The 71,200-nt window shown below is 35.0% G+C and overlaps 6 protein-coding genes across 9 annotated transcripts; 2 read left to right on the plus strand and 4 right to left on the minus strand.

Moving 5' to 3' along the window:
- Positions 1-2,706: 2,706 nt before the first annotated feature.
- LOC113733720 (uncharacterized) lies at positions 2,707-4,071 on the minus strand. 2 transcript variants are annotated; one of them, XM_072082812.1, is made up of 3 exons: positions 3,570-4,071; positions 3,224-3,367; positions 2,707-3,070 (listed from the first exon to the last, which is right to left on the minus strand). In XM_072082812.1, exons 1-3 carry the CDS (start codon positions 3,858-3,860, stop codon positions 2,879-2,881), a joined length of 627 nt encoding a protein of 208 aa, XP_071938913.1. In that variant the 5' UTR covers positions 3,861-4,071; the 3' UTR covers positions 2,707-2,878. The 2 variants fall into 2 exon arrangements, with proteins under 2 accessions (XP_071938913.1, XP_027115713.1); XM_027259912.2 differs by having other exon boundaries at positions 2,707-3,079.
- Positions 4,072-12,982: 8,911 nt separating this feature from the next.
- Positions 12,983-20,055, minus strand: LOC113735160 (leucine-rich repeat receptor protein kinase HPCA1). The gene is made up of 19 exons (XM_027262125.2): positions 19,667-20,055; positions 18,079-18,202; positions 17,899-17,970; positions 17,728-17,802; positions 17,541-17,612; positions 17,279-17,446; positions 17,123-17,197; positions 16,965-17,036; positions 16,778-16,849; positions 16,608-16,676; positions 16,441-16,515; positions 16,278-16,349; positions 16,036-16,170; positions 15,466-15,938; positions 15,231-15,380; positions 15,014-15,153; positions 14,726-14,945; positions 13,726-13,961; positions 12,983-13,597 (listed from the first exon to the last, which is right to left on the minus strand). Exons 1-19 carry the CDS (start codon positions 19,749-19,751, stop codon positions 13,094-13,096), a joined length of 2,889 nt encoding a protein of 962 aa, XP_027117926.1. The 5' UTR covers positions 19,752-20,055; the 3' UTR covers positions 12,983-13,093.
- A 4,366-nt stretch (positions 20,056-24,421) lies between these two features.
- LOC113735161 (OVARIAN TUMOR DOMAIN-containing deubiquitinating enzyme 12-like) lies at positions 24,422-34,434 on the minus strand. Of its 2 annotated transcripts, XR_011841754.1 has the most exons (11): positions 34,232-34,434; positions 33,102-33,365; positions 32,792-32,865; positions 30,074-30,128; positions 29,925-29,999; positions 28,937-29,010; positions 28,757-28,805; positions 25,920-26,004; positions 24,866-24,922; positions 24,686-24,783; positions 24,422-24,525 (listed from the first exon to the last, which is right to left on the minus strand). XR_011841754.1 is itself a non-coding variant. In XM_027262126.2 (10 exons), the coding sequence occupies exons 2-10, from the start codon at positions 33,264-33,266 to the stop codon at positions 24,737-24,739; spliced, it is 681 nt and encodes a 226-aa protein (XP_027117927.1). In that variant the 5' UTR covers positions 33,267-33,365; positions 34,232-34,434; the 3' UTR covers positions 24,504-24,736. The 2 variants fall into 2 exon arrangements, 1 of the variants encoding a protein (XP_027117927.1); XM_027262126.2 differs by having other exon boundaries at positions 24,504-24,783.
- Positions 34,435-35,700: 1,266 nt separating this feature from the next.
- Positions 35,701-41,166, minus strand: LOC113735162 (uncharacterized). Of its 2 annotated transcripts, none has more exons than XM_027262129.2 (8): positions 41,026-41,166; positions 40,363-40,626; positions 39,698-39,762; positions 38,385-38,425; positions 37,396-38,246; positions 37,032-37,121; positions 36,849-36,910; positions 35,701-36,020 (listed from the first exon to the last, which is right to left on the minus strand). In XM_027262129.2, the coding sequence occupies exons 2-8, from the start codon at positions 40,621-40,623 to the stop codon at positions 35,915-35,917; spliced, it is 1,476 nt and encodes a 491-aa protein (XP_027117930.1). In that variant the 5' UTR covers positions 40,624-40,626; positions 41,026-41,166; the 3' UTR covers positions 35,701-35,914. The 2 variants fall into 2 exon arrangements, with proteins under 2 accessions (XP_027117930.1, XP_027117932.1); XM_027262131.2 differs by having other exon boundaries at positions 40,363-40,613; positions 41,026-41,161.
- Positions 41,167-46,348: 5,182 nt separating this feature from the next.
- On the plus strand, positions 46,349-47,808 carry LOC113735163 (protein STRICTOSIDINE SYNTHASE-LIKE 11-like). The gene is made up of 3 exons (XM_027262132.2): positions 46,349-46,610; positions 46,747-47,016; positions 47,125-47,808. The coding sequence occupies exons 1-3, from the start codon at positions 46,354-46,356 to the stop codon at positions 47,621-47,623; spliced, it is 1,026 nt and encodes a 341-aa protein (XP_027117933.2). The 5' UTR covers positions 46,349-46,353; the 3' UTR covers positions 47,624-47,808.
- A 7,197-nt stretch (positions 47,809-55,005) lies between these two features.
- On the plus strand, positions 55,006-57,063 carry LOC113735164 (tetrahydroberberine oxidase-like). Its single transcript, XM_027262133.2, has one exon. The coding sequence runs from the start codon at positions 55,127-55,129 to the stop codon at positions 56,750-56,752; it is 1,626 nt and encodes a 541-aa protein (XP_027117934.1). The 5' UTR covers positions 55,006-55,126; the 3' UTR covers positions 56,753-57,063.
- Positions 57,064-71,200: the final 14,137 nt, after the last annotated feature.

A 71,200-nucleotide genomic window follows, 5' to 3' on the forward strand; every position in this document is an offset into this window, starting at 1 on the left:
TTAAGAAGCGGTTCTGAGAAAAAGAGCAGGAAAATGTCAACCAATTACTTGAACACAAATTTTGCCAAATCTTTATCACAATTAATTTTAGCATGAAAGGTCATACTTAATTAACGTAGATTATATTTGATGAGATCATTTTATTTATTTATAACTGTTGTCCATCAAGAAGTCTAATAGATAAGTATTTTCTACATTTTAGTGGTTTTAAATTGTATAAATACTTAATTTTTTTTTTTTGCACTGTCATTCATGGTTATCTAAGGGAAAGAAGAAAAACGCCACGCAAAAATAGTGACAAGGAGTAATATTCCCTCCTGATAGATGAAACAATTGAGACAGTTTAATTCAAAAATTTCATCAATTGGATATAAGGGTGTCAAGCAATTCACAAGACTTGAATCCAAATGCAAGGAGAAAAGAAAAATTCTTTACATCCATGGTTAAGGGCTTTTGCACACCCAATCTAATCCCATACGTGAAGTAGGAGACAAGAACATAAAGCAAAACATCTACTAATGATAATAGTCATCTATAAAACAACTGATCACTGTATTGATACTAAGAAATTAACGTCTCATTCTTGTTTGCTTTCGAATTTGCATAAGTGATGATAAAGAATAATCAGAATCAACAAAAATTACTTTTTGTTAGAGTATGAATTTTAAATTTATTATTATTATTAAAAATTTATAAATCTAAATATAAAAACAAACTAGAATAAAAAAATGGTTATTCAAAATCAAAATTTATAATCAACTGAGATAATCAATAGAGAAACAGCCCCAACTTAATATAAGAATCACAATAAGATAATTCTCACATAATAGTACCAAACTAGATACCAAAACAACTAATAGTAGTACCAAAGCACTTGGGGTTTTCTCGAGGAAAACGGCGCTCGATCGAAGTTTTCATGCTTAATTCTTGCTCCACGCGAATGGTCGGCACAGAATCTGAAGAATCATGCTCAGGATCAGGTTGGCCTTCTCTGAAACACCCCAAACAACCCACTGTTTTTCTGGTCGTTTTCTGGCCATCTTGTGTCTTTTGTTGGCCACCAGTTGTACTCTCATTAGAGTCCTTTGGAAAATCCTTCTTTCCAGACATGTTACCCATTGTTTTGCACCAAATCAACGGGAAAGCAAAAGGTGCGGCTCAGTGTTCATTGGGGCTTATTTAAAGAGTGAAAGTTAGGGTATTCCTTCATCAATAGTACCACATGTTATGGAAATAGTACTGTTATGGAAAAATTATCAAGGAAAAGGAAAGAAAAAAGAAGGAATTTTGGGTAATAATGATGGCAATTGGCACTGATTAGTACATTTAGATTTATTGGTTTCCATTGGAGTACACTACACATTTATTGTTTCTGCCATTTTGGGTGCTTTCTTGATTTAACTTCATATTTCCAAAAACAACTGTGTTGTGTTTGTCATCTCTTCACTAGCTCATCTTTCTCATCTTTTTTCTGCTTTTTATTTAGGTGCATGATGATGAGAAATATTTTTGGGGTAACAAAAACACTTTATATACTTTTTAAACTACCCTTGATGATGAGGGGGCTTTTGATATACATAAAAATCTATTTGTCTTTGTAACTACCCACTATCAATATGATTTCTCACCAAGTAATATATATATTTTTCATATTCTATTTTTCAACTTATTTAGTAAATCTTAATTTTAATTAGAAATTAGCAAATATGGTTATGAATAACTACCAAATAACTACTTTTTATAAATTTTTTACTTATGCATTGTAAAGATATAAAACCAATTTTCTTGAAAATTATTTTAATAAATATACTCAAAATATTTTACAAATATTTTTTTCTATTAGTTGCACACACATTACCGCGTGCCTTGAATACTAGTACATTTTACAACATAAAATGTTAATAATTTATATGTAAGTTTATATTAATTCTTAATTATAAAATATATATTATATATAATCATGTATTCAATTATGGGTTGGGACCAAACCCGATATGAACCCGAAACTCACATAATAGTGTAAGCTGAGTTTGAGGTTTTTTAATATGAGCTTGAATCTCAAAAACCTAAAACCCAAAAATTCAAATAATTTGTGAGCAGAGTTTGGTCTTGCTAAAGTCTGACTCTAAAAGCTCGATTGACACCACAAGTTGTGGATTGCCTTTACCATTTGGATGAACTGCAAGAAGATCTTGTACTTGATGTTCTAAGTTACCTGTCTGTGCTTAATCTATTCACCAGAGCATGCTGGTAGAAAATATACCCTATTTTCTGTGATGAGGAGCAGTCTAGCCAGTTGCATTCACCAATGGGTTATTTTGGATTTTAAGAGAACGAATTTGGGACAATGAATTACTACCTTCTCTGCACAGTTGGAAAAATAGACTTCTGCAAACTGGCTACATCAATTATAAGCCTCTTCTTTTAGGTATGAAGCCATTAGCAAAACAAAGATTATGAACATTCTTTTAGGCATAGAACCATTAGCAAACCATTTGAAAACAAAGAGTATGAAGTTTAACAAATTTTCAAAGTTAGATTTTCTTGAGAGGCCTATAGTGCCATCATAACACATGTTCAGAGGATTGCTTTATCTTCACCTTAATGAACCATTGAGGTGCAATTGATAACAATCCCGATCTCCTATTCTGATCATACTATACAAATTACAGATATTTGACAGTTATATATGTACGCTTCCCAAAATCAAAAGAAACTCGATAATCTATTTGCATTTCCCGCAAGGAAGTTCTACAAGAAAAAAGTGTACAAGTTTAATCAAAAGAGTTGAAGCCAGTAGACTACTTAGACATGGTGTCCAACTAAAGATAAGACAAGCATAACTGATGAGGAGCCAATAAGACCAAATTTGAACTGCCTAGTTAGTTGGTTTAATCCTGCAACTTTGGACGGGAAAATGACTGAAGCAATTGAAAACGACCGCTTGCATTGTCTTCACATCATCATCAGCTTTGGCCTCAGAGGGGGCATCAAGTTGCTTGGCTTTAAAGGTGATATAAAACAGACGATTGAGTGTCCAAACGACATTCTCAACATCCACAAGTTCATACTGTTTGCCCTAATCCAACAACAAGGCAAGGCAGTCAATCAAAGATGCTTTAACTAATTCACCCAAAGTGTATAAGAAGATCCCAAAAAATCAACAGAATAACTCGGCCGTTGGAACCAAATCAAATGGGGAAAAAAATGTTAAATCACACACCCGATCATCCTTGAAGGTCTTCACCGCCTCACGTGCCATTTTCTTCACTAAGTCGTAGCATCCCTCATCCTCCCTGAATTCTGGGCAAGGCACGTACATAGCAAAGGAGCCTCCAGGATACGCATCCTCATCAACATCAAAACCCTGAAAAATTGTTTACTACGTGTTCTGTTTAATTAATCAACAACATTTTGAAAAAATATATATATACAAATATCCGCTGTTGCATATGAATTTATTATGAATAGCAGCGATCGAACAAATACTAGACTAAAGCAAAATCAAATCCACCGAATAATATATATAAAAAAGGACTTTCCAACAAATAATGATGTAGCTACGTTACCCCGCTCTCCTTGATCTGACTGCTGTATTTATGCCACATCTTAGCGGCCTCTTCTTCAGTTCTTCCGAGGAGCCAGGATTCCTCCTCTTCCGAGTCCGGACTCATGATGTCGTCTGTTGATGGGGGCTCACGAAAGAGACCATCTTCTTTCTCGGATTCGGATTGTTTTTGTCTTTTGGTGGATGGTTCTCCGCCGGCGCCATACTTGATGCGCCAATACAGATCATCAAAGTCGTCGGTTGGAGGCGGGGCAGGTTGAGTATCGCTTTTTACGGACGAACTAGGGTTCATGATTATTTTTTTTGGGTATTTTTGAAGCAGCTTTGGATAGTGTTTTCTCCATGCCCGCTGGACGTTTATTAATTATTATACTCCTAGTCCCTTAGACGTCCAGCGGGGGTAGCAAACCGTGGACTCACCAGGAGCTCCATCGATCAAAGTTCGATTACTCGATTATAGTTGGTTATCGAATTGAACTCGAGCCTTTAGGTATAAGGTTATCAAACATTTCGAGTTTTGTGTGTGTATGTATATATATTATTTATGATTATTAAATTATTGAAAAAGTTTATATTTTTAGAAGAAATTATATGTTTTACCATTTAAACTTGAGTGTGAATTCGATCTTAAACTCGAACTCAAATTCTCTATATTTACACAATTCGAGCTCAAGTTTTGGAGTTAAAGATTCTTTGAGCTCGAACTCAGATAATACAATTCGAGCTTGACTTGCCATCCCTTCTCTAGCCTCCAGCTCCCATATTCTATTTTCTAGATTTTTGAATTTGTAATTCAAGTTGTAGTATATGTTTTTGGTTTAATTACTATATCAATGTTTTTAGTCGGCGCGGATAAAAGATCAACGGAAGAAAGGAACAACTCTGGGATTTGACATAGTACTTTTTGGGCATTGATTGTAGAAATTCGACTAGAGTTAAACTAATCTTTGATAGGTTAATCAATAATTAGTTAAAATTTTCTACTTGTCTTGATACCTTCTATCATATAACAATTATTTATGTTGCCCGAAAAGAAAAATATTCTAAACCTAGTGTATCATGATTAAAAGGTCAGTCTATTACATAAAAAAGCAAAAAAAAAAAAAAAAAAAAAAAAGAAGAGAAAAAGTAAAGGTCAGTCTCTTAAAATTAGAAGTTCAAATTTGGAATCATAAAATAAAACTGCAAACACTACCATTTACCAAGACTTATCATACTTCTGAGTAGTGCTCAAATGCAGATAAGTCATAATTGACCAAATATATACACATAAGTATAGACATAATCCGAGTATGTATATAAACATGTATTCACATAATTATATATATATATATATATATATATATGTGCGCGCGCGCGTGCGCGTATGTATGTATTACTGAACTGGAACTACAAAATAATAATAATGGTGTTACGCTTATTAAAAGGAACAGGAAATTGGTGTAACATTTTAGCATCGGAAACTTAGAACTAAGATGCTTAAAATGAACAAATAAATAAATTAATAAGCTTAGAGCTAAGTTCTTCACACGAGCTGCAAGTTACAGCTATACAAGGGACTAGGATGATACAGGCTGCAAAGGTGTAGGAAGTCCATTTTCTGGGGTAGGCATTATTATAGCACCAAGATCCTTTTATTGGGGAACAAAATCTCACATTTGTGCTTTTTGACCACATTGTGGAAGAATGCTAATACAGCACCAAATGGAACGTATGTAAATGAAGCTAAGCCATTTGCCTTCTCCTCTAGAATCATACCCTGAAGGATCAAATTTCTTAAACATGGTGCTTTAGTCAATTTCTTATCACAAAGTGTCAAAATACTCAATGGTGTATCCACCATTTCACTATAAGATTCTAGCTAGTTATAGTCTACTGTTATGTCCCTTGAATGCGGAGGTTCTAAATCTTGATGAGTCTTCTTTTCCTACTCCATTCTTGCCAAAATTTTAGGATGTTTAGTTCTCCAGTTTAAAAGAGTAAAGAAACCATACATTCTTTTCTGTTATATTAGTCAATTGCAGATCGAATAGTTAGTTACCTTCTAATCAATTCCATCCATTCTCCAACTTAAGAAGTTAGAGAAAGTATGTAAACTTTTCCTTTTTAAGTTTGTCAATTACTGATCAATTACCTTCCAATTAGTTCTATTATTCTTGTAATCAATATCAAATTCAATGCACAAAATATTTTTCTTCTCCCTACTCACTACCCTTGAAGTAAGCAAAATTCTGAACAGTTCCAAAAGGTCGAGGAGCCAGTTACGGTACACAACCCTCCATGGTTTTTTCAGTCTTCCTCTATCATTACTCGTGCCCAATACTTTTGAAATTTTTTTTATTACACTTAAATATTGATTACCCCACTTGAAAAACTTAAAAACCTTTTATACTTTTGCCCCTTTTTCCCCCTTAGATTCACTAGTTGGCACCTAGAACTTCACGGTCTAGTCATTCCTTTGTGTCTTGGCTAAATTACTAATAACCTCCTTGTGGTTTCGTGTATTACCAGATGACCTCCTTAATTTTACAAATTATTTAGCCAATCCCCCAATTGTTTCATATGAAGCGAAAATGTGATAGAAACTAGCCTCCATACCTTCATGAGTTGAAATTCCAATATTATCTATACTTAAGTACAACATAGGATAATGTCTAACCACTTTGCCTAAAATCAGGGAACATTATTTCAATATATTCAAAAGTATAAAAGGTTGAGTGGATATTTATTCAAATTATAGGAGAGTAAATAGGTATTATAGTTTTATTAAATGTAGGGATGGCAATGGGGGCGGGTGCCCGCGGGCACCCGCCCCGCGGGGGGCTCTTGGGGCGGGGGGTGGGGCGGGGGCGGGGGGGAATTTTTTCCCCCCGCTTAGAAACGGGGCGGGGGGCGGGGGAGTATACCCCCGCCCCATCCCCCGCCCCGCCACCCGCAAAACAAAAAAAAAAAAAAAAATATATATATATATATATATATATATATATATATATATATATATATATATAATTATATATAAGCCAAGCAAAGCAGTAGTTGAGCAGAAAAGAATTGATTACCCACAACCTTATCAATCTGCTTGGTATATGATACATAGCTACTTGTGCCTAATACACTATGATCTTTTGTTACAGGATTGTACGATCATTACCGCATTGTAAATGTTCTAGGTGGGTTCTAGGTTCTTTTACTACAGTCCAGTAATCTTAAATTGCATCATCCTTTCAAAATTAGTGAGTTAAAGCAGGACCAAAACCACATACTTGCAAAGCATATTCATCAATTGATTCGCCTCTGATTGGCTTCTCACTCGAGGGCCAGCCTCATATTTCCAGGAACTTTGGAGTTTGCTATGAGCTCTTAAAGCAGCTTCAAAACTAGGAATTCGCACTGGATACTATCATGAAAATATTTGATCAAAGTCACAAATTTGATTCTTGGACAAAATGTTGTTAGCTTCAACACGAACTCTGGGATGCAAAATCCTATGAGCAGAACTACCATTTCCGATTGGAAAAGCTCCTTGACCCAAAATTCTCAATTTATTCATGTGTTTGGGGTAATGATCATGAAGATTTGGGAATCTACGTTATTCTCAATATAAAATTTTATTAACCCCGCGGGGGCACCCGCGGGGGAAGCGGGGCAAGGCGGGGCGGGGGCGGGGCGGGGCGGGGGGAGCGGGAGGCGGGGGACGGGGCAGGGGACGGGGGGAACTAATAGGCAACGGGGCGGGGGGCGGGGGAGGGGTCCCCCGCCCCAACCCCGCCCCGTTGCCATCCCTAATTAAATGCATTTTTGAAACGTGTGTAGGCCAATTGTAGTAATTACTTTGCGTCCATTTTCCCTTTTACACAAAACCACAGGGAGCTTGTGGACATTTTAAATTGTTGGGGGTTCATGTGGCAATATGCAAAACATAGGGGGATTAGTATTAATTTAGCAAAAATAATTCAAAATAGTCCTTACATTTCACCTAATGAATTTTTTCGTTATTCACTTTTAAAATATTAACTTTATATGCCTTACAAATTAAATTTGACAAAATTTGGTTACAATCTAAGTTTTCGACCATCTTTTATCCCGTGATCACTATGTGACCCACATGTAGTCATCTGTTATTCATAATTCCGAATCATAAATAAAACTGCAAAGACTACCATTTACCGAGACTTATCATACTTCTAAGTAGTGCTCAAATACAGATAAGTCATAAATGACCATATACACACATAAGTATAGACATATTCCGAGTATATGAACATGTAATTACATTATATATATGTATGTATATATATCTGCACGTGCGCGTATATATGTATTAATGAACCAGAACTACAAAATAATAATAATGTTGTTACCTTTCTTAAAAGGCACAGGAAATTGGTGTTGCATTTTAGCATCGGAAACTTAGAACTAAGATGCTTAAAATGAACCAATAAATAAATTAATAAGCTTAGTGCTAAGTTTTTAACACGAGCAGAAAATTACAGCTATACAAGGAACTTGGAACTAAGATGATGCAGGCTGCAAAGGTATAGGAAGTCCATTTTCTCGGGTAGGCATCATATCACCAACATCCTTTTGTTGGGGAGCAAAACCTCACATTTGTGCTTTTTGACCACAATGAGCACAAATGTGGAAGAATGCTAATAAAGCACCAGACGGAACGTATGTAAATGAAGCTAAGCCATTTACGTTCTCCTCTAGAATCATACCCTGAGGGTCTGTTTGGTTCACGGACTGGATGAGATAGGATGACTCATCCTGTATTATTAATCTTGGGTTGAGTCATCTTCAGATAAATAATCCAAGTTATCTAGTGTTTGGTTGATTCTCGGTTGGATAGAATATGTTGGAAAATAATCCTATCCTGTGTTTGGTTGGAGATTGGATGAGGAAGGATTATTATTTTAATGACCAAAGCATCCCTTAATTTGTAGATTCTTTTTAATAAAATAATTTAGTATTCTATAAAATATTAATAATATAATATAACAAATAATTTAATATTTATAAATTTTATTAAAATAGAGCAGTTTAAAACTTTATAATTATAAAGTAAATCAAGGGTTTTGACATAAAAATTCGCATTCATTCAAACTTAGCCCATTTGGGCCCTTAAAAATAGATTTTGACCAAGCTTTTGAACCTAAATTTGAAATTCAATTAAATAACGGGCCAAGTTTTGGCTAAATTAAGGTTAAATCAATTAAAACCTAACTCATTTAAAAGCTTTCAGTGAGCCGAACTCAGGCTAATATAGAAGATTTTTCTTTGGATCGAGTTTGAGTTTACTGAAGTCCTCGTTCACAAAGTCCAATTGATAAGATTATATATTTATATAAATTTCGTTTAGAAAATAAGGTTAGTAAGGGTAATTTAGTCCAAGGGCAATATAATCCTTCTATTATGATGTTAGTATGGCAAATTAGCCAAAAATTTTAAATCAATTACTAGGGGCAAGTCGAAATTTTTAAAATAATGAATAGGGGCAAATTAGTCAAAAATTTTAATAGAATTAGTAAGGGCTAATTGGTCTGTTTATTATGATATTATTGTGTGAGAGTATGGTTACATAGTAGCTAATTTGAATTTGAATCATTCATAAGGATAAATTAATCCAAATATTGTTATATTGGTAGTAGGGGCAAATTAGTCAAAAAACTTTAAAATTAAATAGTAGGGGCAAATTAGTCCATTCATATTATATTATCATGTGAGAGTAGGATTATATAATTATAAGAGTATAAATTTGAATTTTTTATAATGATAAATTAGTTTAAAATTTTATCATCTTATTTGTTAGTTATCCTAGAATCCCATGAATCGGGGATTAATTTAATTAGTTAGGTAGGATGTGTCATCCCATGTATAAAATATAACCAAAACATGGAATGATACAGGATGATTAATCCAATCCTGTGCCATCTCATGAATCAAATAGACCCTGAAGGATCAAATTTCTTAAACATGGTACTTTAGTTAATGTCTTGCGACAAAGTATCAAAATACTCCATGGTGTATCCACCATTTCACTATAAGATTCTGGCTAGTTATAGTCTACTGTTATGTCCTTTGAACGCAGAGATTCTAAATCTTGATGACTCTTCTTTTCCTACTCCATTCTTGCCAAAATTTTAGGATGTTTAGTTCTCCAATTTAAAAGATTAAAGAAACTATATATTTTTTTCTTTTATGTTAGAACTAATTGGAAGGTATCTGATCAGTAATTGACAACTTAAAAAGGAAAAGGTTACATACTTTCTTTAACTTCTTAAGTTGGAGAATGGATGGAACATTGTTGATCAATTACCTTCCAATTAGTTCTAATCAATGTTTTAAAAACCGGACCGTTAATCGAACCAGTGAAGTGAAAGGGTCGAGGTTCAACCGGTCGGACCGGTTCAACCTCGGTTCAATGAATTTTTTAAAAAATAATTTATATAAATATATATGTGCACAAAATAAGACATGTAATGGATAACTTGGATTTTTGAAAATAAATTTTTTATATAATGAAAAGTTTTTATATAAATTTTTTAATACTTTATATAATGAAAAGTTTACTATTTTTGAATAACTTGGATTTTTGAAAATAAATTTTTTAAATTATAAGTCAAAACAAATAAATTTCATCTCAATTTCAATTATATCTACCAAAAAAATCTTAAATATAATCCAAAAATATCACAATATTTGAAATTATACAAAATTCACGTCTATGAGAATTTAGACATTGTGAACTTAAATTTTAATTTACATTTTGGAATTTAAATTTACAAATAAAAAAAGGAAGTTTGGAGTTCGAAGAAAATCAAGAGAATTGAAAATAGAAATGCAAATTTGATAAAAAACAAAAAATGAGATAAAAGTAAGTGGTTGTGGTATTAAATAAATTGGGTTAAAGAAAAATAATTCTTTTTTAACTTTTTTAAATTTAATGGACAAAAACAAAATTAAAATATGGAAGAAAACATCAATAAATTAAAAATAAAGAGGTTTGATTAAAAAATGAGTGGTAAAAGAAAAGATGATAGAGAGAGAGAGAGAGAGAGAGAGAGTGTGTGTGTGTGTGTGTGTGTGTGTGTTGAAGATTAAAAAGAAAGAGTCATGAAAGAATGATATTTTGTAAAAAAAAATGGAACAAAAGAAATATGAGTGTTTGTTTTATATAAATAAGTTATCCAAAAAAACTAATAAGATGTGATAGTGCAACGGTTATTACATTGGTCTTCTATTACAAAGGTCTTGAGTTCAAATCTTGATAACTACATTTTGTAAAAAAAAAAAAAAAAAAAAAAAAAAAGGAAAACTCAAAAACCGGAAATAACCGGTTCAAATCCGGTTCAGCGGTTTCGCGGTCCGACCGATTTTTGACCGGTTTCTTGACAAAGTCAAACCTGACATTGAACCGGACCGGAGCCATGGCCGGTTCGCGGTTCAACCGATCAAACCGGCCGGTCCGGTCCGATTTTCAAAACACTGGTTCTAATATTCTTGTAGTCAATATCAAATTCAATGCACAAAATATTTTTCTTCTCCCTGCTTCCTACCCTTGATGTAAGCAAAATTCTGAACAGTTCCAAAAGGTCGAGGAGCCAATTATGTTACACTGCCCTCCATGGTTTTTTCAGTCTTCCTCTCTCATTACTTGTGCTCAATACTTTTGAATTTTTTTTTTTTGTAAATTACACTTAAATAATGATTACAACATTTGAAAAACTTAAAAAACCTTTTATGCTTTTGCCCTTTTTTTCCCCCTTAGATTCACTAGTTGGCACCTGGAACTTCACGGTCCAGTCATTCCTTTGTGTTTTGGCCAAATTATTAATAACCTCCCTATGGTTTAGTGTATTACCAGATGACCTCCTTAATTTTATAAATTATTTAGCTAATCCCCTAATTGTTTCATATGACACGAAAATGTGATAGAAAGTAGTCTCGATACCTTCATTAGTTGAAATTCCAATATTATCTATACTTAAGTACAACATAGAATGTTCAAAAGCATAGAGGATTAAGTGGATATTTATTCAAATTATAGAGGAGTAAATAGGTATCATAGTTTTATTAAATGTATTGTTGAAACACGTCTAGGTCAATTGTAGTAATTACTTTGCGTCCATTTTCCCTTGTACACAAAACCACAGGAAGCTTGTGGGCATTTTAAATTGTTGGGGGTTCATGTGGCAATATGCAAAACATAGGGGGATTAGTATTAATTTAAGAAAAATCGTTCAAAATTTTCTTTACATTTCACCTAAATGAATTTTTTAGCCCTTCACTCTTAAAATATTAACTTTATATTCCTTACAAATTCAATTTAGCAGAATTTGGTCACAATCTAAGTTTTCAATCATTTTTTTATCTCGTGATCACTATGTGACCCACGTGTAGTCATCTGGTATGTACTAAAAAAGCCATATCCTACTTTTTAATGGAAAAAATAAATATACATTAGATTTCACTTTTTTTTTTTGAAAAAAAATGAATATAGTTTGGGTTAGATTCTACTTTTTGAAGGACAAAAATGAATATGAATTGGGTTATTTATTTAATTACAAATGGGATCTAACCTTTTCATTTTGTTTCTAAAAAATGGACCATGTATTAGTCATGTGACAGATATAGAGTAAAAAGTGGTCGAAAACCTAAATTGGGACCGAATTTTACCGATACACTTCGCTTCGCTTTGCCCATTACTCACTTTCTTGCATGACTTTACCGTCAAACAAATAGAGCCTGTATGTTCCAGTTGGTCCAACTGATCATTGGCTAAGTTTCTAGCCAAATGTGTCGTTTCATTTGAAGTCCTCTCAAGGCATGCTTGCTGTCTTCAGTGCTGGCGGAATGTCATTCCAGAGGAAGAGGTTCATCAATCTGAATTTTATTGCCATTTTGTCCTTTTCTTCTTGATTGTCTATTTGTCATTTGGATGAACTGTTAGAAGATATTGTACTTATTGCTCTAAGTTTCCTGTCTGTGCTTAACCTCTGCACCAAAGATGCTGGCTGGTAGAGAATGCGCCCTATTGTCTGTGATTCAGAGCCATCTAGTTGCATTTACCACTCATTTGGGGGAGAATGGATTGATGCATTGTTTTAGCCTCTAATCAGGACATCCTCATACCTCCCAGCACGTCTGGATAGATTTATCATTACTTTCGAGTTGGCAAAATAAATTTATGCAACCAAGTTATATCAATCTGTTATTATTTTAGGTCAGGGACCATTCTGCTAGAAAAGCAGAGAATATGAAGTCTAACAAGTTGCTTAAATCCGATTTTCTCTAGATATGATGCCCAAATAATTGTTTTACCTTTGTCCCTATGAACTTAATAATTGAGTTGACCTATTGTTCTCCTACTCTTACCATACTATACAGACATTTGTCAGTTATGTTGGCTTTCAATAGCAAAAGAAACTTGATAATCTATTTGCATTACCCAAAAGGAGGTTCTACAAGGAAGTGTAAAAAATTTAATCAAAAGAATTCAAGCCAGTAGGATACTCATGGTATCTATTACTTGGGTTCCACTTTAGCTGAGATGTTGTATCCACCACTGTAGTCAAATGCATCACTGCTGTTAACATCCTTCCTAGGCATCACATCATAGAGATGTTTAGCACCTTTCGCCATTCCAAAATCTGTGGCAGATGAGGATGCTGATGTTGAGTTCGTATTCAATCCATCATTCTGTAGAATTGTTTCGAGTTCCTTCACCACTTCACTCATTGTTGGGCGGTCTGCAGCTGATTCTTCCACACATCGCATTGCCAAATCTACAAATCTTCCGAAGCCTATTAGAGTGGTTGTGTTTCGAATGGATGGATCCATTATATTCCCTAAACCATAGCATTCTTCATCATTCTTGTCCATTGCCATTCTCACTTCACGGACGATGTACTTTCCCTTTTCGATAGGTTGCTTAGCTGTTACCAGCTCAAGCATGACCACACCAAAGCTATACACATCACTTTTCTCCGTCAATTGTTGGGTCATGTAGTATTCAGGATCCAGATAACCCTGGAATCAGAGAAAAGGTTACTGTTAATTGCTCGCGATGGCTGTAGAAAGGACTTTTGATGATGTATCTAAACATGGACTTGGGAGTTCTTTCAGGATAAGGTGGCTGTAAAAACATCAAATATTACCAGTGTGCCTTTAACTTGAGTGGATACATGCCCTTTGGAACCATCACAAACAAGCTTAGACAAGCCAAAATCTGCAACCTTAGCTGTCAGATTTTCGTCCAAGAGAATATTTGTGGACTTGATATCTCTGTGGATTATAGGAGGGTTGGCAAGCTCATGCAAATAAGTCAATCCTCTAGCTGAACCAAGTGCAACTCGAAGTCTCCTTTTCCAATCTAGATAAATTCCGCTCTTCCCTGAAAACATTTATAATGTGAATGAATTGCATCAAATTCTGCAAGCTGCCTTAGTTGGGCATGTCTGAGATAAAAGGTTTTCCTAGTGGTTATTTCCTGATATTGAGATCAAATTCTCAAAGATCCCTGATTTGCGTATTAACGATTGTTGCCAATAGTAACTAAGTCAAATTCTTTCTGTTTAAAATTAGTACCCAATTTTTCAATTGGGCCAGGCACATTGACATAATAAAAGTTCTCAGCATACAGTACTGATTCCGAAGATGAAAGAATCTCCAAAATCTCTAAGTCCCTGATCTTTTTCTCATGATAAAATGCCACCAAGCATAAGGAACATGTATAATTAGTAAAGATACTACAACTGTCATGAAGTATCAGCTATGAAATGCTGCTTTGCTGACACTCTGGCTTCTAATAAGCTAAAAAGATGATCTTTCGGAATATATGTTTTAAGCATGGATTTAGTTTGGGAGGAAGGTGCAGAGATGTTGAGGCATGCAATTGAGTGATTAGATTTTATAAAATCCTGATCAAATATCCAAGAATGAAAAGAAAAATAGTGAATTTTAAATGAATGATTGAATGCTAGTGATAATGCCCCATTCAACATAGTCTGGTTCAAAGGCAGGCAGGCAGGCATTGAACAACAAAAACCTTTGGTTGTTATCTTCTAAATCTTGTATTTGTGTCCTCAAGGAAAAATTCAGACTCAGTATTCTTCCTGTGTAGGCATTATCTAGTGTATGGCATGAAAGCATACATGCCTGATAAACTCTCCCTTAGAGTTCCATGCGGCATAAACTCGTATATCAAGATCTGTTGTCCTTGTTCAAAACAGAATCCAACCAAGCCAACAAGGTTTTTGTGATGAACTCGTGAGAGAAGCTCAATCTCAGTTTTGAATTCAAGTCCACCTTGCATGGAACCTTGTTGTGATCGTTTGATTGCTACAACTTGTCCGCTTGGAAGCATCCCTCTGTAGACCTAAGAACCCAGAAATACAATTGAGTTGAAATTGAGGAGATTCAAAATCGAAATATTTGACAGCATACCTTGCCATAGCCTCCAGAACCGATCTCATTTTTCTCAGAGAAGTTATTGGTTGATTTCTTCAGTTCATCATAAGAAAACCATCGGGCTCCTTTTAGTTGAGGTGCTCCTCCGCTGTCTTTTCCACTTGGACCCCAAGATGCTGGTCAAAAAATGTTTCAGTTATAGCACATTCACAAAAGTAACAAGGAGTACTGAGCTGTAGTGCATAGGTCATACCAAATGGTTTACTTAATCCAATGGCCCTTTCAGCCCGTCTTTTTTGCCAGACAGCATATATGCCTAGGCCAACAAGCAACACCACCAGAATGGCACAGCCAGCAGCTATCGCTGTAATAATTGTTTTGCTTATGGCATTTCCACGTTCAGCTGCAACAGCTCTGTTGTCAGTAGTTTGTTCATTTATAAGTCAGAAAACTAAGGAAAGTTAACAGAAATTATTAGCCTTTTATACCGCCGAAAGTGTAAGGAGAAGCTATAAAGTAGTAGGGCCCAAATTGTTTTGGAGGCTTGTAAGTCTGGTTACTTAAAGCAAATCCGATCCTCTGGACCTCTGACCTGTTAAAATACTCTCCTACGGATGGAAAAAATCCCAAATGCACCTGAAGATAATCATCAACATTGAAGAAAGGGTTCTGCAGAGAAACAGAACCAGGAGTAAGGCTTAACTTCACCCACAGGCTCATTTCCAGCTGCTGAAATAGAGTGTCATTAGACAACTCCCTGAAGGATGGTGCTCTGAAGTACATTGTTCCCTCATATGGATAAGCACAGTTACAGCTCTGTGGGCTGATTTTTTTATCAGCAGGACAGGATTTGCTTGCACAATTAGCCAGGCTTGTAGAATAGGGCTTTTCTGCTTGTTGCTTAACCTGACAGTAACTGGTCTTTGCAAGACCCGCATCACAGACTGGGTTTCCTAGCAATCTTTGTTTACATCGATGACAGATATTAACATTAGTTGGAGAAAAGGATTGAAAATTGTTTCTTGGCATAAAAAGTAGTAGATATAATATTGTCTCACATAAGTGTATTCTGATAACCAGAACCAAGAGTGACATAGGGTATTTCATTGTTCTCCAAATCAACAAGTTGAAGTTGCTGACCGATGGTTTTGCCCATATCCAGTGTATCGTTAAATGCATTGTTTCTCAGTTTCCTGTAAAAAGTTGACATGAAATGAATCAGCAAAACCGGATTACCTTTACCTTTTAAAAGTTACAAAAGAATGCTTTTAGTGTCCTGTGCATGCTGATTCAAACTTACACTTGTTGAATTTGGGGTAAACTGAATAGTTTCTGAGGCACCATTCCCTCAAGTGACCCATATTCAACAACCCTGACACAATTGCAACTTTGAAGCATAAGATAGATCCATGACTAGAATAATTTATCGTTAAGCTTCTCATTAGTATCTTAACACTACTCACAAAGTTGTAAGTGACTCTAATGTACTGAACCAGGCTGGAGATTGTGATTGTTGAAAAGAGTTGTTACTCAAGTCCCTGTGAAGGTAAACAAAAGCATAGAGTTCACCTTCCAAACAGAAAACAGGTACATAAAATTTGATTGTGGAAATTCTTGAACCATCACTTACACATAGTTGAGGGAAATCATTTCCGTAATGTTTGGAAATGGACCTGATAACTGATTATGTGCTAAGTTCCTAGACGAAAACAGAAGTAAGAAAGAAAGCATTTTAGTTTAGTATCCAATGGCAAGATTGAAGAAAGCACAATATTTCTTCAAATTTCTAGAAGAACCTACAATTCCACCAAATTTGTGAGATTGTTGAGGTCTGATGGGACTTTGCCAATCAGGGCATTCCGATCTAGCCTCCTGTACTCCATTATAGCATTCACACCAGAAACGGTAAGAATGACAGGCCAACAAAACTAAGAAAACTAAGTCAATCTAAGAGCGAGATCGAATGAAATGGTTTGAGCATACTCACAGAACCTCAAGTGTCTGAACATATCCTATAGTTGAGGGGATTCCTCCAGTCAAATTGTTGGCATCAAACAGTCTGTCATAAGAACGGAAAATAAGAAGAAGAAGAAGAAGGAAAAGAGACATAAAGGAGACCTTCATATTGATTGTATGGCAACTTACACATGAATAAGCACCATGTCGGAGCTGAAAAGTGCATTTGGAATTGGGCCAGAAAGCTGGTTTTTGTTGAAATGGCTGTTGAGCTATAAATATCAGACTCTTACCCCTGGAGGAAATTGGTGAGGATAACTGTTTACAAAAAAGAATCACACTCACAAGTGTTTTGCCTTTTTTAACAGGTCCAACCCTGGAGTTTCAGTCATAGATGATGAAACAGGTATTGGTCCTGTCAACTGATTATCTGCCAGATCAAGCCAGTATAAGTGGGAAAGCTTTCCTAGCGAAGGTGGTATTCCACCAGTGAAGTTATTTGAGTTAAGCGCCCTATCATGGAAGATGAAGCAGAAAATTAATTGAGATTAACAAATCTTCGTACAAGCCATGTAGAATGAATATAACGATGTCTACTGTTACTTACAGGAAGGACAACTGTGCAAGATTCCCAAGTTCACTTGGTACATTTCCATTGAAGCTACATCCAGCTAGGATCCTGAGAAACAAAAGGCAAGAATCTTGGTTAAACAAAGAAAATTTCTTCATGAATGTGTTCCTGGAAAGAGTTTCCAGGGATCAAAATTCAATGTAGGATTTTGTCAGATAATTACAGTATACTCAAATTTTGCAAGTCTCCTATTCGTGGAGAGAGTGAACCGGTGAGGCCTCGGTTGAATGATAGATCCCTGAAACAATACTTTGAACGTGAATTCAATGAAAGCAAAGTTATAAACTTTTATTACTTATGTGCTTGACCAGCTGAAATAGCAATAGAAACTCACAGGGATATCAATTCGGTGAGTCCTCCAATGTCACCGTTGAGTTTACCTGATAATCCCATACTTGATAATCCCCTGAAGTATCAATTCATACAGGCATGGATTTTTTAGGGTATCAAGCTACATGAAAGAAAATGCCACAATGAATTTGCAATGGCCTGAAAGAGTAGATGAACTACTTACAATGCAGTGACTCTTGAGTTGTTGCAGGAGACTCCTTCCCAAGGAGCTCCGCAAGGATCATCAGACTTGCCCCAATTTGGTGGTGTATTTTGCCATTGATCTTTCAAAGACCTAAGAACAGCAACTGCAAGAATTTGTATCCAATTAAGATCAAAAGGACTTTACAAGCATTGAAACCACATAACCAAAGAATATATGGTACATTCAAGAAACTCCATTACTGGCAAGAGTTAACAGGCTGCCAAAAATGGATCTGTTTAGGCCGATTGATTTTCTCAGTGGCTAAAGCCTGGGGAACCACTATGGCTACTTGGTATAAATTGAGAACGAGATATTATGAAGCAATAATTAACTTAGTTTCTTTACACTCATGCTACACGGGAAAAATATTGGCAAAAAATCAAGTCATAGAAAACTTGAAACTCTATTACACATATTACTAGAGCGAAAAAAAAAAGGTTTCTGGAGCAGGAAAAGTGAAAAGATAAGGCTCCTATGTTTTCCTCTCTTTTCTCTTTTTTGGCAGAACTTCATGATGTTGTGGCCTTGTAGTTCCTTCATCCATTGGTTTGGTCACCATCAGCTTAATCTCCTTGTGAAATTAATCCAGAGACAGCTGTATACATAATCGTAGAAATCCAGAGTTGATCCATTAGTCCCAACAGACATTAATTAGAACTTAAGGTCAAACTTTTCCTCAACTTTATAGCTCATAGTACGCTATACTACACATGCCAGAAGGACAATAGAAGCAAAGATAAAGGGCATTTGAGGAGAGTTTTGAGAACACATCTATTCCACAATATAAACAAAAAACTTTTTTATCCTGATGCCCTAAATGACAATTAGTTTTTAGGTTTTCACCTCAAATTCTTGCTAAATTAACCTCATTTCCTTTGACACCTATACTGCAGCTAATGATGTCCCACCCCAATGTTTTAAGAAGGCCTAGCACCTTCATAATGAATTGTATAAAGAATGAAAGGCAGGCCTAATATAATGATTAAGGAACATGATTTCTCTTTCCCTACACCCCAACTCACCATTTTTCTTGATCCAATCTAAGAAATGGAAAGCATAGAATATATATGCAGCTAATAACTCCTCCCTGACTTTCCCTTTCTCACTTTCCAAAGCTGAATAAAACTCTCTTTCCATACATATAGACCATAATTCAACATATCATGCTGTCATGTGCTTGAAAGACCATGGCAGATTTGAAGCTCGAAAACTTCTTATACAACTCAGCTAAATGAATTTTCCTGCCCAAACATAGATTTCAAAAAAAAAAAAAAAAGTGTCTTATAAATTTTACTAAAAGAGTATCCTTGACATTATTATAGCTCAATTCAATGTTAAATTGTAAAATCTACAAACGACATATTGTTCACGAAGAATGAATGGGGCAAGTCCACTCTTTACACCTAGAAAAATATAGCATTTGGATGCAGAGTTCATAAAAAAAAAAAAAAAAATCAATACAACCAAAGGGACAATCTGATACTATCAAATTGGATGAGAAATGCCTCCATTCCTACACTGATAACTTTGGAAAAGCATGCAAATGAGGCAAAGTATAGTACATTACCATCACGAGGATCCGTGTAAGAGAAGATGCCACGAAATCTTGCAGACATCACTAGATAAAAGAGAAGCAGCCAAAGGGCTGCCATTGCTGCACTCCCTCCTTCAATTCCTTCCAAAGTATCTATTCTTCAGCTAATTCACCCCCGACTTCAATCCTCATTAACTCGATTTCATGCAGAACATGCCTGTAGGAAAATGCAGCAAATGAGCAAAAGTTCTTTATTTTCTTTGATCTGCTTTCTCTTTGGGGAAGCAGTACTAGTATTCTTGCATTCTTGTGGATGTTTGGTCGTTTCTTGACAACTATACTAAAGATTTTTACTAGCTGCCGGCCTAGAGTGTTTAAGCAGACTTTTTCTTCAGGCAGGGTGAAAGGTGAAGGTGACAACAATGATGATGACTAAGTCCAAGAAATATCAGCTCAAAAAGGGTAAAAGAAAATGTTAGCTAGCTAGTTAGGCCTGCTTTTCCATTGTCCACTCTTTCAATCATTAAACCTTTTCTTAGAAGCCAATCTTAGTGTCTATCATCCCCCGCACTCTCCACTACTACGACAGACACTATCAACAACAAAGTCACAACTGCTCCAAATTTATCTTTTTCATCAAAATCCATCATTTTGTTCCCATCCTCTTGAGGGTCCACAACCATTATTGTTCATAATTCGTGGAAGCAATTAATTAATAAGATTGGTTTGGTTAATTAATGGGATTTTGATGGATTTGAGATGGAAAATCTCACGTAGTATTAATGTATTCTCCGCCTGCATGCGCACCCTTGTCAAGAAGAACAAAGATAATGGTCTAAAATTAGACGGATTATGTGACCAAATTAAACTGCTTGCTAGAGGAACATTCTGCAGCCGTCTTGCACTATTTAAATTAGTAAATGGGATTTGCATGTTTTCTCGAGAAAATATATACTGGCAGTCTGGCATGCAATTGTTCTTGGAACCTACCAAAATGCAATGGAATTGGCCCGGTTTGCCTTGATAGCTTGTACTTCTTGATATTCTTAAACATGATTTGATTACGATAGTGAGTTGTAATTTATTGAAAATTTCAATTTTTACGTGTCATATTTTACAGAAAGATCATGATTAATTGTTAGAATGTTTTCTTCTTGATCATTTTCACAATACTATGTATCAGCGTGAGAAAGTGATGATACATGAGCAACGAGGTTTAATAATAACCCCTAATACATATGATATGTATGTTTGGATATTAGAACAAGTATTATTAAAACACCGTAGCTCTTATTGTACTTCTTCAAAATTTGGTGAACATTTGCATAAATCGTGGTATCTATACATTAAGTGTTTTTTTTTGCAAACCCCGTATACTGAGGAGGGACGCCATCCCTAATTTATTGAAGACAACAAAATAAATAAACTATGGAAGGGGAGTATATCTGATCTCAGGGGCGGAGGGAAGGGGGGGGGGGGGCCAGGGGGGCAACCGCCCCCCCTCCAATTGTTAAAAAAAAAAATTTCTAAGTAAAAAATTTTTTATTATATTGTTTTGCCCCCCCAAATAACCTCTCAAGGACCCAAACAATAATGTTTGAAAGTTATTTGGACTTGGTCCAAATAATAGAGACTCGCCCCCCCTAATTGCAATTCCTAGCTCCGCCACTGTTTGATCTCCAGTACATATAAAAAATCCAGTAAATGAGGAGTACTAGTCCCTTATAAGACGACAATATGGTAGCTCTTTCAAATCTAACATAATAATAGCTCTACACTACTTAGGTAAACCTGCCATGGACAAATACAGTCGATAACCAGTCAAATGAAGAGAAGCTAATGAATCGGCTGCAGCATTAGCCTCTAGATAAATACGGGACAATGAAGCTCCAAATCTAGCCAACAAGTCTATACATTGAGTTGATGTGGACGAATAAAATATACTTCTAATTATATCTAAAGTACGTAAAAAAAAAAAAAAGATTGGAATTGATCTGTGAAATCTAACCATTATTAAAGAATGTTGGATGGGAGAATATTCTAAATCAAGCAAAGAAAGTCCCCCAAAAGCAAAAAAGAAATCAATTTGCAGTTTGACTGCCTAAAGGAAAGGAGGAAAAAGCTGGGAAGGTAGCAGGATTTATGGTTTATAAAATTTTTCATTTTTGGAATTAAGTATACGGTTTATTAGAAACATCAACAAAGGAATGAAGACAAACATTATCGACCAATTTTGGGAGCTTTGAATTGCTAATGACTACTATGTCACATGAATTTTCTAATTTCTGTGGGGCATTTGGTCCATTCACATCTAAAAAAAAATTCTCAAGGATGTTAATAGCAATCTCCACTTATTCTGTTGAATTATTAGAAATTTACCTAATTCTTACTTGAAAATCATTCTACCTTATTCTTAAATGTGCAATAACAAGGTAATACTACTAGTTTTGGTCCTTTTGAAAAAAGTAATTCAGGCTAAACTAATTAAATTGCATGTGATGATATAGTTCAAATGGAGATGGGGAATTTTTTTTAAAAAAAATTATTGAACAAAGTATATTGAAATTTTTGCAGCTTCAAGGACTAAAATTATGCAGTAACTATCAACAGATGATACCCAAAAAAAGGGAGCCAAACATATGTTTAGCCAAGTATGGATTTCTTTCAACTCCTGGATAAACTATGAGGAAATGTATTCTATAGATATTATAACTTCTGGAATCAAGAAGGGATAGTTTTGAGCATATTTCTTAGTTTAGAAGATAAAATTCCTCCACTCAATTGTAGTGCTATATGGGGCCAACGCAATATGGAATTGAAAATGTGGTACTGTTGAAGAAGTAGTTTAATAATGACAAAAAGTACATAAAAATGAAATTGTCCATCTTATACTGATAGTGTATGTACTGTTAGTATTTGATAAATGATAACTATGTAAAATTTAAATTTAAAATTCAACTGTTACACATATGTCATGGATCCAATGGTGATAGTATATACACTGTTAAGTACTCATTGTTTAAAGAATTTAGATATAAAGTATAACATAATTCATACATGTATACATTATTAACATTTTTAATTTTTTGTACACATCCAACTTGGGTATGTGTAGAATTTTCCCATAATTAACTTCGCTGTAATAGGATCCATCTTTTATTTAGATTTGGATAATGTTTGAGAGGCCACCACCAGCTTGATTCAATAGGAAAACATTAAAAAGAACAAAAACGAAAATGACCAAATCAGACTGTTAAACTCATAATTGGCCTTTTTTTTTTTCAGTGGGAGGTCTCGAATTACACCCCCCCCCCCCCCCTCTCTTCGTGCGGGCAAAAGGATCTGAATACAAGGAGTCAATAAATGCAAGCAATTGTATTTCACAGTTTGGCATGTAAGTATTTGTATTTAATAGTTCGTCTAACGGGTGTTCGATTAGCACTTGTCAAGAGGAATCTCACGTGTTAGTTTTTTGAGAAGAGTATAGTTAATTTGAGAAAATGTCTAACTGCAAAGGACACGATAATTGTGATTATTCGCATGTTAAGTGAGGTGTAATTTAAGTATGATAAGGATGACCAATCTGTTAGAAAAATCCTAAATCTAGATAGCAATTCAGCTTTTACTAATTGGTGCCCTGTTCTAAATTATGCAAGTTAATAATCAAAATCATTAGCTAATCTAATGAGAACATCTTGAGTAAATTATTCAGTAAAGTCCTTAGCCGATCTAATGGCAACATGGCCAATGATGAAAACTTGGATTGAAGTTTACTCATTTAAATGTAAATTGTGGCCTAATACATGCTTAGATAACAACTAAGAGACAACAGCAGATTTAGATAGAAAACTGATTTTTGACCAATTCAAAGCCAAAAGTCTTCAAGAAAGATCAAAGATGTAGAACGCATCCGGACTACAATCTAGTACAACCGAATATACAATCACCAGCTTCAAAAAGTAGCAATATGTCTTTAACTGTAGCAAAGATGCTTGTGGCAACTGGCATGAAATCAACCAGTAGTTGGCTGCTGAAATTTTCTTTTCTTACAACTCTCATTTTGATAGGTTGATGAACAGTCCACAAAGATGTTTGTTTACGTTTGTCACTACACAGATAACTGCATTTGTGGACTAAGTTTACTCTTGGAATTGAATTTGTGAAGGTTCTTGAAGTTTTATTTCTCTGTGGCAATATTACAGAAAAACTTGCAGAAACCTTTGCTCCAACCATCGTTGAGTATAACTTGCTTTTCAGTTGATTTAGAAAATCTACTGGTCATTGCTTATATAGAACCTTTGAGTTAAATATTTGTCTTCAATTAAAATAGCCAAAGAAAAAGTGATGATCCTACATCTTTCATCAATGTCTACATGGAGGACATTAAGGGGAGGGAAAATAGTTTCAATGAAAGTTGCAATACTAAGCGGCCAACTCTTTCCATATATGCAGTAATAGCATGAATCTTACTGATATTCAACTTTCTTCTTGAATCGGCAGATGGTTTTCTATTGTTTCTTATAACTCCTGTGAGCTGCTAAGTCAATTATCATTACATACACATTTCGTTGAAGATTGTTGAGAGAAGCATGCTGATTATTTTCCTTGTAATGCTCAGACAAGATCAATTTAAATGGGAAAATTACGCGCAGAGAGGAACCATAATCTAAGAACTACAACTGTCACTTATGGCTGATGTTCTTCATTTTCTCTTGTTTAAAACTAGCATTTTTGGCACTATCTACGTGTGCAGATATCTTTAGAATGGTCATATTTATTACTAGAAGCTTGAAAAGGGTGACCATACTGAAGGTCGTTTAAAATCTGAACATAAGAACAATATGTTTGACATATGATAAGATGACAGAAATTTTAACGCCAAGAGTAGGTTCCTGTATAGATAATCAAGTTTACACTGTTACATGTAATAATTATACGTATTCCACACTGACTATAACAATTCTTATATAAATTGTTAATGAATTGCATCACCAATATAGTGTACCCTACAGGTTGAGGCAAAGAAATTGTGTATGGGGAACTCAGGATTACCAGTTGATTTCTGACTGTTTTCGGAACAATACCACGATAAGTTCTTGCTCTTTAGAACAACCAATGCTTCCTCTTCGGTTTATGCTGTACTGGAGCATCTGTGTAATGAAAAACAATTTCTCAGTTTTATTGATTATCACATATCTAATCGTGATTAATCAGAACTGAAATCATGCAAACCTCGCAGTTCATAAAGTGAATTGTAGTGCACCTCAGACCAAAAGCTTAACCAGAGCTCTGCACCATTCAAAGAAAAAAGAGAAAAAAGAGTATCTTAATAATATAGACGTAGTGCAGCACACATTTGTGGTTCCTTGCTCACACACTTGGAAACACAATCCTAACATTTAGGGGAACAGCAGGTTATTCCTAGAACCTCGAACCAGTATGAAATAATCCGTATCCCTTATATACTGAAAGTTTGATTTCTCATCTCTAGTAATTTCCTCTAGACAAATCACACAAACTTTCAAATTAACATTTGACACAGCATAAGTTTAAGCTTGAATAATTTCTTTAATTCCTCAAACCATATTGAACAAACGTGTGCAAATGACAAGGGGCAAAAAGAGTTACCAGCTATGGAGAATGATATTTCCACCCATAGTAGTTAACTGACTTGATGAAAATTTGTTGGTAGTTGAGTTACCAATGAGGATGTTGACTGAAGAGAAAAATGGTGAAAACTCCTGCACCATTTGTCTCCTTAGTCAATGCAACAATTTGCTGTATCTAACTAGCTTAACAAGTTTCCAGCTAAACATGACTTTGACATTCGAATAGGAAAAGTTTACAACTTCGTTTTTTTTGCCCCACATTGACTATGCCCTTGATTTTTACTTTGTTGCATCTGCTAAAGAGATGACCAAAAGTAAATTTAAAAGATCAACTTGGCAAATTTTCAAAAACTTAGAAGATTTGTTCGTTTAGGGCTTAATGGCTCACATGAAATTGCTTGGAATTTCAGGGGCTTTGTTAGAGATTTTCCTATTTCACCTGCTTCTATATTCTTAGCTTCTTTTGATGAAAAGAGAAAAAGGATCCCGTAACTTAAGCGGATGAATTGCAGCAGTGACATTGAAACATGACCAACTGATTTTGATGAAAGGAAATGGTGCATGAGGAACTTCTGACACTAGAAAGAAGGGTCACAATCATGTAATGAAGTCATGGGATTCGATTGGCTGCTTTATTGGCACCATGCCTGAGAAGAACAAGAAAGGAAATGCAATACCTCGCTTAGGCGCTTGATATTGTGGAATAATCTCGATAAAGCAAGTATCTCTAAACGATGTCAAAAGGCATATCTTTGCTGCAAACTGCACGAATGAAGCATTGTCAATGACCTTGCACAAACAACAATAGGATATGATCAGGTATCAATTTTCAAGTCAAATAACACATTAACCAAAAAGGGACACTACCACATAGAAATGAAACTAAAGATGAGCAGGACTCAGAAAGAGACTCTTGCAAAATTAATCAACAGTCTCTGGAAAAAGTAATTCTCCAATGGCCATAAGGTATTGTCCTAGTCATGATCAGTTACTAAAAGGAAGCACCCAGGATTATTCAATCAAAAAGAGTGTGCTCCTAATGCTGTTCTATGGGTCCGCCAAAGTGTGCAGGCACATCCCTTTGTGACGAGGAGAAGAAAGATTTTTATACATTTAGCGTTGTTCTTGGGTTGATGTCATACTTCGTGTCAGGTGGAGAAGTTGATTAACTGCAGGATGATGATAAAATTTGTAAACAACAGTTTGATCTGTTGCACTAAAACCTTCTTATAAATTAGTAAGAATCCTTAAGGTGCCATGAACTATTTATATGCCCGTAGATTCCAGTAGATTTTCTCCCTAGTAAAAATGCCTGCTACACAAAAAATATTCTCAGAACCCTTTGAGACCTAAAAGCTGGCTCAATTTCAGTCATCTTTATTTGAACCACAGAAAATTAGGTCCAGGTTATAGGTTGTTAACCTGAACTTAGCACTAGGTGCAGAGTAAGTCAAGTAGGATATCATTCCTGTAAAAGATTCTTCTTTTGACATTGAAATTAAGCTTCAATTAAATTCAGTACTCCACGATATACAGGCATCAACAGGCCAGATTGAATAACTGTGCAACATCAGAAGAGTTCTAGGAATAAATGAAAAAGACACTAGCCAGTTGGAAACCAGCTAAAAAATGTACTCAACATATTTATAAGCTTTCAACATAATTAACATCAAACTACTACTACTAACTTTTGCAATTTCCCTTTTACAACATCCAGAGGTAATCATTTTGGTTTTCTTCGGGAGTTACCACAATTTTTCCATCTAACAGTACAATACTTAAAATATGATTTAAAACATGATCCTTCAAAAGCGCAATCACCTATGAAACTTGCTATTCACTTCAACTTTGACAGAAATAATTCTCTTGGTTTAGCTTCCTTTCAAACTTAGCAAGATTAAAGGGCAGAAATCACTAAGCATATCTATCTTGCTGCATCAACTTTCCTTTCCAAACTTTTCCAATGGGGAAATCTTAAACAAAGCTCTCAAGTGTTTTAGGCTTGAAATGAGGTACATCTGCCACAGATAACACCTTCTTGAGACCAGTTCATTTTAATTCTTCTATTAGACTACCAGGAACCCCACCAATTACTGCTTAAAATTATACTTCACTTGGTTCACATTTTAAGGACTGAGATATTCTACTTTCTTTATTTGAGAAAAAAGATGCACAATGTCATCTTCCCTTCAGAGATAAGGTTATTCTAACCTTGCCTATTTTCACCAGCTTTGGAAATGGTATAAGACTCTACAATGTTCATTATACCTATAATGTCTGAGACCTTCAAAAGCCTCAAAATTGAATCCCACCTCTTAACAAAATACCACTAATCGTTCACAAGTATTGCCTTTTTTCATTGGAGATTTAAAAAAAAAAAAAAAAAATTGGTTTTAATAGTCACCCATAAGCATAGAGGATGACTTCAAATATCTGAGACAAAACCATATCTTCTTCTCCCCTTCACCAAAACTCATCTAACTCAGTCTGCTCTCCTAACCTTTGGACGATGCTAATAACCATCACAGCACTAGCAGTATTTAATTTGTAACCACTGCTGGCTTTCAATTTGCCAGTCCTCGCATCCCAAAAAATCCAACTGCCTTTCTTTTTACTGCATAATTGCTGCAGAATTCGAAGAGATGTTTGCTGAATATGCTTCTGCAGACTAGCACCATCAAAGGGTATCAAATTTTACAACAATTGTCATCTTCTTCTTGAAGAGCCAGAAAATTCACCACAGCAGCAGGAAGGAGGGTTGAAGGATGGAGACACAAAAAACCAGACTTCCTTTGTACTTGCAAGGGATTGTTAGTACAAAAAACTGAACCACTGAATTTACTTTGTTTTTGCAAATGGAAGAACAAGTGAAAGGGAAGAAGAAATAGGAAGAAGAACACCATTTGGACAATGGTTATTGACTTCCTGGAAATCGAATTCTGTATTTTTGGAAGTCCATTACAAGTAACAATTTTTATTAAATTTTCAATAAAAAGGCAATATTTGAGTAAATAATCCAAGGTGGCAGTTGTATAATTTGGACATACAATCAATGCCTATTTATAAATGAAGGTAACATTGGGTGGAAAGTCAATAAAAGTACTAAACACCATTTCAGCAAAAAAATCTGTCCCTCATTGGCAGGGGAAGGAAACATACATCCTTACATAAAATAAAAAATAAAAAAATAAAAATCCTGGAAGAACAAATATAACAACATAAAAAGATGATTGCAAGTGCTTTAAAAAAAAAAAAAAAGAAGTATATTCTAAATCCGGGAGGAGAATAACCATTATCATTACCTTCCAACACACAACACTTTGAACTTTTTGCACGGCTTTTTTCTTTGATTTCTTGAATTTTAGGTTAAGAAAATTATACTGCAGCATTCTTATTTAACAATTTGCCGATTTATTACCAAGACACACAAGGATGCATTTTCTGTGTTGGAAAAACTGACCAGAGAGGAAGGGGGGGGGGCAAGAAAAACAAGGATGTTTGAAGAATAATAGACCTTATCGGCTGCTGCTTGTAGTGTAACATGGTCCCCCCACTCACCTGATCTGCAAATACAGAAAATCAGACCCAGAATTAGAAGCAGACTACAAAGGAATATATAAAGCATACAACTGCATCTTTGAACAATTTAGGGTATCGAATTGGAGGCATAATTATTCACAAATGAGTATCCTACTTAGCCATTTTCTTCCGATAACGCTTGTACTTCATTGGAACGTAACCTTCATATAAATTAGGGTAGTCCTTCAGCTGAAATAGATAAAGATTTGATGGCATGAAAAAGTTAAAATTGGGAATTCCAATAACTACAGGTAGAGTTGATAGCATTGGATCCAGTGCAAACAGATCTTCTTAATGCAATTGTGTCCAAGGCATTTAGAGAATTAACTTCTCAGGCAAAAAAGTTGCTAACGGAGGGGTGATTGAAAAAACAATCATTTGATGAACGTTGCAGAAGGCACTGCCAGCAGCTCATTCCGCTGGAGCAGATAGAAGGCCATAAATGTAATAGTCATACTGAAGAAAGTATACTGTGTACCTACAGAATGTAAAACTCATATAGGCTTGTAGTAGAGATATGTTACACGGAGATGGTCAAAATGTCACAAGAAATCTAGGCTGGAAATGTGCAAGTGCTAGCTGAAAATTTAGTGGATGGATTGCTTGATCAAAGGACCCTTGACAACATGACAAATATTTTCTTTTTCGAATAACAGATACTAAAATACCATTTAATTTGTCATGAAATAAGCATTCAACCTTCCAAGTGTAATTTCTAAACCAATAAAAATTAAACTGGCTAGCATCATCAATCAACAGACTAACAAGGAAAATGGCTGATCAAGATAAGAGACATTACACTTGAAAAAAGGTGACAGATGGTATAAGATCTTTCACATAAAAGATGTAACAAACACAAGTAATCAACATTGTATAGACACCAAAACATCAAAATTAAGCAGCAAAATAAGGTCATGCCCTATTTTGTATAATTATATTTGACTCCATGAGACTGCTTACCCATCTACAAAAGAGAGCATCAAAACCACAAACATAATTCCTGGACATAATTATTGACCAAATATATAATAGATTATAGTTAATCTATTCGGCATAACACCTAACTCAAGTCTCAGTATCGCAGAAGCTGCCCTAGCACAAACCTGTTTCACAACCTCCTTCCTGACATGCCTATGATGCTCTGGGGACCTATAAAGCTGGTCTGAAAGAGCTCGGAACTGAAGAAAAGGACAAATATAAATGAACAGATGAATGGCATCAGGATCTTAAAGGCAACAAGAAATTAGCAAACCTGACAATTGCCATCTCCTGAGACCTTGACTTCATATAAACCATAAACATTTAGCCTGAAAGAAGATCAAAGAAGGAAAACATTCACCAGCTTATCCCAGCTGAAGAGTTAAAGGAGTAGAAGAGAAGGCTGCATCTTTTCCTTTTCCTGGTAAGCAAGTTATAGCCTTGGTACCTATTGATAATTAATTATTTTCAACAATATCAAAAGGTAATAGCATGATCTTATTTAAACTCTTTCTCTCTATTCTGTTACAGACAGAGGCAAGCATATACACAAAGAGACATTGGTTGGTCAGGATGTGGAGCAGATGGAGCACCTTGATGGCTGTAACCGCAGAGAGTATTTTCTGGTAAAGTTTAGTAAGCTTTTCAAAGTACAGAGGAAATTTTTCCCACTCTATCATAGAAAATGGTACTAAGTTCTGTCGACAAAGCCCTAGCAACTGCCCCTGGTTTCAGTTATCATGGACAGAGCAAGCATTGCAGCCGAGGGTGATGAGATACACCTTTCTTCATGCAGCTAAAGCGATCCAATGTGGTACGCATGAAAGAAGCTAGTTGTGTCTTCTCAACTTTACATAGTCCAACATCATATCTTCTTTCTGTTTTATCTAACAAGCCATAATTTCTAGAAATACAATCTTAAGTCCCTTCCCTCAAGACAATCAAGTAGATAGAAGATGGGAAAAAAATATAATCCAGAGTAACCTCAAATCATACAATTCAACTATATATGATTCCATTGCTCCAGTATTTAAAAAGATTATGCAAGAAAGTATTTAGTCTGCAGAACAGGGCATGGAAGAACAAATAAGCTACTCTTCCTAGAGGCGAAAAGGGGAAAAAGATAGTAAATTTGCCTAGTATAAGATTTAAAGGCATTATTGAATATAATTTCATAAAGAACAACAAAAATAGGTGGGACTGATTCCCACTATAATGTCTTAAGGCTGCATTTTGATTATTAAGCAGAACAGTTAATTGATCAAGGATAAACTTGGGAAATCCGCAAACTAGTAGAGGGAGCTACGCAATCAAATTTAGAAGGCTTTGATTTTTTTTCTTTTTCTGAGGGACTCAACCTAGTCAATATCTTCTGAACATCTTTAGGAATGATTTACCTTAGCCTCCTCTGGAATTTAATTCTAATTATAGAACCTGCACAATCTTATTTCGATTATAATAGTAAACATTCAAGTTTCATTTCAGTTTCTACACCTTTCTTGCCAAGACAATTTCAAAGCTTGGTTGATGAGTAGATGGGAAGTAACTAAGTATTGTTCTACTCAAAAGAATGTAAGCTTATAGAGGTTGGTTGATCATCCTACAGAACCAATACAACTTAAATATTTAGCTCAGCCTTTAAGACAGATTTCTTATACGCAGACTCGAAGTAAGGGTAAGCTCATGCATTACTCTTAACAGACTATAGCAATGTTATTGTCGTACACTGGGCTTTATCTAGATTGCTGACCTCATACAAATATGAAACCTGGTTAATCTCTATAGCCATCCAAAATCAAGATCTCATTTTCTTCAGTAAAGAGATTACTTCTAAGAAAACAAATCTGTGCATGCAATAGTATAGAACCACTATACACCCGTGCCAAATTTTATGTCAGTTTTTCTTTTTCAGATTGCTCCAATATAAAGTTCACCTTCATCAAATGAAAAGTCTCTCTCTTCAGACACGCAGTAAAAGAAGTTGGAAACTCATGAGATTCATTAAATTTTATTTTTTAGCCTTTACAAAACATAAGAGGCAATGTCAGCAGAGTTAGAAAGTTCTAGTATAATGTCAACCAAAACCACACAAGGGGGTCACATAACTTTAAAAAAGTTACAGGGCATCTGAAGGCATTACTCTTTAAGCGGAGAAACTAGGTAGTATATCAAGCACATCAATTGATCAGAATAAAGTAATCTTATTGTTAGAAGGCCTAACATCTGCCCAAGTGTTCTAGCGTCAAATGTTCTTTTGACTGTCATTCTCCAAATACACAACAGTTCATAGCATCTTTCTTACTCGAAATTGCAAAAGACTAAAAATCCTCAAATAGTACAATCCAACTCTCTGACTTTAATTCACAAATATCCAGCTAGAAATGGCCTCTTCCTTCTTTGTCCCAGAAGGCAAAAATCCCTTTGTTCTACATGGCATTTATAAGAATCCCTTTGTTCTATTTTATATGATATACATGTTACTCCGGATGTAAAACATTTGGCGCTGACCCTAGAAGGAAATATCTTACAAATTTTTAAGCACGCAGATAGTAGTTGGTGATGTTGGGCTGATCATATTCCAATTTCCTATCTTCACAATTAACCTAAATTACACATGGTTAATGTTTTCCCCATTTTATCATAGAGTTGCCAATATCATTCAACACACAGAGCTGATTCAAAAGCTACCATATAAAATGAGATGGAAAGAGGCTGCTATTTACAAGAGTTCACTTCTTGGCCAATTTTACAAATCAAGAAATGTTTCTGAACTGTATACTCCTTGTGGCAATAGTATGATAGATAAGAAGAGATCACAAGTGATAAAAGATAGTAAAACTCAATAGAACAGTTTTATATGAAGTTTTTCATCATATTTTTTACAGTTTCCCTACTAATGAAGAGAGCAAGACACACAGACAGACAGATGGCCTGTGTCTCTGCATGTGTGCGTGAGAGAGAGAGAGAGACTGCAATGAATCTGTAGACTAACCTCTGAAATAACCGCTGGTAATCCAAACTAGCATCACTCGAGTCCGGGATGTAAGAATTTATTTTTGGAACATGCTGTGATTCCAAACAAAAATTGGAATGAAATTAGAACATCCAAAAATTTGTAACAGTATTTTGTTCACTTCTTCAATGTTTTCATAGTTTTTGAAAGAATGTAGGTTTCCCCTACTACAGCATGGCGTCAAAGTAAATTATTGCAGAGTTTTTTTCCCAGAATAATATACAGAGAGACAAAAACAACTATGTTTAGACAATAACCAAATTGTAATGTAGGACTATGTATGTCTTACAGGAATAGGTGCTAGATGGGAAACCCTTTGACCAACTGCCCCATCTAATTTAGCATACTCCTCAGAGAGCACCATGGCAATCATCTTATCATCCTCTATGTCTTGTTGACTGCTGGATGAAGTTGAAGTAGAACATTCACCAAGGCTTGCATTCCCATTTGTCATAGTTTGTTTATCAAAAACTTTCAGCTTCCTCGAGCAGTTGACAACAAAGAGCTTATAGCTTCCTCAAATCAATCAACACAGAACTTTATATACTCTAATCTGCAAGCAAAAGAAAATTTGGTACATTTACTCCGTCAGACAGGATATCCAAAACTCAAAACTCCCAGCACATTTTTAGTTTTTTAACCTATGATTTAGGAATGCAAGAACAAAATCAATAGGAAATTCAAAATATACCAACGGTGCAACTAATATAGGTGCCTAAGACTAAACTGGAGTGCTAAGAATGGACAGTTCATAATTGAAAGTAAGAACTTCCAACCAAGAGATGCAAGTGAAAATGGAGGAAACTCTCTCACCAAATTGACAAATAACACCATATATGACCATATGAGTGCTCTATATGCAAGCCAACCATTTGTAAGAACAGATTCTCGGAATTCTCAGCTAAAAGAATGCAGGGAAAATAAGGTTAACCCTCTTGCTAAACTCACAAATAACACCATAAATGAGTAGAATTGATGCTCAATTTATAAGTCAACCTTTTGATCCGTGAAAACACGTTTGACAATGAAAGCTATTGAGGTAGGTAAGCGTGTTCAACTATTTAGGAAAATCAAGCATTGGAATGATTCCAATTTCCAAGCATCTATTTCTGGAAATTAAAAATACTTTTTTTCATCCAATGTTTGATTAATCGTATTTCCCTGCAAAATCCAACATTCACTCAAGATCCAAAACTTCTAATTGATTCATTCTCACGGAAACTGTCGGCAGAATAAAAAGACGATCTTTTTCAACAGATTATTGGGACATTCCTGGTCAGACAGTTAAATGGCATTTGATGACACGAAAAGGGTTCGATTCATTCACAGGTTTCAATCCAATCACATAATCAAAGACCCAAAATTTTGAAGAAAACAGAAAGCATCACAACATTAGCAGCAGGAATCATTCAGCTTTACCTTGAGGCTTGAAGATGGATGACAGTTTCAGCAGCTTTCTGGTGGGAGAATGAAGGAATGAAGGAAGAAACTTTCGAGATTCCGAGTTGTGGACCTGGCAAGAAATGGAGTGTGGGGAGTTTCGGCTTGCAACTAACGCGGCAAATCTTGGAGTGTGAGCCAATGGAAGTTTGGAACCTTGAGCAGTTGATCAAACAGGTGACACGGAACCGAACAAAATCCTAATTTTTGGCAGATATTTTGAATTTTTAAATTGTCCAAAATTGCACTCAACCTCTCTTGTCAACGTGTACATTTTTCTCTCGCTTGTCTCTTTCCTTCTTTTCCTTTTCTTTTTTGATAAGAAATGGATTTATTTGAGGGCAAATTACACTAAAACCCCTTGGATTAGTGTGAATAACCTGTTTGGCAAATGAATTTTTTTATCAATTTTTTCGCTTACAACTTTTTAACAACTTTAATTACAGTAATTTCAAAAACTCCTTAAAATTTTTAAAATACACACTTTACAATACCTAGAAACACACTAAAATAAAAAAATAAATTCTTCTTTCTATTCTTCTACTTTCTCCTCCCATCTCAACTCACCACTCCACCACCGACTAACATTGATGCCAGCCGCCAGTCACCTTTTTTTAAAAAAATTTTTCTTTGCTTTCTCCCCTCTCCCTCCTTCTCCTCCCTGCCTCTCCTCTCCCCTCCCCCTCACTCCACTCTCACCCACCACTTCCTCCCCTCGTCTTCCTCCCCCTGCAACCCTCCCTATCTCCCATGCACGATCTGGGAGTGTTAGGGTTTGTCAAGGTTTCAATCTTTCGGACATAATAATATACGAGCCATATTCTTGCATCATATTTTCACTAGTGATATACCAGAAAAACAAAACCAGACACTCTTAACAGGTTAATAATGTCTTCCTCAATTGATCAGAAAGTAATGAAGTAAGGGAAAAAAGAAAAAAAAAAGAAAAAAGAAAGGGACTCTATGGTGATGCATCTTTATACAGTGTGAGCTCAGGTGGTAACAGTTACCCACCCGGATGCTGCAAGTAGCTCAGCTCATATCATAACAGTCATCCACCCAGTGGCGGTAAGTAGCTACAGTGGCGGAGTGGTATTTCTGAGAAAAGGGGTGACAACACAAGACAAAAGGGTCGCAGTGGGCTGAGGGGAACCACTTGCAAAATGAGAGATTAATCCAATCCACAGGTGATTAGGGGCACCTTCAACCGCAGTATTGAAATAGATGGCTGAGATCGAGCAGAGCACCTCCTACCCGATCTACAACCGCCCATAACACAGTGCAGTCCCATACCAAGGACTTGAGCAGTCAGGCTAGCAAGTATTTCTGGAGGCTTCCAGGTAGCCTAGAGATTCTTGAAATTACTTGCAAGGTGTAAAGAACAACCTAGACACCTAACAGTTAATTAGGGGGGTACACAATAAATGGCAATAACCATAAACAACAGATTCAAAAACAAAAATGACAGTCAACTGCATGATATCTTAACAGTTTTGTGTCAATTGGCATATATTGCTAATCAACTCAAAAATATTACACCCATTTGGATCACCAAATCCAATAACTATAGCGACCAATGAAGAATAACATGTTGGAGAGAGAAAATTTTGCAAGCTAGAAAGCACCCCAAAATTGCAGGCCACTCAGATTCAATGGCGATCATTACTCGTTATCGGAGTAATTAAACTTTACTGAGTGTGATTGCAAGTCAATCTGCCCTCCTCTATAGCTACCACGCTTCTTCTTGGTCTTTTCATGCCGGAAGCCCCTGAAAGAAAGAGAGAGAGAGAGAGAGAGAGAGACAGTTTGTTCTGGTTAAGCTGCCACCAAAATACAAACAATGATGTATACGTAAAAGGCAGCTACTTCCAAACTGCATGTGCAAAGGGCCCAGCCATGTTAACTCAAGAATGACAGGTTTTACTCCTATTGTACGGAAGCATACAATATTAAATCATGACTAAGCAACTGTGAAGAAAAATACTCAGTTGAGGCCTTTAGATCTCTGCCACAGGTTCCTCTTTCAACAATTTGCTCAATGTACTAACTATCATAAGAATTGCTAAGATGTGAAAAATGACCTTTAGAACCAAAAACTGGTCCAAAAGGCAGAATGGTGTTCAAACATAATACATTCCAAACTTTAAATTCCAACAATATGACGGAAAGCCCAAGATCCCAATTATATTAGCAAATGGGCGAACTTTAAGAAAGAAGCTCTCTTAACACTTGCATGGTTCCACTTGATGCCCACTTATAGGTCTTTCTATTCATTGTATATCTTCTGCAATGCTGCATTATAACCCTAAAACTAAAAGTTATGACCCATTTTCATCTTTAACAATACAACTTAGGCAGGTTATCCATTCACCTTCAATTCATTTTTTCCTTAGACGAATTTTTGTGAATTTAATTATGTGGAGACTTATTGTTATTCTAAATTTCTTTCTGTATTTATCAGCAGAGTTCCACCTCATATCTATTTATTCACCAGAAAGAGTCTTTTCCCTGTGATAGGAACCAATTTACAAACAAGGAAGCAAAAAATCGTTTGACCATGAAGCACAATTCGATGATAAGAAATTAGAATACAGACCTTCCTTTCACCTGGCCCAGGACTTCTTGTGCTTTTGCACCATAACCAATTTCTGCACCACTCTACCCAAAAAAAAAAGAAACAAAAAAATCTTGAGGGCAAGAAAAGTGTAAAAGCACACTATTATTTTTTCTGCTTCCAGGATTGGAAAATGGAAGCTGTAAAATATAAAAGTCCTCAAACCTTTGCCCAATAAGAATTATCCTGAAGCCTCTCATCAGCAAACTCCACTGCATCGACTTTCACCCTTTGAAAAGCATTCACTGTTTTAGGCTGCAGTAATGGTGACAGGTTTAGGTTGTCTTGAATGATTAGCCCAATTAGTGAAACATGCAGACGGGATACTGGAAAAAGGTAAAACGACTGCATTGAGCAGTACGTTTTCTAGAAGACAATGTACATAGAAGAGACACGCACAAACGTCCACACAATTACACCCACACACACACACACACACAGAGCCCAGGGTAAAAGCTGCCTATTAAGTGCTGCCATTGGTGTTTTTACATGGCCAAAAGATCAGGTAAATAATAAACAGTATGCATACCTCAGCAGATCCATTGCGCTGTTTCCTAGCAGATTTCTGCGCAGCAGATCTCTCACCACCATTTTTCTTGAGAACCCCCTCTGTGTTTACATTGAACTGTTTCTGTGGCTCACTAACATCGCCATTCTCCTTTTCCGTTTCTCCACCAACATGACCATCACCTCCAAGAACTGAATTGACTTCACCTTGCTTCACAACAACCTCAGCTTCTTCTATGCCTTCAGTTTTTCTCCTTTTGGATTCTTCAATTGCTGCTCCTTCAACAGGCTTATCCTTATTTTCATCAGAAGCAGATCTTTTTCTCTTCTTTGACTCCTTGTTGGCAACATTATCTGATGTCTCCTGTGAATTTCCTTTGTTTTCCACACCAGTATCAGATACATCCTTTTTCTTTCTCTTCTTTTCTTTCAGTTTCAGTTTACTATCATCCAATGGGACATCTACAGTGTCCGTGTCTGTGTTCCTGATAACTGCACTTTCTGCTCCCTTGCCATCATCAACAAGAGAAACCATCCTTAGCTTCTGCTTCTTCAACTTATCCTTAGGTTTAGTTGTCTCTGAAGAGTCTTTATTGCCATTGGCACTGATAATTTCTAAACTTTCTGGTTTTCCTTCAATGACCTTAGGCAATGAGTCTTCTTGTTTTCCATTATCATCAAGTGATTCAGATGTTAACTTATTTTTCTTCTTCTTCTTCTTCTTGTCTATCGGCTCCTTCATGAACTCATCCGCCTTCACCTCAGAAATAACAGATTTGGCATCGTCGTTTTCTTCAGTACTCTTTTTTTTCTTCTTCTTACTAGCAGTTTCTACAGGAGCATCTTTGTCCATCGTCCCATCAGCACCTTGTTCTGCACAAAGTCCTAGGATAAGCACAAACCAATACATTGACCTGCTAAGCTTAATAGTACTTGAAACAGGAAATCAGATTTGACACAAGGGAGGAAGGCAGGAACAATAGTATCATTAAGTTCTGTTTTGTCAAATACCTTGCTCCTTTTGGCCTTTGAAATCTGTATCAGCACTTCTACTGCACGTCAGAGAAGCTCAACTAGCATGAGAAACAGAAGCTGAAGCTATGTGCAAAATGTGAATCGGACAATATTAAATCTCCATGCATGGAAACCTATTATAAAAATATACATTTTTGAAAGATGGAACCAAAAAATGTCTACGTCATACATCTGTGAAAATCATTTTTCCTATCAATAGGTGTTGGTCACATTGGCCAAAATGGAAAAAGCATTCCCATGGTAAGGTATTATCATATTTAGCAAGCATGATCTTTTGGATGGGAAGCTTTTCATAAAATAGAGACTCCTCATTAGCAAACTCGTCATCAATCCATTACCTGCAATCTCATTCAAGCCTTGGGAAGGTAAGCAAGCACTAAGTAAAAAATTTTCAGCTAATAAACAGGCTTAGGACTGAATATCACATATTTTAACAGCCGTTTTATTCTTGTCACACTTCGGCATTTTGATGTTGATTCCTCATTTTGAGACACCACAACCACCAGGTTACTTGGACACAGATCCACATTTTATGACATAAGCAACTGCTTTAAACATCAAGATAGATCATTTTGAGATGAATATTTTTACTCTTAAAGCAAATATGGTTTCTGCGATGAAAGATTTAAATCTACAACTGTCAAATATACTGAGATCCTAACACCATCAAATTACAAAACAAATGACCAATCCAATATCTCCCCTATTTACAAGTAGTTTATGCCTGCGATGTTAAAAAAAATGAAGGGAAAAAAAAGACTGCTGAGAGATAATTAAGTCAGATCACTAAGTGGATAATAGAAGTGCCACATGCAAGTTGACCGTGACTTTTCAACTTTTGATGTCTAAAAAATCTTCCTCATCTATCATATGATGCATGAAAATTGCCAGTGGGGAGGCCACTGTGTTACGTAAGCAGTCTAATCAAAGGGTCTAAAAGGGGTTGCTCCCACTGCTTATAGTCTAATACCCTTATTATCAAACATAGTAATATGCTTCTGTTTACCTTTGCTATTGATAACTAGCATATCAAAGTTCTCTGACATGGAAAAATTCTTGCTACCAACTCTAATGGCAGAATTTTCTGACTACATTCCTGATTTAACAAGCTTACTTTTTATTCATTTTTTTGTTTTCTTTAATAAATTAGGTGGGCAGAATAAGTCAAGAAAACTCTGCCAAAAAATTTCAAACTGCATTTCTAGAGCAACAATAAAACTCTGCTAAAACACAGCAAAAAAGTCAAAATTCAAAAAAACAAAATTTTCATTGTCACATTTCAAGCCTACCAGTTATCTAAATATTTGCAGTACATCTCCTCCAAGTCAAATGAATCTGCCTTCCAAGAATCATCCTGCAGTAAAATCATGATTAACTGTTACAGTCTGGCCATTTAAAACATTAATACAAAAGTTACTGAATCTGAATTCAGAAGGCAGAATTCCATCTTACATTAGGACATAAGCAAAAATGCATGCATCACTACTCTGCTGATAAAGCACTAAACTTTTTCACAGCCCAATGTTCAGGCAGTCAATTTATCATACAATTAAAACAAACATCCAATAAGTAAAGGTTTACAGCCTTAAAAAAACATCATTTATATAAAATTACTACAGTTAACATTTTTTAGAAACACCCAAAAAGCAACCATCCAAACAGAGCCCTAAAATTTGAAAATAGAATTTTTGTTTAAAGATCAAATGGTAGTGCAATGCCAATAACCAATATCCGTAGAGCCAATAACGCCATACCCTTCTGAAAAACGTCTACTAAATCAAAGTATACAGTCTTACACAACAACATTGTACATTCTGCTTCACCACATCTATATCTTTCTCTACCAGAACGATAAATTTATCTTTGCCTATCTAAATTTGGGCATGCCTATGGATTTCAATCGCATAAAGTGTAGTGTATTTTTCAAAAGCTTCATAATGAAGTATCAAATTACCTCAACTTGAGCTTCTTTCAAGAAGCGCTTAAACGTCTTGGCAAAACCCTTGTCATGAATATACTGAATGACAGAGTGAAGAAGAGCAATCTTAGTTTCAGGCTGCTGCTGCTCCTCCTTAACTAGCGTTTTCGTCATTGTCCGTCCTGTGCGCTTGAGCTTTCCCTTCTCCTTCTGCTGTGCAAGGAGAACCTGGCGAGGCTTGAAAGCAACAATTCGTCTTGAAACTGAGCTATTGCTCTCTTCTCCTCCTTGGATCATACACTGACATTATTAATATCAAAAAAATCAAAAACTAATTCTTTTTTCCAAATTCAATTCAATTACCTCAAATACAAAAAAAAAAAGCAAAAAAAAAAAAAAAACATGTACAAGCTAGGTGGTGGATGAGAAATTTCAAACTACACATACAAACAGCAAAAAACAAATGAGGTAGAAAAACAAATAAAAAAGAAGAAAATGTTATCGAAATCAATCATTAATTCTTCCAATTTTGCAGTAACCTGACAAATTATGCAAATAAGAGTCAATAACAACAACAAAAATTAGAAAAAACAACATCCCCAAGCCATTGACTAGAAATTTCAATTAGTATCTAAACAGCTTAAGCTAAAATGGAAAATTAAAAAAAAAAAAAAAAGGGAAAGGAGAAAAAGTTCTTACCAGCTGGGTTGTGAAGAACAGGAAGGCGGCAGGGAGGAGAAGGTGGAAGTTTCTGGAAGATGATATTATTTTTCTTTAGCAATTAATAGTACTGCTAAGCAGTAGAACTAGGGTACAAGGAATTAGCGGATATGATTAGGGTTTTTTATTTTTCGGGTTCGGGTTAAGGATGTGGGTTGGTTTGAAGATGGATAGTCACAAGACACAACAACAATTAGGTTTAATTACATTTTCTACCCCTGAACTTGTATATATGGGACATGTTGTACTAGAGTTTTGTATGCAAGTGAAAATTGTCACATTACATTGTACAATAAGGAAATTTTATGTGGGACATTGATTAGAACCCATGAAATTTTACCACCCTGAGATTTACTAGGTTAAAAAAAGGAAAGCGAAAAAAAGGAAATAAGGAGTAAGGCCATCTTTTGATATTATTCGTTTAAAATCTAGTTGCATAGTTTGTGTATGACTAACTTTTTTTTTTTTTTTTATGTTTTAGATAGTTAATAATCAATTTGGTGATATATACAGTCACTTCAAACAATTTATCTGACGAGAACTAGTATTAGTACAAGAACTTGGATGCTTGTCACTGTTTTGAGTATTTGTCGGTTTAATTGATTAGATCGAAAAATGGTGTCGAGTTTCATATCAAATCTAAAATGTTAAAAGCATCGGCTAAACTTGGTCAAGTGCTGGTTAAACCGGCTAAAAGTGATAAAAATAGGGTTATTCCATCACTCTCCATTCTAGAATGACCCAAATTACTTAATATTAGAATATATAAAAATTTGAAGAAAAGAATTTTGATTCAAACATTGAAACTCATTAAACTATAAAAATCAAAAGCTCAACTAGTTCACTCACTGGTTCGAGTTTTATAACATTGATGCATGCACAAAGTTCAATTTTATCACTAAAATCATGTTTCCAATTCAAAATTTATCCTTTACTAATTCTATAAAGATTAGTGTGGTTTTAAACTAGAAATTGGATGTGAAATAGTTTTGAACAAAAAAATGAAGTCTTTACAATGTTGACCGGAGATCATAAATGATTAATGTACAATCTAAAATAGAGGTATCTATGTATGAAATTGTTCTGGGGGAAGTTATGGTGATAGTAAGAAAGTTAATAGTAGTAAGAAGTCATGCTTTTATACGTGAGCTATTGCTGGCTTTAAGTTTTTTTTTTTTAAAAAAAAAAAACCTTTGGATTTTTAGCTACCTTTGCTGTTTCTAGCAAATTTGCAAGCAAATCTGGTTTGAGATGATGGACTAATTCGGGATCCTAAAAAATTTTTTGAAAAAAAAGAAATCATTGAGAAAGGAATTACAAAGAAAATAACTCTTTCATATACGTCCAGCATTAACGTGTTCGAGTCTCCGTTTCGCTGGATTCCTCCGCGCACTTAACATGTTCGGATCGGGTTGGAACGTCGGACCCGGGTTGCAGGGGATTAATCGGGTCCCATAAGAATTGACCCGGACACCCCTGTATCGATAAAAAAAAATAATAAAAAAAATATACGTCCAGCATTAAGCCACTAGTAGTAAGTAAGCGTCTTAAAGTGATTCTCAAATCCTGGATATCTTAGACATACTTGAGCCACGTGTGCAGCTATACAACGCCTTCCTACTTGGACAACTCAAAGGCGTGATTGTTGGACACCGGTTGCCATACGACTTTTTCTTTTTGGTCTCCATAATGTGCCAATGGTGTAATAATATGAGGGCCGGTTCAACTGTTATCCTGCCCTCCATGTTAAGAGAGAGTCCACTCTAATTTTTTTTTTTTTGGTGGTTTCGTTATATATATATTGTTATTTAGTCTGTTTTATTTTTTTTATTTTGTTTTTTGACCTCTTAGTAGTTATTAGAACTTAAGAAATAAAATCATTAAATCATAAGCTTATGAAGGACACATGACAATGAAATAAAAAGTGTCGCAAAGAGCAGAAGGGAAGCAGAATAGATGATAATGCATGGCACACCAACTCAAAATTATCAAAGAATTACAAATTGAAATCAACGGCCTTGTTTGGCACTTGAGCTTTTTGCCAAGTTTGTTTGCTACAAGTTTTTTAAAAACTTTAGTCACAGTTAGAGGTGTCAAAATGGGTGACTTGGGCGGGTTTGGGTTGGGTAAAATGGGTAATGGGTATAAGTGAGTCAACTCATTTATACCCATTTAATTAGATGGGTATAAATGGGTAAGTCAAAAAATGAATTGGGTAACCCAATTACCCATTTATAACTCATTTATTTTAACTTTTTGCAAACTCATTTAAATTCATTTTTACAAACTAAGTTATCAATTTATACCACTTTTTGTACTCATCATTAATTTTAAATATTTACTTATAATGTTCAATAAACTTAATTACCAATTTTTTTTCATTTATACTCTATGTCACAAAATTACCTATTATTTAATAATTGAATAATACGAATATAAAAATTTGAATTAAGTACTATAAAAATTAATATAAAAACTTAATCCAAAAATTTTGAACCCCTAACATTTTTTTCATATATAAATTTAAAATTTCATTTTATAAAGATAAGAAAATAGGCTAAAATTTATCATAAATTGATAATGCTAAAAAATGAGTAAGTTAACAAACTAAGAAAAAATAAAATAATAAGATAAAACCAATAAATAATAATAATAATAATGTTAACATCATGACAAAATGAAAAATTTGAAAAAAAAAAGGTAGGGGAAAAGAAGACACTTGGGGGGAAGAGAATTTTAAATGGGTTAATTGGGTTTGATGGGTTACCCAATAATACCCATTTATTAAATGGGTATTATTGGGTAACTCATTTATACCCATATACAAAAATTTAAGATACCCATACCCATCTATTCATGGACGGGTATAGGTAAATCTAGTTAAGTGGGTTGATTTGCCACCTCTAGTCACAGTAACCTTAAAAAACTTCTCAAAGTTTTTAAACTATACACTTCAAAATATTCAAAAATTTACACATTTCAAAAAATTTTTATAAAACTTCTATAGTAAATTACAGTAAAATTTTAGACAAACACCCAAAAAACTCACTTATCAAACAGGGCCGAAGTTATGTCAAACAGCTGACTTTAAATCAAGCTGATACTTGAGAGAATAAGGATTTCATTAAATTATAGTTCAAACTTATGATGGTATATATATATATATATATATAAGGATTTCATTAAATTATAGTTCAAACTTATGATGGTATATATATATATATATATATATATATATATATATATATATATGCTCTAATGGCAGCTTCTAGGTTCTTGAGAGACTCCATTTGCACATGTTAAATTTTGAGGCCATCAATTGAATAGACAAAGCATATAAGCTTTGCATGATCCTTTTTTTTTTTTTTTTTTGTCGACAGAGTGGGTGTCCGGGTCAAGTCCGTAAAGGCGGCCCGACTAATCCCACTCCGACCCGGCCCAGCGCCCCAACTTAGACCTAGCACGATAACTGCACGGAGAAGCCGATGTTGCTGCGGAGCTTCGACCCCAGGACCTGACGGTCCCGAGGAAGAGGCGCCAACCACCAGCCCATTGACGTGAGGGCACTTTGCATGATCCTTATAATAATATGTTTTCAAAACATTGGGATACTCATAATTATCTAGAAGTATTATAAGTATTCCAACACGTCTTTTCCTTTACTTAGTCAGGTCAACTTTGTTGCTGGTAGCTTGTTTCTTTTCATGGATGCACAGTAGTGATTGCAAAAAGAACAATTCATGGCATAGGTATAGAGAGTGATTTAAAACTAGCTGATTGAAATTGAATTCGTGAGCATAATTTTCAACAAACTACAAAGATTGTTGTGTTTTTTGCATATTGAAAATATTGATTAAGTTTAAAGTCTACGTTCATCGTATCAAGTTATTGCCCTTGACAATTGTAGAAAACCCTGGATCTTTTCTTGATCAGCACATGCTACAAAAAAAGCCAAAGTGGTAGACATCTGTGGAAAGAAGAACAACAACAACAAAAAGAAGAAGAAGAAGAAAAAAAGGTATTGATAGCTCTTGTCTTGCATTTGCCATCTCGCTACTAATTAGCTCCAATTTAATATTCCTTGGGGTTATATAGATATCAGTCAACACGTTTAAACTTATCAGCATATATTCTTGGTTTTAGCATATTTAATTAAAGGCTCCATTTAACGAGTGCTCAATTCGTTAAAATATATATATATATATATATATTTCAAATGTCATATTTTTGAAAATAAGGAAAAGTAAATAAATACAAAAAAAAGGTAGTTAAAATTAAATAGAAAAAATATATAAATGCAAGGGAGGTAATAATTGTAATATATGCGTATACATGTTAAGTTAGGTAAATTTTAGGTGTGTTAATTAAACCCTTAATTAAATTTATGTCCGAAATGGTCAACTATCACATTTTTTTTTCCTTAAATGCTCTCATATTCAATTCGTTTATACATGATAATTCAAACTCCATACCATCTTTGTACGCCACCAAATTGGTTTAGTTCCTCCCCATAAATACCTTGCAGGTATATATAGGTTTATATTTAAGGATGGCAACGGGGCGGGGTTGGGGCGGGGGACCCCTCCCCTGTCCCCTGCCCCGCTGCATACAAATTCCTCCCGGCCCAGGCCCCGTCCCCCCGCCCTGCTTTCCCCGCGGGTGCTCCCGTGGAGCTAATAAAAATTTGTTATATAATTTTATTATAGTTAAATTTTAGTAAATAATCAAGTATTAAAATATCAACACATCACCAAATTATTATTCATTGTAATTTCACAATTGAAACTTATAAAAACAATCAAACAAAAGTTATTTGAATACAATCCAACATGATGAAATAAATACAACTAAAGTAGTCAAGTTTTCACTTTTAACACAAATACAATCACTAATTCATTATTGTGCCCGTGCTTTTTTTTGAGAAAAAATGTTATTGTATTAAGTATAATTAGGGATTTAGTATAAATGTATTAGTAAATTTTGTATAACCAATTAATAATTTGCATTAGTACGCATATATAATTATTAGTATAATTGATAATATCAATTATATTACATATACTAATATACATTATATAATACATATAACTAATAATATCATTATCATAAGTTTGTAACTAATTAAATTATATATTATATATATAAACATATACATATATAAATTTTTTATATATTTATTTTTTCAAAGCGGGTGACGGGGCGGGGGATGGGGCAGGGTGGGCCACCCACCCTGCCACTCGCCCCCATTGCCATCCTTATTTACATTTGGTCCATGCCTTTGCTTATCATCCAGACACAGCTACATTAATGATGGCATTTCTATTTCTAAATAAAAAGGCTGTTTGGAGTATTCTCTGCTCCTGCACCTTCGTTTTCTGTCTTCTTCCCACAGCATTTTGTTCTGGACGTTTGCAAAAGCTTGATCTACCAGTTCCTGGTCCCGAGTCCTATGCATTCGATTTGGCAGGTCATGGACCTTACACAGGCGTTGCTGATGGAAGAATTCTCAAATATGAAGGACCAATCCTTGGTTTCGTCGAGTATGGATACACGAAAAAGAACAGGCAAGAGTTGTCTTTCCTTGTACATAATGTTCGATTTAGTCATTAGAAATAAATATCCTCAAATTACTTAATTGGTGCATTTACTGTATAACCACTAATCTCGCTGCCTTCCCTTCCTAATTCCTATTTGGAACAGGTCCAAGCAATTATGTGATAATATTGATACAACAGACCTAGCAAAAATTTGTGGGAGGCCACTTGGTATAGGGTTTTACTACAAGACTGGAGAGCTCTACACAGCAGATGCTGGTCTAGGCCTTGTAGTGGTTGGACCTGAAGGAGGTCCTGGAAAACAACTTGCCTCTGGTGCAGAGGGCGTGCCATTTGGCTTGCCTGATGGCCTTGAAGTTGATCAAAAAACTGGAGTTATATTCTTTACGGAAGCAAGCTCCCGCTACAATATCAGGTTGACAAAATAATCTGTACTATAGCTTGATTTTATTCGACAGATACAGTTTGAGATCGAATGTTAAATTCCTGAATTGTTTACACAAAACATATGGCTTGTTTGCAGTCAAATTTCACAAATAATTTCCACTAGAGACGCATCAGGAAGGTTATTGAAATATGATCCACAAACGAAGAAAGTCACAGTATTGCTCAGAAGTCTTGCAGGGCCAGCAGGGGTGGCAATTAGCAGAGATGGCTCGTATCTTCTTGTGACAGAATTTCTGAACCAAAGAGTCTTGAAGTATTGGGTGAAGGGACCCCTTGCAAATACAACACGAGTTCTGGTAAACCTGTCAGGATCGCCAGATAAGATCAAGAGGAACTCTAGAGGCGATTATTGGATTGGATTGAATGTTCAAAGCCAAGGGCCAAATCCCACAACAATAATTCAAGGACAAAGGATAAATGGAAAAGGGCATATATTGGAAACAATAACCTTTAGCCCTGATTTTAATGCGTCAGTGATCACAGAAGTTCAAGAATACAAGGGTGCACTATACTTAGGTTCTCTATTTGTTGGATATGTAGGAGTATACAGGAAATTTCCGTTAACATTGATATGATGATAGATGAGAACTGAGAATCAATAAGCTGATTACACAGGGCAGGGGTTGGATCTTCTCGGACTACCATTACAGTTAAACTATCTAATAAATGTAATGTCAATTTTTGCCATTATTCTTTTGAAAATCCAGAAAGTGTAGACAAGTATGAAACCATTTGATTGCATATGTTACTTTTTTTTAAACCTTTTTTATGTCCCTTTGGAGAAAAATGGAGTATGAATGCATGTTCAAGTTTCAATTGCTGACTTTCTGTATTGGGAAGCCAATTCACCTACATTTTACATTGGGTTGGCAACATAATTAATATAATACTACATGGTACTCCCAAAGAGTGGTTGATATGGATTATTGTAAAGAAAGAACGAAAAGTAGTGGGAAATAAGTCCTACACATGGCAAAAAAGAAACTGTCTATTTAACAGGCATTCCATGGGCACTCATTAAAATGTATTTCAAGTATTAGATTTTTAGAAATATAAAATTAATGAGAAAAAACATATAAATGAGAAAGGATTAATTATTAGAAAAAGTATATAAATATAAAAAAAGTAATAATTATTAGTGTGTGTATATACATAGTAGATTGGGTGGAATGTAGGTGTGTTACCCATTAGGAAAACCCAAAAAGGAAATCCTACTCATTCAAATGGTAAAAACATAGACAAGATACACTTTTCTGGTATTTGCATACATTTGTTATTTTTAATTCTCTTATTTGGATTTGTCACTTCCAGCCACTCAATATCTTTTATTTTCTCATGCAATAGCTGGTCTAATTATGTGAAACAAATCAGCTTTCACAATAAATCTAACCAGTATTGTTAAGTTATTTTGGTACAATATAGTCCCAAAGCAAACGGATAAACCTCATCATCATTCTCATCCTCCTGTAGGACTTGCTTCTTAAATTATTCATGACAAGTGGGACATTATCATTCTAGTCATGAAAGGTGTACTCGATCGAGGGCTGAAGGTGAATCTTCTGCCATTTACACCTCCAAAGTAAGTTGGTTGTCAAATGCTACAGGATTGATGAATAACGCAACTACTGGTACAGGGATTCCGGCCATTAATTTTTAGAACTGCAATACCTCGGACTCCAACTTTTACCAGGTCTAAACTCCAAAGTAGAGGTAAAACATTAATTATCATTCAACTTGACTGACCAACACAGGTGAAGTGTCACCATCCTTCTCGAATTTAATATGGTGTTCACATATACCAACCGCTGTCTGATTAACTTCGCCTATTTCACTTGAGCATTTTTGCCTTCTGATCTCGGTCAGAGCAAAAGATGGTAGTAGAAACTATACTTGGTGTTGTTTCAACAATCTTGATGAAGCTAATTCCACTTGCTGTCGAGCAGATCTCTGTTGCTTGGGGTGTTTGTGAAGATCTCCAAAACCTTTCTAAGAAGCTAGAGATGATTCAGGCTGCAAGCAGATGACTAGCAAAGCTGTGCAGCATTGGCCCAAAAATCTTCAGACAGTAACACTTGATGCTGACGCCGTGTTGGATGATTTTGGACATGAAGTTCTTGGCCATAAGATTGAGATTGGAAAGGGTGATAAGGTGAGCAGTTCTTTTATGTTTCGCTGAGCGATGGCCAAGAAGATAAAGAACATTATCTTTAGAGAAGACTTGCAAAGAATCAATTGAGATTGGACTTCTGGGAGTGGAGCTAATCAACAGGTCTCCCAATATAAAACAAGTAAGATTGACCGATCCCTTCGTAGATGACTCAGAAATTTTCGGAAGAAAAGATGACATTTAAAAGGAGGTAAGCATGTTAGTTGATCGGGACTATAATAAGGACCTTCCAGTCATCTCCATTGTGGGGATGCCAGGCCAAGGAAAGACAACCCCGGCTCAACTGGTGTACAAAAATGGTAAGGTGCTGAGGTGCTTTGATGAACGAATTTGCTTTGCGTAGCTGATGATTTTGAAGTGGAAAGGCTGTTGAATGAGATGCTGTAATCTTTGAAGGGAACCAAACTTGAGACGACAAACAGGGAAGCAACATTAAAGAGGCTTTAAAAGCATTTAAAAGTGAGGCAACTTTTGGGTCAAGATGGATGCAAAGAAGGGAAGGATGAGCCAATCGAGATGCATCATCGGTGCAGGTTTCTGGAGCCAATTTGGCCATGGATTCAGCTGAGCTAAGACCGGATTCTCAGCTGGATTCAAGGCAGAGGTAAGTGTGGCTTATAGACTGAATCCAGTCCACAACTCAGCCTGCAATCTGGCCATGGATTTGGATCGGGCCTTTGCACAACTTTTATTTTGTTTCAATATTTTTGGATATGTACACTCTATTTCTAGAATAATTTTTTATAGCTTATAAACAGGCATGGTTAGAATTTTTCCTATCACACTTTTGTCAACTTATATCAAACTTTATTGGAGATTTATTGGTAGTGTTCAATGGTTCATCCTAAACTTGTAGGGACAAGTATAGGATCCTCTTCCCACCATTCAAATTAGTTTAGTAGAACTTTAACATTTCAATGATTCAAAATCCAAGCTCATTACATCCTCTTCGATCCTCCCAATTTCCAACGCTAGCTCTGATATCTTATTTTCTTCAGTTTGGTACTTATAATTTTCTCTTGTCAGACAAGTACTTGTAGAAGTTTCATATGTACTGATCAAGTTTATTGGTTTTTGTATATCTGATGAGTTGGACTAAAAAAAATGAAAATGTATAGTTCTTATTGATGAAGGAAACAGTGTGTATAACATGGTCCTCAATATGAGTCCTTTGTTGGTTATAGTTCTTTGTTTTAAGGTGGCTTGAGACTAAGGATGGCAATAGAAGCGGGTGCCCGCAGGGGTAGAAATGGGGCGGGGGGTGTGGAAACATACCCCTGTCCCATCCCCCGCCCCGTCCCGGGCATACAATGAAAAATATATATATATATATATATATATATATATATATATATAATATAATTCTAAATTTTCTAAAGTTGCATCATTACTTACAAGTACAATGCTAGTCAGTGTCAGCGGTCACCGCAACAACTGAAGAAATTTCTTGGACTATTGTTGATTTGTTTCTAACGCCCCCCCCCAAAGACTAAGGTTGTGTTTGGATTGCATTTTTCATCATTTTTCATGGAAAAATTACTGCAGCGATTTGATATATGTGAGGGAAAAAGGTGATAGGGAAATGTGATCACGGAAAACGACAATATTTTCCGACGAAAACAAGCAATCCAAACAAGGCTTAAGCTATCCAATTCCAACCTGTTTTGCTCCTAATCTTTTTTTTTATTTCGATCAATTTCCTTCCTTCGCACTGAATGTAACTTGACTTATTATGCTTTTATTTCCATCTTGACAGCTTTTTAATCTTATTTAACATTGTTTACAATTATATTATTGTAAATAAACATTTATGATAAATTAATTGGGGCGGGGCGGGGGTGGGGGACGGGGGGAGTTATTTGACAATGGGACGGGGGGTGGGGGAAGGATCCCCGCCCAATTGGCACCCCTACTTGAGACTATGAATCTATTGATTATTGAATTTTTGCACATAAACAACAAAACAAGTAGGATAGGACCATTTATAGATCTAGGCTTGCTTTCATATTAGTCATTCATTTAAGGGTTCCATTAATTTTTTTTTTAAGAAACTCAAACATAGCTTTTATAAATCTATTCTGCAGCCCTAATTTACAGATTTGATAAGATCAACATAGAGTTCTCATTTTTTGAGTTGGCCGGAACTTTCAAAATTGAATGCCTGCTTATATATATATATATATAATATCAGAATTTCATTGAAATCTGTAGTAATGGCAGAAATTATATCATTAAACATACATAGATATCAAAGAACAGATTTGAATAAAGGATGCTCCAGATCTGAACAATGAGGTAAAATAATTGTAACTCCATGGACATTTGTATATGCTTCCAATCGTCAAATCTGTTGATTAACTGTTTCAAATCCAGATATTATGGTGAGTTTTGCCGAATAGATCCAAGAAATTCCAGATCTGATAATCAAAATGTGATTTGCGATGAATTTAGGCAAACATGTATAAAAACCAGAAAACGTGCCCAATTCATATTAAACTTTCCTTTTGTTACAACTTACCGAAAGCATTTTCTATTATGGTTGAATTTCATTACAATTATTACGGTTGAGCTATTTATTTCATAAGGTAACATACAATTATTGTGATTATATTTGTATATTGAATTGACGTACATGAACAAAATTCATGCATATAATAAAATATGATATACAGCAGATCATGTAAAATTTATATTAACTGTTTAACTGTACTAAAATGTCCGAATCCAAAAAGAAAGCGCTTGACAAATGATGAATAAAGAAAAGAGACGCTGTGAAACTCCAAATTCCAATTTCATCAGATCCTCGACCTCCAAATTTCCAATGGTTTCTTGAAGTTGGTACTTAATTCAGTTGTCCTCCAAATCTGGATTGTTTTTGCTAGTACTTTGTTTACACTTTGTCATGACTACCCATCACTCTGGTCTATCTTCAAATAAACTGCAGGAATAATAATAGTAAGAATTTGCGGCTATTGGATGTTGATATTCAATTTGAATTTCGTTATCAATCCTCTTTGGATATTGATCCATTTCTTTTTTCTGTTGCCTTCGTTGTAGAGTGGAGTTAGGTAATAAATTGGTAGACCATTTATCATGGAGGGTGGCGGCACAGCTGGTGTATGATGGACTACAATACTGGGATTTCGTTGCAGCCGTTGGATGCTGAAGTGGAAGTAGTTTGCACATTTGGGTGCCGGCGGTTATGGTTAAGTAAATGTGGATTGGAAGAATCTGAGGAGGAGGATTATCGCAAGCGAGGCGGCTGAGTTAGGAGAGAGGGGACCATTTTTTACTTTTCTTCTGCAGGTTAAAAGGGGTTTTGGATTTGTGGATGTGGTGGATGGTGGATATGGATGGGGATTAGGGTAGAAATGAATCTAATTATGTCGAACATCCTAGTGTTCAAACTTATTTGATTACTTTAATGAATTTGAAATTTGGTACAAGTTTGCTTTGTTTATTTGTCGAACCGATTTGAACGAACGTTTTATCTGACTTAAAAGTTATTGAACATAAAATGCTGTTCAAATTTAATTTGACTAGTTGACGATCTAAATTAGAACGAGCTCTTACGAAGTCGAGTTCATTTCAATTATTGAGTAGTTTGGTTCATCTTTCAACTCTGAATGAGAAAGTGATGTCGGGAATGTGTCGATGAGCTGAGCTATGCCACAAACTCGGGGCGGGGTAGGGGCGGGGCTGTCGTTTCTTCTTCTTCTAGCATGTGAGATAAATGGAAGGAAAATGAGGTTAATTTGCAGAGGAAACTGGAAGGTCCCCCAAACGTAAGGGGAAGAAACCTTTCCAAGTCTTTAAAGCTAGAAATGGCTATTGCAACCATGGTTAGCCATTTCAGTCGGGTCATAACCAGAACAAAGGAAACTGGTACGATACCGATCCCCAAATCGTCAATAATTTCATATTCACAACGATTCACTCTAACTCGGTCGATATTGGTTTACGCAAATTCGTGATGCATGGCTAAATATCCGAATCAACTTGAAGTCGATTCAAATATTTTTTTAGATTGTATCTTTTATGATATTTTTTATTTTTAGTAATTTTTTAGATTTTTTTTAAAAAATTTATTATGTGTTATTATATACGTATTACTCGGTATTCAACTGTTATGCCTCGGCAAATATGAAACAACCGCAACTGCAACACACGATGGCTAACCATGATTGCAACTATGACCTGGTTTGAGGGGACCAATTACCAACCACTATTGACGAATCACAATCCTTTGGCTGGCCCGCCATTAAACATCCTATTCTTGCGTATTCTTCTTCAACACTTCCACATGGATGTATCAACAGTAATAGGTTCCCCTGAAAATATCTTGGGCCTTAATTCACACAGTTGCATTGGCTGCACTTACAGTTGCATCTGAGAACATGTTCAAGACGTCTTGGTTTCTTGAGTTTGGTACTTTCAATCTTCTCCCTTCAGACAAGTATTTGCTGAAATTTGATACACATTGAGAAACTTATTTGGTTTTTTTTCCCCACAAATTTGACTCAAAAATTCATAGATTCATTAGAACAAAAAATTCATCTTTTTTTTTTTTAACTTAGACACAAATGTGATCGTCATCATAAATCCAATGCAAGAATTCAAACATAAGAGGTATACAATGATCCACGTTGAAGATAAGTTTTTACCTCTATTTAAAAAAAAAAAGGTTGTTATTACTTTACCCCCTTAATGTTCGGCGCTACTATTAATTTCCCTCTTAACGTTATCTTTTTGTCACTTTACCCCTCCAAGACTAACGGTCAATCTTAATGGAGTTTGTTAATTAAAGTAAAAAGACAAGTATAACCCTTAAAGTTATTATTATTTTACTCCCATAAACTATAGTCTCATTATCAATTTACCCCACTAGAGTTATTTTTTAGGCAATTTATCCCGCCATTAAACCAACTTAGCAAGTTAAAAAACTTTAGAAGAAAGTACTCGCCTCTTTGTATAATAAAAATAATAAAAAATTTAGAGTGGCTCTTCTCCTCTTTAGTATCAAGAAAAAAAGTCAAAGTATTAATTTCTTTTTTCTTGGCAATCTTATTAATATTAAAAAAAATAGAAAGATCCGAAGGGGGAGGAAGAGGGGGAGAGATAGAGATAGAGAGAGAGCTCAATTCTTTTTTTTTTTTAAGAAAATACAAATAAGAAAGAATTAAATACTTTTATTATTTTAAAATTATTTCACTTTACTATTTATCTCCAGATTTCAATCCTAATCCCAACAATCTTAAATTAATACAATAATGTTAGACTTTTTTTTCTTTGCAAAATCTAATTTTCTGTCTCTTTCTTACCTATTTCTTTTTCTTTTCATAGCATTAATAAGTGTGAAAAAAGAAATTTGAGAAAACCCTTTTATTTTTATATTTTTGGATCTCTTAAAGTGAAAAAAAGAAGAACAATCATTCTAAATTTTTTATTTTTAATTATATATAAGGTAAATATATTTAAAAATTTTTGACCATAGTAGTTAGATTAACGATGAAGTAAAATGCCAAGAAAATGATGTTAGGAATTAAATCGATTTTATCACTATAATTTAAAGAAATAAAGTAATAATAACAGTGTAGTAATGCTATAGAATAAAAGGGTATTTTTGTCCAAAATTTCTTAATATGTTGAGTTGAATTATTTATGGGGATGAAATGACTAAAAAATAACGTTAGGGCATAAACTGACAGTAGCGATATAGGTATAAAAAGTCAATTGATATCATCCTACAACTCGCCTACTAGATTGCTTGACTTTTTTTTTTTTTTTCTTGTCTGCAATCCTTACAAAAAAGAAGCCTTTAGAAATCTGTACATACTGTAGCAGGAGTATAAACTATCATCAAGGATACTGTAGTGCATTCTTGAAGTTAATCATAAGAACCTTCCCAATAATGGAGACTACTCCAAGCACCAAAGTTCCACGCATATTTCTTTGTTCATTAGTTCTTATTTTCTCAATGCCATGGAGTACTAAAGCTCAAATTCATGAGGGATTTCTTCGGTGTCTTCATTCTCAGAACAATGACTCAATCTCCCAAGTCATTTATACGCCAACAAACACTTCGTATAATTCTGTTCTGCAATCTTCCATACAGAACATAAGATTTTTATCTCCCATGGAAAGAAAGCCCTTGGTCATAGTTACGCCACTGAGCAATTTTCACGTTCAGTTAGTTGTTAATTGTGCAAAATCCAATGACTTACAGATCAGAGTTAGATCAGGAGGCCATGATTACGAGGGTCTTTCTTATCTTTCCTATTATCTCCAGCCATTTGTTATTGTTGATATGAGGAATCTGAGTAGAATATCCATCGATACTGAGAGTAAAACGGCCTGGATTGGAGCTGGAGTAGGCCTTGGCAAACTCTATCATGCAATTGCTGAGAAGAGCCCCAATCTTGGCTTTCCAGCAGGTACATGTCCTACCGTAGGAGCAGGTGGACACATTAGTGGAGGTGGAGAAGGCACGTTGACGCGAAAATATGGCCTAGCTGCTGACAATGTCATTGATGCTAAAATTGTGAAAGCGGATGGAGCAATTCTTGATAGAAAATCAATGGGAGAGGATCTTTTCTGGGCTATTAGAGGTGGAGGAGGAGCCAGTTTTGGAGTAATTCTTGCGTACAGGATCCAATTGGTATCCGTTCCATCGATAGTTACTGTTTTTTCAGTCAACAGATCTTTAGAACAGAACGCAACCAAGCTTGTCCACCTGTGGCAACATATTGGATATAGGCTTGATCGAGACTTACTCATCAGAGTTTTTATTACACAGGCGAGGAGTGGTGGAAAATTAACAGTTCAAGCTGCATTTCAATCTTTGTACCTCGGAACAGTTGCCAAGCTTGTTCCACTGATGCAAGAAAGCTTCCCTGAGCTAGGATTACGCCGAGAAGACTGCACGGAGTTGAGCTGGATTGAGTCTGCTGTTTATTTCTCTGATCTCCCAAGTGGATCAACTGTAGATGATTTGGTACGCAGCAGTCCATATCCCAAAAATTATTACAAAAACAAATCAGACTACGTAGTCGAGCCCATCTCTGAAGTTGCATTGGAAGGATTGTGGAAAAGATTCTTCGAAGAAGGGGCTGAGGCAGGTATGCTTATCCTTTCACCATCTGGTGGAAGGATGTTTGAGATTTCAGACTCTGAAACTCCATATCCACACAGAGCTGGAAACATATACCAGATTCAGCATATCACTTCTTGGACTGAAGAGGAGAATGCAAACTCTCAAAGATTCATAGATTGGATCAGGAGGCTTTACAAATACATGGCTCCATTTGTTTCCAAATATCCCAGAGCTGCATACCTGAATTATAGAGATTTGGACTTGGGAACCAACAGGGAAGGCAACACCAGTTTTGCACAAGCTAGTGTCTGGGGTATGAAGTATTTTAAGAAAAATTTCTACAGGTTGGCCCATGTGAAGCAGGAGGTTGATCCAAGCAATTTTTTCAGATATGAGCAGAGCATCCCTCCTTTCTTATCCTCGTTGAAATGGAGAAATGCTTAAAGGATTGGTGCATAAAAACATATATGAAAAAGTTATCTATAAGAAATAACTACATATGGGTACAACTACAGTTAGCTTAGGTCAGTATGTGTTTTCTTTTGTATACTTGATACAGTTGTATAGTTTAGTAAACTTGGAAATATGTAATACATCTGTGTAGATGTTTGTTTATGTTAGTGCTGTATACTAGATACACTTTGTGGTTTAATAAACTTGGAAATATGTAATCCATCTATGTAGATGTTTGATAATGTTAGTCTTGTAACACATGAGATTTTCCTTGAATGCTATGAGATTCTATCTTGGCCTTATTTTGTGTATATGTTGACATTTTTATTCAGCATTTGTTGCATATTGGTGTTTATTGGCTTCTCCGATAACTTGCTTCTTGTACACATTTGCTTCTGGAATTCATCTTCAGGTCATTGTTCAACTTGTGGAATGGCAAAATATTCTATTTTTGTGGTACTGAATACTTTACTTGACATATGTAACCAGTACTGTAATTGATTTCAAAACCTTAAGCACCTCTTAGATTTATGTATAGATTAGGTTATGCACATATATGCAAAAAGTAGTGCTTTCTCCTGCATATCTGCAGTTCCCCTTGGTTGGTCCTGGTTAAATCCAAGGGTTGTGTAGTTTGCACCCCTTTTGCTCTAGAGGTAGGTTTCTCACCATTAAATCTCTCTATTGGAAAAAAAAGGGATATGTGATGTCCTAATTTGCATTTGAATTTGACAATAATTTTTTGAGCACTTTCTTCGTTATTGTTCATGGATTGTTGCTCTCTTGGCAATTATTTGAACACTAATCTCGTCACTATTTGTTTAGTTCACAGATGCTTTTCTGAGATAATTAAGCTTGAGTTTGGCTCCATGTATACTTGCCAGTGCTAGCCTGCCATTTTTATATGTAGGCTATTACACATGGATTCTCATGAAAGGACAATTGTTGAGCATGCATCTGCCATTTTGATCATGCTCAACAAATAGACTAAGCTTGAGAGATTATTAACTGTTTAATGAGAATTTTCCTTAAGATGACAATTCAGAGACAAGATGACACTTTTCTGTTATTTGCATGCATTTGTTATTTTAAACAAATCAACCTCCTGTAGGACTTTCTTCTTAAATTATTCATGACAAGTGGGACATTATCATTCTAGTCGTGAAAGGTGTATTCGAGGGCTGAAGCTGAATCTTCTGCCACTAATACCTCAAAGCAAGGTATTTGTCAAGTGCTACAGGATTGATGAATAATGCAACTACTGGTACAATGATTCTGACCATTAACTTTTAGAAATGCACGAGCTAGGGGTCCAACTTTTGCCAGTTCCATAGGAGAGGAAAAGCATTGATTATTATTCAACTGACTGACACCAATACAGGTGAAGTGTCACCATCCTTCTCGACACTACTAGGTCTCAGACATATCTTACTTCTCATGACTGATCATTCTCACATATCTCACTTGAGCAATTTTTTTTCCTGGCAGCAAAAGAAGATGGTACTAGAAACTATACTTGGTGTTGTTTCAACAATGAAGATGTCCAAAACCTTTCTAAGAAACTAGAGATGATTCAGGCTGTGCTGGCTGATGCTCAGAACAAGGCCCATGGTTCAAAGACTCAGCCGAGTTGTCACCGGAATGAGACTTTCCGTTCCGATACTGGAACGAGATAACTCCGAGATAATAAATCGCCAAAAACTTAGTTGAAACATCTCCGAGATGGATAGAAACGACCGAGTCACCCCGAATCATTCCAAGTTAACTTGAATTTTTATTATTTTTGCTAATTTTTTATTATTTTTATTTATCATATTTTTTTACAATTTTTAGAATATTAAATGTTTCAAAAATTTGCATCTCATTGAAACTACGACCGATATGCCAAGATCGATGTGAAATGATCCCAGCCACGACCACGGCTTTGAACCATGGAACAAGCAGATGACTAGCAAAGCTGTGCAGCGTTGGCCCAAAAATCTTCAGACAGTAACACTTTATGCTGACACCGTGTTGGATGTTTTTGGACATGAAGTTCTTTGCCGTAAGATTGAGATTGGAAAGGGTGCTAAGGTGAGCAGTTCTTTTATGTTTCGCTGAGCGATGGCCAAGAACATATCTTTGGAAAAGACTTGCAAAGAATCAATTGAGATTGGGCTTCAGGGAGTGGAGCTAATCAACAGGTCTCCCAATATAAAACAAGTAAGATTGACCGATCCCTTCGTAGATGACTCAGAAATTTTCGGAAGAAATGATGACATTTGAAAGGTGATAAGCAAGTTAGTTGAACGGGACTATGATAAGGACCTTCCAGTGATCTCCATTGTGGGGATGCCAGGTGCGTTAAGGTGATGAGGAGCTTTGATGAAAGAATGTGGCTTTGCGTATCTGATGATTTTGAAGTGGAAAGGCTGTTGAATGAGACGCTGGAGTCCTTGAAGGGAACCAAACTCGAGATGACAAACAGGGAAGCAATTGTAAGAGGCTTCAAGAAGATTTATAAGGAAAAAAATTCCTTGCTTGTGCTTGATGATATTTGGAATAAGAATCGAGAGAAATGGGAATGAATGAGAAAGTGTCTACTAGAAACAGGGGGTTCTGAAGGAAGCAGGATTTTAGCTACCACACGCAGTGATGTAGTTGCTTCAACAATGCAAATTGCTGAATCTCATCGGCTTGAGATACTGTCGGAATACTATAGCTGGGAATTATTTAAGAAAATTGCATTTACCAAGGTGTGGAGCGAGGCAGACGGCAATAATGTTGGATATAAGCAGAAGGATCATTAAAAAGTGTCATGGTGTGCCTTTAGGCCTCAAGGAAATAGGGAACTTATTGTGCTTCAAGAATCATGAGTCGGACTGGTTGATGACCGAAAGAAGCGAACTCTGGAGTTCTTCCAGCACAACAGATGGAGTTTTTTCTGCAATCGAGTTAAGTTATAATCATTAGCCTTTTTTTTCATTGAAGCAATATTTTGCACTTTGTTCTATTTTCCAAAAGACTCCATCATGGACAAGAATAGCCTAATTTAAATTTTGATCGCACAAGGACTGCACATTCCTTCCAGAGGAAGTAATTTGCAAAGGGAGGATGTAGGTAGTGACTTTTTCTATACATTACTATAGCATTCTTTGTTGCAAAATCCTCTTAAAGATCAATATAACAACATTAAAGGTTGCAAGATGCATGACCTTATGCATGATTTTGCATTGCATGTATCAGCAAATTATTGCTCTAATGTGGAGAGTGGGATGGAAGTTAGAAAAGAGATCGAAGCTGTCCCTTTATCTTTGAAAGTCACTGGAGAGAAAATGTTAGAGAGTTTAAGGAGAATTTCCTATAAACTGCGTACCTGTCATTTGGTAAATGGTGTTCTCAGTGAACGCATCTTGAAGAATTTTACATATCTTTATGTTTTGATCATGGAAAACTGGAGTTCAAATGCCAAATGCAATAGTTGAGTTAAAAACATTTAAAATATTTCGACATCTCTACTGCTCCAATCCAAAGACTCCCAAATTCCTTCACAAAGCTCTAAAATTTAAAAACTCTACGAGTTCATGAATTAGAACAGCTACTTTTGTGTGGTGGGGGGGGTGGGGGAGGGGTTTTGGGAATCTGATTAACTTGAGGCATGTTCACTCTGAAATATGTCAATATGGTTACGAGTGGAGATGTTTGCTTCCTGAGGTAGGACAGTTGACTAATCTTGAAACCTTGCCTGACATTAAGGTGAGTCAAGACTAGGGATGTCAAATAGAGGAGTTGGATTACTTGCACAATATTAAAGGTAAATTACAAATATTTGGCCTTCACATGACCAGCTATGAATCTGCAACAGAAGCAAATCTGTCTAGAAAGTCAGGCATTAAACATTTGAAACTTTCCTGGAGCGGCACCGAAAAAGATCACAATGCCATTTATGTTCTGGAGGGTCTCAAAACTCACTGCAATCTGAAAAGATTAACATTTGTGAGTTGTCAAAATTCGAGTTTTCCCTCGTGGATGGAGATAGAAAACTTCTCCTTACAACTTGTCAATTTAGTTGAGATCAAGTTGGACCGGTTGAATGAGTGTGAGCAACTTCCTTCACTTCGGAACTTGCCCTGCCTTCAGATTCTTCATATTTTTGGCCTACACAAAGTGACATGCATTATGGGTAGCTCAAACATTCTTAGCAGTAACAGGAAAGCAGTTTTGCTGTTCCCATCCCTGAAGGAACTTCGGCTGTTGAATATGCTTAGTTTGGTAGAGTGGTCAGGTGCAATGATTCCACCAGCTGGTTCATCCGCCAAGGTTTTCCCAAATCTAGAGAAATTGTATCTCTACGGGCTTCCTAAGTTGGATGTTTTACCAAATCTGGGTATCCAAACACATCTACAACGGTTAGAAATTTGTCATTGCCTAAGCTTGACTTGTTTGCAGGACATGACAATTTTCCAACTTCATTTTGGTTCACAGATCCCCCAAAAATAACTCTTCCTTCTAAATCTCCAAAATTGAGTCAGTGCTCTGAGGATTCCAACTGTCTGGAAGATCTTCTGTGTACACAGTTTGCGAAGGTCTGTAAAGCTCTTCAGTACATTGTGTATGCTGTGGAATTTGAAGGGCTGGACATTACAGAAGCAGAGTGGTTGGACTTTAAGCAATTACCTTGAACAGAAGCAATGCAACAGAGGTGCATTCAAGAAAATGCCCCCAGATTGCTCATATTCCTGAGTTTGATATTGTAGGTAACTTCTGTTCTACGATATCTTCTTGATTTTTCCAAAGTTCCAAATTTAGACAACTCTTTGATTTTTGTCTAAGGTCCTTGTTCTGCACTCAGTTCAAATTTGTATGTATGAACTCTTAATCTCTTATGTCTTCTTGTAAAGCTTTCATATATATCTTCAACGACTGCTTAGGTTCCATTTTTAATACTGTCACAAGGTCCTCTTCAACACTGGCTTTTGGCACTAGGGGAGCAACATAATCTGATTGCAGAATTCAAGCAATAAGGTGAATAAACTCTAAGCTAGACGTATTCATTCGTCCATTTTATTTTCATATATAAAATCCTACTTTTAGTCAATCTGATTTTCTGCAAATCCATGAGGTCATCTGCAACAAACTTGACAAATATTGCAATAAAACAAGCTACAACAAATTTTCTGTTTTGTGCACCAAATACTATCGATGGCCTCGTTTCTGTTGTCAACCTCATGTCTCTGCTGCAGGTTCATCTTCTTGTATTAGGCCAAAGCTGCTGATCATGTATTGGCGGCCTCAAGATATTCTACAAGCTTAGTCTTTTTATAAGCCAGTGCAATAGGTTGCAGGTTCTTTCATGTTTCCTTGAGAAATTTCTTTACCTTCTTAGGCTCCATTTGGCTAGCTGGACATGGAAAGTTGCAGCTTGGAAATCTTCTACATGGAAATTTTCTTGAAATCTTATCCTCTTTCTGTTATTTTTATGACATTCTCATCTGGTATTGATGCTATTTCTTGGCCTATATCTAAATTGCTAATGCAAGTCTCACTTCATGTTTAATATATGAGTGAGTTATATGATCAGAGGATGACTATACCCTGAAAGAAAAGCCACAGCCCCGGATTGCCAGAAAACTATTGATTCCTCCTTACAAATTTGAAATTGATTGTAATAACTTATCACTATCACTATCACTACTATATATAAAGTACCATGAGTCTACTTTGGAGTGCGAGTGTAAGCAGTATTTTGATCTTAGTTTCTGTTATTCCAATTATGCCCTTTTAAATTTGTTATTAAGGCTTCATTTAATCTTAATTGTGGATTAAAGTTTAATTATTGCACCAAAGGTAAGACAAAGGGTCACAAGTGACTAGAAATTCTGTTATTTCAATTACGCCCTTTAAATTTGTTGTTAAGGTTTCATATAATCTTAATTGTGGGTTAAAGTTTAATTATTGCACCCAAGGTAAGACAAAGGGTCACAAGTGACTAGAACTCCAAAACTAAAAACGTCATATTTAATAGAGAAAATGTCATCCATTGTATATTCTCAGGACATGAAACCACTTTTCAAAAAAAAAAAAAAAAAGCATCCAGAATATAGTTGTAAGTGGTAGTGCACCAATAACAACCCTCAAAACAAGAAAAACTGAAAAAAACTGAAAAAAACTGAAAACTATTCATAAAATGACATAAAGTGAATAGCAAATGAACCAAGAAGATGTACATAACGTTCCAATAAGATTAACCATTGGAGAAGATTTTTTAGATTTTGATTCTTTCAATAAATCACACATTATTTTCAGGGAGATGCACTTGCAAATTGATGATTGCTGGGGCTATCTCATTAAGATTGAATTCAAAAATTCTCCAGATAGCTTCCTGAGCTGAAACCCGTCTTGCATCTTGAAAGAGTTGAATTTCATCTACCATAGTCACACCATCAGGGTGTGCTATGTACTGCTCCTGACCTAATCCGTGTTACACCTTTCCAGTTTTCAAAATTATGGCTTGCAATCATACAACCTACAATCATAATGAAAATTAAAAACTGAACGGTTAGGTTACAGAAAATCTAAAACTGAAATAACACTATGAATCATTAGCACCAACTAAAATACCACTACAAATCATTTACACCAATCATTAATAGCTAAAAAGCAAAAACTGAAAACCCCTACCAAAACTTAAAATATAATCTTAAAATCATATGAAGATAAACAACGAATTAATCACAGAAACTGAAAAAATTAATTCATATGACATAGAAGACAACATTACATTTATATAAATATCGCATCTTTACTAAGTTCTACACCCAATTTCCAACACCCTTAGAGACAGAAAAGAGAGAAAAGAAACAGAAGAAGAGCAAAAGAAGTATTATAGGTACCTGCAGTATACATACCTTTCTCAAACTTGGTGAAAACCTCTTTACATTCCCTCCAATACAACCAAGCAATACAAATTCATCGATCAGCATACACAAATAGTATAGTTCGATTTTGCCAAAAAAATATATAGAGAGAGAGAATTGGGCAGGACAGGGAGGAGGTGGAAAGGAAAGCAGAAATTGTCCGATTTTAAATGTAGATGTTAGGAAAACATTGCCACATCTGCGATCTGCTATTCTTGTTTCCTTTTCTTCTTTTATTTTTTTTATTACCATTAATTTACTTTCTCAAATACCCTTTTACATATTATATTTATACTTAAAACCTTTACTATACTTGTATTTTCACATTTCATTTTACTAATCTACCAGTTTCGAGTTTTTTGTCCTCATATTTTTAGGTATGATGGCAATACAAGAGAACTGTTTCATCGGTTCACTGAAGCCAAAAGACAAGATGTGGAATATTCGAGTTTTACTATTATGAAAATTTAATATCGAGCATTATGTTGAAAAACAAAAATTTGGAACTTTGTAGAAATTAATTTTTGTTGATGATGAGGTGAGAAGATATATATTTTTATGTTCATCTCTTAATTTATATTTATATTTTGTAATTTATTCCCATTTCCAGGACCAAGTTACTATTATTTCTTTTTTTTTTTTTTGCTTTTGTATTAGGTTTTTCAAATTTTAAAATTAACTGATTGGCTAGAAAAAGATTTTTTAAAAAGTGAATATGTCAAAGCTTACTCCTATTTTTTTAAAAAATTACAAAAAAAACTCTAATATTCTGTCTATTTACTATCGCGACCAATAATCAAATCACCACTATATTTATTCCTTTTTCTACTTCTTCTTCAACTTTGCAAAATTTAATTTTGGTCCATGATGAAGTGAGAAAATATATACTTTCATGTTCATCTGTTAATTTTTATTTATATTTTGCAATTTATTACCATTTCTTATTTACATTTTAATAAATTTACAAGGAACAAAATTCAAGCTATTATGGCAAGATTTGGAAATAATTTTCAATACAATAAATTGTACTTACTTTCAAATGGAAGTGTGAATAAAACAAACACTTCGTATGCAAATGTCAACAATGAGATTGAATTGGTCCTATGAAATTACACTCACATCAAAGAAGACCATTCTCATGTATCAACAAGGAACATTATCTATGCACCTATCGAGTTTGAAGAGGCAAAAAAACTAGACTTTATCAACAAACGAATAGGTAACATTTTCTTCCAAAATCAATCAAATTTCTTCTGCAAAACTTCTAACAATTTTCTACACTATTAGGCTGAATCGTTGTACTTATTTACATTCAAAATAAACTTATTTTCTATAGATGTCATTGGAGTGAGTTGTTAAAAGTGTGGCTCAAATATTGGTGCTTCCAAAAAGACAAGGTGGATACACTCAAAAGAGAGAAATCATGATAATAAACAAAAAGTAAGATTACTTTTTAGCTTGCTTTCTTACTATATAAATGTTTGAAGCTCCAAGTATAAAAAAAAAACATACGTCCAGCATCACTTTTTTCTTTATATGTAGAGTGTTCATAATTCGGCCACCTAATACTTTTCCTATTTCATAACTTCACAATCATTACTTTATGCCTAACATTTTTATATTAAAATATAAAAATTATCCTCACACTGTAGGTTTGCCACTATGAAAATCATCTTATGGGGAGATATGGCAATTAATGAAGGTCAATTTCTATAACAAGTTGCATCTCAAAAACCAGCAATTGCAGCAATACAGATCCAAATGTTTGAATACCAAGGTAAAAATATCAATAGTAAAAATAAAATAATATTATAATTACAACTTGACATTTTAAAATATTCTAGGAGAGTTTCAACTGTCAACAACATTGATGTCAACTCTACAAGTCAATTCAAATTGCAAAGAAGTTTTGAAACTTCAAAAGTGGTATGAATACAATTTTTTTTAAACTTTTTTTTGTATACAAATTGAATGTCATGAATTACAATACTGAAAATTTATATAGGATTATTACAAAAAAGATGAAAATATTGAAACTACAATCTTGAAGAACAAGATGGACTTGGCCGAGCACATTCAACTCAAAAATATTATTCTTCAACAACATGCATTGAAAGAGTAAATTTATCGCCTCATAAATTTTCAATGTAGAAAATTCCTTGAAAAAAAAAGCCAAACATCATAAAAACAATAACAAATAACTGTTTTTTGCAGCATGCTTTCTACACTTCCAACGCAATTGTTAACGATATAGAGAACAAAGCCGAACAATACTATAATGCTTGTAAAGGATGCAACACCAAAATTGTCAACTTCGAAGAAGATGCAAAATGCCCCAAATGCAATTATCCAACAAAAGATTTTACACCAAGGTAAGTCACTCGATTAAATACATGACATGAAAGCTAGACTTTAAAAGGCAAACTTGAAAAACACAGTTAACAACTTAATATCATTTCCAAAATAGATACAATATAAGGATGGAAGTCGTCGATGGACAAGATGTAGCAACAATAATATTATTTGAGGACTTGACAGCTAATTTTATTAGATGCCCAATACAAGAATATATAGATAGCACTACATCTTTCAAGGTAATTTCCTAAAAATTATTAAAATAATAAACACATCAACTCTTATTAGTTAAGCATTCAATTTAAACCTATCTGATTTACAAATACTAAAAACCCAACAGGACAAGGAGAAATCAAAGTTGTATAAGAAAATGATTGCCGCAAAGCATAAGGAGTTCAAATTCCTCGTCAAGCTTAATAGGATCGGGCACTCCTCTCATGGACATCTATCAATGGTGGCAATAGCATTCGAGCAACTATCAAATACAAACAAACAAGAAGATGCCACTCCATCTATTGCATCTGAACAACATGCTCAACAAAGCATAATAAAAGACAAAAATTCAAAAGTGATTGAAATTAACGATGATGTTCCACTACAGTCCTTCAAAACCAAAAAAAGGGGGAGCAAGAAGTAATGCATCCAAGCTCAAAACTCAATTGAAAAAGAAGATAAAAGTCGAGAAAGATTAAAACACTAATGATTACTGTTTCACGTTTAATATCTTCTCTTTTTCTTCATCTTTCATTCAATAAAATTGCTTTGCATTGCTTACTTTACAAAATTTTGCAACATGCAATTCCCACCCTTGCTTCTATTCCCAACTCTACATTACAAAGATAAACTCATTATAAAAACAAAACAAAATGATATAACTACATATCCTCCAACCACGTGCAACGCACGTACGGTATCACTAGTAAGTATGAAGGATCCGTTGATCTTGGGGCAAAAAGAAAAGTGGAAGAAAAAATCAGCAAGTTTTTGAACATATCTGATGAGTTGGACTTAAAAAGAAAAATCAGAGTTTATGCAATTTCTCGTGTCCTGAACTACATCTGATCTCCCTTCCTCCATTTTTTTTTCAACTCCAACCCTTATTGGATAATAATTCAACTTTCAGCAAGTTTTTGCCTAAGCAATGTGAAGTTATATCACTTCATCTGACAGGTGGTTGTGGTAATTTTTCTTCTTAGACAATATGAAGGTGTAAGCTGCAATTTGCCCCTTAAAGTTACATTTGGGAAATCTGTATCAGTTCCAAACTTCCATGGTGCAATACAACATCTTTAACTCCTGGAACGCTAGAGCTTATCTTTTTGTAAGCATTATCAGTTCATATGTTCAGAAAAATTAAGTCCCCTGCCATGAAATTTAGATGTTATCGTCCAAAGCAGACAGACATCATCCTAGACAATTTGGCTACTGATATGGTGTTGTTCTATTCCCTGCTATGGAAAAAACCCTGTTAAAAATAATAAAAAAAATGAGTAGCTCTTATTGATGAAGGAAGCCTAGCTTACAGCGTATATAACATGGTCCCCCTATTGAGGGCTGCATCACAATTTTTTTTGGGCAAATTACCTTCCCATGGTTTAGTGTTTTTGTGCATACCTTCCTCTGGTTTCAAAATCTATACATAACCCCCTTATGATTTGGATTAAAGTATCAAAGTGATAGAAATGATCATTCGTAACAAAACCTTTTAAAATGTTGAAATTACCCTTATTTCAAAATTAAAAGGGCAAATTTCACTTTACCCCCTGTGGTTTAGCGTTTTTTTACATAACTCCCCTATAATTTCAAAAGCTATATATAACCCCCTCATGGTTTGGTTTAAAGTGTCAAAGTGACGGGAATGATCATTCCTAATGGAGTCACCTAAAATGTCAAAAATACCCTTATGTAAAGTTGAAAATTATTTATTTACCAAGGGGGGTTATGCGTATATTTTGAAAACCATAAGGGGGTTATATAGTAAAGTTTTAAATCAGAAGAGGGTTATATGGTAAAATATAAAAATTATATGGAATTAGTGTGTCATATATTTATAAGGGTAATTTCGATATTTTTAGAAGTTTTGTTACGAATGACTATTTTTGTCATTTTGACACTTTAATCCAAACTATGAGAGGATTATGTATAACTTTTGAAACCATAGGGGAGTTATGTAAAAAAAACGCTAAACCACAAGGGGGTAAAATGTAATTTGCCCAAATTAAAATGGTTGAAGTGACCAAAATATATAAACATAGTATTCATGACGTACTAACTCCATATGATTTTATGTTTTACCATATAACCCCTTTATAATTTAATATTTTACCATATAACCCCCTTATAATTTTCAAAATATACACATAATTCCCTGTAGTTAATAAATAATTTTCAACTTTACATAAGAGTATTTTTAACATTTTAGGTGACTCCGTTATGAATTGTAAATTTCGTTACTTTGACACTTTAATCCAAAATATGAAGGGATTATGTATAGCTTTTAAAATCATAAGAGGGTTATGTACAAAAACACTAAACTACAGGGTGGTAAAGTGTAATTTACCCCTTTTTTTTTCTCAACTCAAACATAGCTTCTATAAATCATGCGCAGACTAGGGCATGACCCACAAGTACAAAGTTATAGTCAAGGGTTCCATTAATCACTACAAGGAAACATGTTACTTTTGATTACAATCTATTCTGTTGCCCTAGTTTACAGATCTGATGAAGATCAACATAGAGTTCTCACACTTTGAGTTAGCAGGCGCTTTCAAAATGGAATGCCTGCTTATATGGGTTATATAGCACAATGTTGAAAATATAGGAGACATTAACAAAGTTTTACAATGAAACCTGAAATCTAACTACAGAAAGGTTTTGGGCGTCTTAGACAAATAATGTAGATTTGAATCTTCATGGGTGAACTTGGAAGGCCCTCTTGTTGTACTCTTCAATTCCTCTCTCTATCAACTTTTCTTCAATTAGAAATGATCTTTTAATCAAACATATTGATAAGAGTATATTTTACGTAATTTTAGTGTGTTCTATTGGTCAGTTTTGGTGTGTTTTATTTAGTTTTATAACTAATTAACTAGGATTCTAGTGAAAATACGCATTTTATGGTTTAAGTGGTAAAAATTGCATTTCTATGGATTTTTATGGTAAAAACTTCATGTTTTTGTAGGTTTAATGATTCAATAATCAATTGGAGTGAATTGAAAAGATAATTGGATTATTGATGATGATTTTAAGTGATAAAAAGAGAATATAAAGTGCAAAAAAGGAAATGCAATCAAGAATAAAAGGAAGCAAGTTTCACAGTTTTGACACCTTGTGATATTTCGGTTATATGTTGAGCTACAATGATTGGATTGAGATGATTCTAGAACCATGTTGAAGCTAAGAGATAGATCTACATTTGGTATGAAAACATCAAAATCTAGCTCAGTCGTTTTCCTTATCATAAAGTTGAAATACAGAATTGCAACTCTGCTGTCTAAAGCTGAAACAGAGCTTTAACCAATTGAGAATATTTTGGTCATTTCTCAGTCCACAGAGTTTCAAATGGGATGATTCTTAAGGAATTGGAAAGGTAACTCAAAGGGCTATAGCTTTTGTGTTTTACACAAGAGCTAGTTCGGCCTCCATCATTAAGAAAATAGTAGTTGAAGCGATACCAAATTCACAAAAGTGAAAACGCGACTTCATGAATACGTGGTTTGAAGTCACGTATTGCAAAGTCGCGTATTCCTCAATTTCGGCTGCAACTTGTGTTTTGTTCACACAAGCTTTTTGACTCATTTTCCTACAAGAATATCGGTGGAAACAGCCCAAAACAGCTTCAAAAGAAGCTTTACAACTCATTTCTAGCTTGTTTGTGGGTTCAAGACTTGCATGAATTCTCTCTACAAATATAGGCATTTGGAGACCATTTTGAACAACTTTGGAAGGCTAGAGAAACTCACCAAAAATGTAGTCTTCACTAATTTTTCTTAGTTCATTAGTATAGTATAGGTAGATAGTTTTATCCTTCTTATATTTGTAGCTAGATTTGAATGAAGATTGAGGAGCAAAGATGGAGAGGTTGATCTCATGTGACAAGGGTGATATCTCTTCAACTACTTTCTCTCCTGTATTTAATTTCATGTTTAGCTATAATACAAGTTTGATTTTATGTTTTTATCATATTTAGTTAAAGTTTATGCCTAGAGTTATGGATGAACTTTCTATATCTGGTTTGTGATGTTTACTTGGTTATTTGATGATGTTATTTTGAGCAAGTTATTTATCACTTTTGCTTATCTAATCATGATTAACTGGCCATTAATTATAATTATCTAAATGTGTTAAGTTTGCAATGAGAATTGGAATATAACACTAGTTCAAAGAAGTGATAAGCCTGGAGTTTACTCACGAAAGCACGAGAGTAGATGAGTACCTTTGTGACTTTAGTGACTTGTTTCATGTAATTTCATAGAAGAAATAAGCTTGTAGTTAACTTCATAACCACGAGAGTAGGTATGGTTTAACTACAAGTATAGTTGATTCACTACGACAGTAGGTTTCACATATATTTGGAAATTACGCCATAACTAACCAAGATAATAACATACAAGTAATCGATAATGTTATTTGCAAGAGTAGTAAGAAATTCCATACCTCTAAGAGATTTCTAGTATTAATTTTATTACTTTTACTTCATGTTTATAGTCTAAATAATAAAACAGTTCGAAAATCACCGGTAATTATCACTCTTCCCTATGGGATCAACACCTAATACCCCTATACTCAATAAACAACTTGTATACTTGCACAAAATCGCATGTGGGATATTTAGGATTTTATAAATATAAAACTTGATTGTAAATGAGCTAATTGTATATGTATACCCTGCGCACGTCACATATACAAATCATTATCATTATCATTAGCGTTACCATATTAAAAGTATGATGAGTCTTGGCATTAGGAGTGTAAATACTTTTTTATCTTAGTATTTGTTATCTCTAAATTATCCTCATGTCTTTTAATTAGAATTATTACATTTCAATGTGACACTAACTAAAAGAAATAAAACACTCCAATTCGTTACATCTCAATAATGTCGGTAATTATGATTAAAAATTGCCCATTTAAAACTATTTACCTACTTTGAACTCCATCTCCAATTATTGTAAGTATCAAAATTTCT

Source organism: Coffea arabica, chromosome 3c (genome assembly GCF_036785885.1).
Source record: "Coffea arabica cultivar ET-39 chromosome 3c, Coffea Arabica ET-39 HiFi, whole genome shotgun sequence".
NCBI classification, from domain to species: Eukaryota; Viridiplantae; Streptophyta; class Magnoliopsida; order Gentianales; family Rubiaceae; genus Coffea; species Coffea arabica.

What these genes read in the sequence shown, in the direction of transcription:
- LOC113735164 (XM_027262133.2), top strand. Translation starts at nt 55,127, where the DNA reads ATGGAGACTACTCCAAGCACCAAAGTTCCACGCATATTTCTTTGTTCA.
- LOC113735163 (XM_027262132.2), top strand. Translation starts at nt 46,354, where the DNA reads ATGATGGCATTTCTATTTCTAAATAAAAAGGCTGTTTGGAGTATTCTC. An exon ending in GGATACACGAAAAAGAACAG is followed by an intron (nt 46,611 to 46,746) that starts GCAAGAGTTGTC and finishes TATTTGGAACAG; the next exon opens with GTCCAAGCAATTATGTGATA. An exon ending in AGCTCCCGCTACAATATCAG is followed by an intron (nt 47,017 to 47,124) that starts GTTGACAAAATA and finishes GCTTGTTTGCAG; the next exon opens with TCAAATTTCACAAATAATTT.
- LOC113735161 (XM_027262126.2), bottom strand. Translation starts at nt 33,266, where the DNA reads ATGACAAATGGGAATGCAAGCCTTGGTGAATGTTCTACTTCAACTTCA. An exon ending in TACCAGCGGTTATTTCAGAG is followed by an intron (nt 30,129 to 32,791) that starts GTTAGTCTACAG and finishes ATCTTCTTTCAG; the next exon opens with GCTAAATGTTTATGGTTTAT. An exon ending in TACAAGCAGCAGCCGATAAG is followed by an intron (nt 26,005 to 28,756) that starts GTCTATTATTCT and finishes TCATTCGTGCAG; the next exon opens with TTTGCAGCAAAGATATGCCT.
- LOC113735162 (XM_027262129.2), bottom strand. Translation starts at nt 40,623, where the DNA reads ATGATCCAAGGAGGAGAAGAGAGCAATAGCTCAGTTTCAAGACGAATT. An exon ending in TGCAAATATTTAGATAACTG is followed by an intron (nt 38,426 to 39,697) that starts GTAGGCTTGAAA and finishes TCTGACGTGCAG; the next exon opens with TAGAAGTGCTGATACAGATT. An exon ending in ATAATTCTTATTGGGCAAAG is followed by an intron (nt 36,911 to 37,031) that starts GTTTGAGGACTT and finishes TTTTTTGGGTAG; the next exon opens with AGTGGTGCAGAAATTGGTTA.
- LOC113735160 (XM_027262125.2), bottom strand. Translation starts at nt 19,751, where the DNA reads ATGGCAGCCCTTTGGCTGCTTCTCTTTTATCTAGTGATGTCTGCAAGA. An exon ending in GACATGGTGCTTATTCATGT is followed by an intron (nt 17,037 to 17,122) that starts GTAAGTTGCCAT and finishes TTCTTATGACAG; the next exon opens with ACTGTTTGATGCCAACAATT. An exon ending in TGGATTAAGTAAACCATTTG is followed by an intron (nt 15,154 to 15,230) that starts GTATGACCTATG and finishes TTTTTTGACCAG; the next exon opens with CATCTTGGGGTCCAAGTGGA.
- LOC113733720 (XM_027259912.2), bottom strand. Translation starts at nt 3,860, where the DNA reads ATGAACCCTAGTTCGTCCGTAAAAAGCGATACTCAACCTGCCCCGCCT. An exon ending in GTCAGATCAAGGAGAGCGGG is followed by an intron (nt 3,368 to 3,569) that starts GTAACGTAGCTA and finishes ACAATTTTTCAG; the next exon opens with GGTTTTGATGTTGATGAGGA. An exon ending in AGACCTTCAAGGATGATCGG is followed by an intron (nt 3,080 to 3,223) that starts GTGTGTGATTTA and finishes TTGTTGGATTAG; the next exon opens with GGCAAACAGTATGAACTTGT.